Below are 51,666 nucleotides of genomic sequence, written 5' to 3' on the forward strand. Positions count from 1 at the left end.
TGCCTCAAGAAGAATAGGCGCTGGTGAGCCTTCTTGACCAGGCTGGAGGTGTTGGTGGTCCAGGAAAGGTCCTTTGAGATGTGGGTCCCCAGGAACTTGAAGGATGAGACAGGCTCAACGGCCATCCCATTAATGTGGATGGGATCATGCGAGCCTGTTCGTCCCTTCCTGAAGTCCACAATGAGCTCCTTGGTCTTGCTGGTGTTAAGGAGCAGATTATTGTCGGTGCACCAGGTGGCCAGATGCTGTATCTCCTCCCTGTAGGCAGTCTCATCATTATTGCTGATTAGACCAATCACTGTGGTGTCATCTGCAAATTTGATGATGGTGTTGGATCTGTTCACAGGCCTACAGTCGATGGTAAAGAGAGAGTAGAGGAAGGGGCTCAGCACGCAGCCCTGGGGTACACCAGTGTTGAGTGTGACGGTGGTGGAGCAGATGTGGCCTGATCTAACATTCTGAGGTCTGTTAGTCAGAAAGTCCATAACCCAGTTGCAGAGAGACGTGTCGATATCCAGGTCTCTGAGTTTGATCAGTAACTTAGAGGGTATGACAGTGTTGAATGCTGAGCTGAAGTCAACAAACAGCATTCGTGCATAAGTGTTTTTATTGTCCAGGTGAGTGAGGACAGAGTGCAGTGCTATGGAGACGGCATCTTCTGTGCTCCTGTTGCCACGGTAGGCAAACTGATGTGGGTCTAGTGTGGATGGCAGAGAGTCTTTCAGATGTGCCAGGACCAACCGCTCGAAGCACTTCATGATGATGGGTGTGAGTGCTACAGGGCGGTAGTCATTCAGGCATGTTGGGCTGGAGTGTTTGGGCAGCGGCACAATAGAGGTGGTTTTAAAGCATGTTGGCACAGTTGCTAGGTTAAGCGACAGGTTGAAAATGTCTGTGAATACCCCAGTGAGCTGTTCTGCACATGCTTTGAGGACGCGCCCAGGAATACCATCTGGCCCAGCAGCCTTACGCACATTGATCCGACTCAGTGCGGTGTAGACTTCTGAGGAGGTGAGTGTGATAGTTGAGTGGTCGGCTGAGGTAGTGTTCCTGGTGTAGGGTTCTGTATTGTCTCTTTCAAAGCGGGCATAAAAGTCATTTAGCTCGTTCAGAAAGGAGACATTTGTAGCTGTGGGGGTGGACTGGCTGGGTTTGTAGTTGCTGATGGCCTGGATGCCCTGCCACATGCGCCGAGGATCAGAGTTGGAAAAGTGCTCCTCTAGCTTTAGCTTGTAGCAGTGCTTGGCCTTTTTGATGCCCCTCTTCAGATTAGCCCTGGAAGTGCTGTAGGCCTGTGCATCCCCTGATCTGAATGCAGTGTTGCGTGCCTTCAGCAGGAGGCGCACCTCCTTGTTCATCCATGGCATTTGATTTGGGTATGTGGTGATCTGTTTCTGGGTTGTAACACTGTCTATGGTGGTGTTGATATATTCCAGAACAGAGGAAGTGTAACTGTCAATGTCTGTGTGAGAGCCACATGTGGCCTGGGAAGCAAACATACTCCAGTCTGTGTGTTCAAACCTGTCCTGGAGTGTGGAGTCCACCCCCGCTGGCCACACTTTGATGGTCCTTACTGATGGCTTCACACGGTTGACGATGGGTGAGTACTTGGGGGTGAGAAACAGACAAAGGTGGTCTGATTGACCCAAGTGGGGGAGGGGGGTCACAGCATATGCTTCAGCCATGTTTGTGTAAACTTGGTCTAAAGTTTTGTTTCCCCTTGTGTGGCAGAAAATGTTTTGATGGAATTTGGGGAGCACTGTCTTTAAGTTTGAGTGATTAAAATCCCCCTCAACAATAAAAGCAGCCTCCGGGTGAGCAGTCTGTTGTTTGCTGATGGCTGCATGAAGTTCATTCATAGCGAGCTTGGCATCAGCGTCGGGAGGTATATAAGCAGCAGTTATTATGGTGGAGGTGAACTCCCGTGGCAGATAAAACGGTCTACATTTAACCATTAGAAATTCCAGGTTAACAGAGCAATGTCTCCCAACGATGACAGAGTTTGTGCACCAAGCTTTGTTAATATAAATGCATAAACCTCCGCCTCTGGTCTTACCGGAGTCATCCGCCGTTCTGTCTGCTCGGAATGTTTGATGCTCCGTTAGCGATATAGCGTTGTCTGGTATCCCGCTGTTTAGCCATGTTTCTGTGAAAATCATGACATTACAGTTCCATAATCTTTTGCTGTGGTTGATGCGCAGTCGAATCTCATCCATTTTGTTCACCAGTGACCGTACATTGGCGAGAAAGATGCTGGGTAAAGAGAGCCGGTGTGGTGTTAGCTTTAGCTTAGCTCTTAGCCCGCCGCGCTTCCCCCGTCTTTGTTTACGTTCTCTGCGCCGCCTCCGAGCACTTCTGCCCGGCCGTGTAGGGCTGTTCGGCCCGGGTGTTCTGGCGATCTCAGGGATGAGTCGAAGATTGTTAATAAAACTGTCCGGAATGCACAATCCAATATCCAAGATTTCCTGTCGGGTGTACGATGTAAAGGCACTGCTGTTCTGCACGAACAGACCCGAAATGAGCAGGAATAATACCGCAAAATTGCAGAAACTGGAGAGACGCTGGGCTTCGCGAACTGAACGCGCCGCCATCTTGCCGCCATCTTAGCTCTGTGAGGAGAACAGTGTGTTACTAATGCTCACTGTAGACAGCGGAGAACAACATTAATATGTCTGAAGCAGCAGTGACAGGCCCTGGAGTACCGGCAGTAACTGATAGCATTATATTAAAGGCATATTGCTAAGAGTAATAATCCACAAAGTGCTGCAGAAGTGACAGAGTTTTATATTTCAGCACTTCTCGATCCATCATCCCAAATCTTTTAAATAGTAATTCGGTTACAATATTGTTAGCAAATATGCATTTAAATTTGTATTATACAACACACTGTAAAATAAAATGCTGGGTTCCACACAAATGATTTGTGTTGGGTCAACATGGAGGAATTAAGTTAACTTAATTCATTTTTAAATGTTTTTAAACATTTAAGTGGATTGAACATAAAACAATTAAGCCGTGCCCAAAAAAAACCCTACTGAAAAAACTGCTTAAACCAGCCTAGGCTGGTTGGCTGGTTTTAGCTAGTCGACCAGCCTGGTTTTAGAGGGGTTTGGCCAGTTCCAGGCTAGTTTCCAGCCTGGTCTTAGCTGGTCAGGCTGGAAAATGACTAGCTAAAACCAGCTATGTCCAGCTTAAACCAGGCTGGTCAAGTTGGTTTTAGCTGGATTTAGCTGGTCATTTTCCAGCCTGACCAGCTAAGACCAAGCTGAAAATGGCTGGAAACCAGCCTGGAAGTGGCCAAAACCCCTCTAAAACCAGGCTGGTCAACCAGCTAAAACCAGCCAACCAGCTTAGGCTGGTTTAAGCTGGATTTTTCAGCAGGGAACTCAAGAATTGTGTTGTTTGAGCTCATTTTAAATAAGTAGTTTGAGCAAACAACAAACGTAATTTTTTTGAGCCCAAAATCCATCGTTAGGGATGTAACGATTCACCATGAGACGTTTGAAAGACCATTCAAATACATGACGATTAAAACTGCCAGATATGTCGAACGAATCGTGATACATGTTTTGAACAGAGGGGGCGCTGTGTTTTCAGGCGCAAACTCGCTTTACCTGCACATCAGCAACGAGCAAGAGGTGGTGCGGCAGAGTAAAATGGCAGCGGTGAAGTGCGCCAGACAAAACACAAACTGCACAGTTAAAATGCTGTTGCGTTGTATTGTATTGAAAATGTACTGTTGAAAATAGGGTTGGGTCGGTAGCGACCCACTCGCGTAAAATACACACGCCCCGTTTTTACACTAATATGTCTTAGTTTTATAATGGCAATTTAGAACGAAAACAATCCACGTCCACACTTGCGTTTCACCTAGCATTTCTGATAACCCCTCCTTCTAGACTACACCACTGAAAACGTACATCACGTGACCACACACGGTCATGCGCTGCAGCGTCTGCTCTCCAGCACTCAGCGGCTGCTTTGATCACAAAACCCCAGAGAGCAGCACACGTCGGACAGTTTATCAAGGATGTATCGCTGGATTGCGTCTCACTATAGTTGTTAAATGTGATATTTAATTCATCTTGTCTCTATCCAACGACTCTTCGGTCTTTTGAATCTATCAGGTAACATGTCACAGCGTCAATACAGTGCTTCAATCTTTCGCTTTCACGCTTGTACAACCTCAGAGACTGTTGGTTGGTTCCTGTTAGTTGTGACACGATTTGTGTCAACCTTTTAGTTTAATAAATTAGCATTTTTGGAGCTTTGGTGTTGCCGCCTTTTAAATATATAATTTGCACTTTTTGCGTTTTTTTTTTTTGCATGAGCACCCAGTTAAGAGTGATGTGCGTGCTTTTACAGATTTTCCAGTCAGTTGTACACCTTTTTTACCAACCAAGTTTGTTGATCCCATTATAATGACACAGATCACTCTGCCTATTCATGTCAGAGTCCCACAGAAAAAGTGATTGACGGGTGGTAATTTGTGTGTAACTTGTCTTTAGTTATTTATGATTTGGTTATGGGTAAAACAAAGACCATGTGGGTTTGGTAGTTGAAACGGTAGGCTACAAATAATAAATTCCTTATGAATAAATAAATTATTCATAAATAATTAATTCAGCGCTGCCTACAACGATGATTCCATTGTCCATCACAAAGTTTTACATTAGACATTGTATGATGCCAAATTGGATGACATCGCCCAACCCTAGTTGAAAATACTAGTCGCAGATGTCTATACGCAAAAAAAACTATTAATACGGCAAACCACATGGACTGGATGATTTGCAGCTCCGCATGCTCCGTCGAGTGCTACGGAGATCCCACAGTGCATCCATGTTTTCATAGCGAAAGTGTGAAGATGTTTTTCAGACTGAAAGAGAATGTTGTTCTGTTACAGAAGCAGGTATTAGATTATTTTTACTCTCTTCTTTTCAAATTAGTTTATGCATATTTTAATAATTTGCTTATTATTATTGAATATTTAAAATGTTCAAGATTATCTCTCTTAAGTGTATCTCACTGATACTTAGAGCTGCACAGATAATCAAAAAAAAGATCGTGATCTCAATTCAACCACCTAGACAATCCCAATCCAGCATTTCTACGATTCTGCCGATCCTATTTTCAAGTTCAGGCAAGAAGCAAAGGCGGCCGCACAAACCTTCACGTTGCATTACATACATTGATCAGCAACGTTGACACCTCCAAATGGTGTTGAAAGAGTCACATACTGTATTTAAAAGGTATAATTTACCCAAAAATGTAATTTCTGTCTTATGTAATAAATCGCGGCTGCGAAATCATACGTGACGTGAGCTGACCGTGAGCTGTCATAGATGTATACACTAGATATCACATACGGACCCTGAGCATGCGTCAACAGCGTCGCCACATTTGTACAGTGCTCCCAGGACAAATGTCATACAACCGCACTAGTCAAGACAGTGTGCCAATGTGAAAATGCCGGATTTTCGCGATGTGTATGGGTGTAGTAACAAGCAAACAAAGAAAGCAAAGCAAAAAGGCAGAACATTTCATAGGTAGGCGTTTTTTTACGTTTTTGTATGTTACGAACTTTTGTGCTAAACAAGTAAAGTTACTGATGATAATAAAGTCACTTACTGCATTCACCATAAGTTTAAATTTTGTTGAATAAAATCAGCAAACAATGTAAATTAAATATGACAACAAGATGCTGCGGTGCTAGAAACTTGTATTATTGTCGGCTAAGTGAACGAGTCGTTCATAACAGTGATTCATTCACAAAGGAATCGCTCCCTCCGTTAGAATCAGAAGTGAAAGCAGGAGGGATGGGGGGCCTATATAATGCTGAATATAATGCAAGAGGGAATCTGATACTGACAAATGTCTGATTTTACCAGTAGAAAAAAAGGTCTAATAATGTTGTCAATGACAGATGACAAGCATACGTCTCAAACATACAAATTAAACTTCACAATAGGGGTGGGCGATATGACCTAAAATTAATATCACGGTATTTTTCATCTTTTGAACGGTGACGGTATAATATCATGGTATTACATTCAATAGCAAAATAATATACATCTCAAGGAAGAACGGACAAAAGAAAGTCTCACTTCTATCACTCTTTAAAAGTTTCGGTTTGGGTCATTGTAAAAGCTCAGTCTCGTTATGAGCTGATCTTCATTTCTCTGTGTTGGTGGAATAAAGCAGGCGAGTCAGCCGCACCAATTTATGAGCAGACAGAGCAGGATTCTTGCGATGACCACCAGCGCAATTCCGCTCTTTGTTATGAGCCGTAGTTTCAGTGTAAACTTAGTAAAGGCGAGTTTCTTTGGCAATGATGTGTACAGTATTAGATTTTATATTTAGCGGACATTTGCGCTGAACACACGGTGAAAGCAACGCATCGAGATTCGGGCACCTTCTCCGAAAACACTCGATTGATCTCAGCTGGCGGATCAACATTTACCTCATGTCATGATCGCTGTCATCTGCGCCATTATTATTATTATAACTTTAGGTGAGGTTTGCAAACCTGTGCACTTTTCACTCTTCAGCCGTTTGCATTTCCTGCAGTAACAAAAGCTCCCTGTTATCTGACAGCGGGAAGCGTTGAGTGACTGACAGCTATGAACCAATACAGCGGCAGGGTAGAGCGATTCAGCAAGTTTTTAGAGAAAATCAAATCAGATTGCACTACAACCATTATATTCAGACACACAAATGCTCCCAAATATATTATGAGGGCGCATAGATAAAATTTCGGGCGCTCATGCGACCAAAATTGTTGCAATTTCGAGCCCTGTAGTATAAGGACATGTATTCAGACCACAACTGAACGTTTGAAGAAAATTGAATGCCTTATTATTTAGAATTAGCTATTATTGATGTAAATGCAGCCGTTCAAGGCGCATAATTGATTTATTACAGTATTGACGGTATTAGAAAATCCATGTCGTGGCGCAATGTCACACCGGTGATGACTATGACACCGGTGTACCGCCCACCCCTACTTCACAATTATGAATAGTTGTATTTTAATGTCATCACTTTACTGGGCATTAATGACCAGGACAAATGTAAAGTCTGTTCAAGTCCACCATACCAGGTCTATTCAAAATTTAGCATTTTAACTAACAGTAGCCCTGCACATAATATTATTATTGTTGTTTTACCATATGTTTGAGAAATAACAATAATAATAGCCTACTCATATTAACCTTTATTTTACATCTACAGAATCGTGAGAAAATCGTGATCTTTATTTTAAGAATGATTGGTGATGATAACTTCTAGCTTGACCAACAAAAACACGTCATCACCATCTCTGGCAGATTGATAACGCACTGTATGATACACGACTTGTACGCCTCTGCTAATGAATAATTGGACCGGGGTTGATTGTGATGACGCAATGTTGATCCTCGCAGCCTGATGTCATCGAATGAATGTGGAGTCCGGAGGCACGCAGAGATAGTGGGTAGCCTACATCTCAGTGTGAGTAAAGAAAAGGGGCAGAAAGAGAGCCAATGGAGGAGTAACAGATGGTAGGTGACGTTTTCCTGCGAAAATTCGCTGCTGAAACTAATATATCCAAACAGCTGAGTGCAGCGACGCACATACTGACCCTTAAAGGAGTAGTTCACACAAAAATGAAAATGTACTCGCTATTTATTCTCTCTTGAGTGTTTCTAAACCATTACGAGTTCCTTATTCTGCTGAGCACTAAAAAAAGATATTTTGAAAAAAGCTGGAAACCTGTAACCATTGACTCCCATTGTATTTGTTTTACCTACTACAGAAGTGAAAGAAAGAAAGAAAGAAAGAAAGAAAGAAAGAAAGAAAGAAAGAAAGAAAGAAAGAAAGAAAGAAAGAAAGAAGTTGAACATTAAAGAAGATACTTTGAAGAAAGATGAAAACCTGTAACCGTTGACATCCATTGTATTTGTTCTTTCTACTAAAGAAGCCAGAGGTTACAGGTTTTCAACTTTCTTTAGTGATCTTTAGTGATCCTTCCTTTCTTTCTTTAAACCTGTAACCATTGACTTCTATAGCAGGAAAAACAAATACAATGGATGCCAATGGTTACATTGAAAGAAAGAAAGAAAGAAAGAAAGAAAGAAAGAAAGAAAGAAAGAAAGAAAGAAAGAAAGAAAGAAAGATGTTGAACACTAAAGATATTTTGAAGAAAGCTGGAAACCTGTAACCATTGGCTTCCATTATATTTGTTTTTTCTACTACAGAAGTCAATGGTTACAGGTTTTCAACGTTCTTCAAAATATCTTCTTTAATGTTCAATATTTTCATCCTTCCTTTCTTTCATCCTTTAAACCTGTAACCAATGACTTCTATAGTACGAAAAACAAATACAATGGATGTCAATGGTTACAGGTTTAAAGAAAAAAAAGAAAGGAAGGAAGAAAATGTTGAACAATAAAGAAGATATTTTAAAGGTTGAAAACCTGTAATCATTGACTTCCATTGTATTTGTTTTTTCCACTATAAAAGGCAATAGTTACAGGTTTTTAACTTTATTAAAAGTATCTTCTTTAGTGATCAACATTTTATTCCTTTCTTCCTTCCTACCTTCCTTTCATTTTCACCTGTAACCATTGACTTCTATAGTAGGAAAAACAAATACAATTGATGCCACTGGTTACAGGTTTAAAGAAGAAAGAAAGAAAGAAAGCAGCAAGGAAGGAAGAAAATGTTGAACACTAAAGAAGAAATTTTGAAGAAAGCTGGAAACCTGTAACCATTGACTTCCATTGTATTTGTATTTTCTACTATAGTAGTCAATAGTTACAGATTTCAATGTTCTTCAAAATATCTTCTTTAATGTTCAACATTTTTTTCTTCCTTCCTTCCTACCTTCCTTTCTTTCTTTAAACCTGTAACCATCGACTTCTATAGAAGGAAAAAACAAATACAATAGATGTTAATGGTTACAGGTTTAAAAAAAAAAAAGAAAAAAAGAAAATGCTGAACACAATAGTAGATATTATGAAGAAAGCTGAAAACCTGTAACCATTGACTTACATTGCATTTATTCTTCCTACTACAGAGGTCAATGGTTACATTTTCTTTGTTCAATTGAACACAAAAGCAGATACTTTGAAGAATGCTGATTTCTGGCACTGATTGACTTCTATAGTAAAAATTTTGTCTTCTTTTGGAGGTCGATGGGCAACCACCATTCTTCAAAATATCTTCTTTTGTGTTCAACAGAAGAAAGAAACTTGGAGAATACATGAAGAGGTCATTTTCATTTTTGGGTGAACTATCCCTTTAAGAGCTTCAATTCTGCCAGAGCTAAACCAGTTCAGTAATTTACTGGCTTTTCAAATCATAAAAACTCATGACAGGAAGCGGTCGATGTTCTCAATGCAGCTTAAAAAATGATCCGCTAAAGCTGCTCTTCAAAACATCTTTATCATGCATGCTGGATTAATGACTAATCAGAGTTTGAGGAGCTCAAAGGAGCACTCTTTCATAGTGATGTCATTGAGAAAGAGCCGGAGAGACGGGGGTGCATGGGAAACTCCTGCGGGACAGTGTTTTAATCTGTATGTGTGCGAGTGTGTGTGTCGAGCCCAGCTGCCTGTCCTCAGTGTACCGAAGGCCTGATGGTGAAGGCCCAGCCAATCAAAACGCTTTGCCAGCAGGGCCTCTCATGCATATGCTAATGAAGCCCTCACCCTGTGCCCTGTCATTGGGAATAAAGAGGGTTTTGTCGAAGCATTCTGGCCCATGGATCTACTGCTGTTTTATACGAGAGCAAAACAACAGAGGATGAGAAAGCAAATTAAAAAATAGATATTGCAACATAGAGCGGCAAGATAGAAAAAGAAAAAAAGAAACCTGTAACCATTGACATCCATTGTATTTGTTTTTCTTACTATAGAAGTCAATGGTTACAGCTTTAAAGAAAGGAAGGAAGGAAGGAAGGAAGGAAAGAAAGAAAGAAAGAAAGAAAGAAAGAAAGAAAGAAAGAAAGAAAGAAAGAAAGAAAGAAAGAAAGAAAGAAAGAAAGAAAGGAAGGAAGGAAGGAAGCAAGGAAGCAAGGAAGGAAGGAAGGAAGGAAGGAAGGAAGGAAGGAAGGAAGGAAGGAAAGAAAGAAAGAAAGAAAGAAAGAAAGAAAAGAAAGAAAGAAAGAAAGAAAGAAAGAAAGAAAGAAAGAAAGAAAGAAAGAAAGAAAGAAAGATGAACACTACAGAAGATATTTTGAAGAAAGCTGAAAACATGTAACCATTGACATCCATTGTATTTGTTTTTTTACATAAGGCAATGGATACAGCTTTAAAGAAAGGAAGGAAGGAAGGAAGGAAGGAAAGGAAGGAAGGAAGGAAGGAAGGAAGGAAGGAAGGAAGGAAGGAAGGAAGAATGGAAATAAAAGTTATTTTAAATAAATCAGAAAAACTGTAACCATTGACATCCATTGTTTTTGTTTTTTTATTACAGAAGTCAATGGTTACAGGTTAAATGGTTAAGTGTTGAACACAAAATAAGATATTTTGAAGAAGGCTGAAAACCTGTAACCATTGACTTCCATTGTATTTGTTTTTCCTACTATAGAAGTCAACGGTTACAGGTTAAAGAAAGGAAAGAAAGAAAGAAAGAAAGAAAGAAAGAAAGAAAGAAAGAAAAGAAAGAAAGAAAGAAAGAAAGAAAGAAAGAAAGAAAGAAAGAAAGAAAGAAAGAAAGAAAGAAAGAAGAAAGAGAAAGAAAGAAAGATGAACACTACAGAAGATATTTTGAAGAACGCTGAAAACATGTAACCATTGACATCCATTGTATTGTTTTTTCTACATAAGGCAATGGATACAGCTTTAAAGAAAGGAAGAAAGGAAGGAAGGAAGGAAGAATGGAAATAAAAGTTATTTTAAATAAATCAAAAAACCTGTAACCATTGACATCCATTGTATTTGTTTTTCCTACTATAGAAGTCAATGGATATAGGTTAAAGAAAGAAAGAAAGAAAGAAAGAAAGAACGAACTTATTTGAGTTTCTTTCTTCTGCTGAACACAAAATAAAATAGAAGAAACGGATGGATAGAAATTAAAAATAAGAGTTTTTCCTTAAATTAAGCTAATTATCTACCTGTGGGGTGAGTAAAATAATGTTGTTTTTACTTTGAAATGTAGATATTTAGTCTAGAAACAAGACAAAAATTCAGTTAATTTTTTTTTGCATAAATCTTACAAACTTCATATAGATACAGTAATTAAATACAATTCTGTGGCTCCTGTTCAACTATAATCCAGACTCTACATTGAGTATCTTGCGATGTGACTATTGCGGATGTGCACAATTGCGATATTGATGCTGAAATGATATACTGTGCAGCCATATTGCCACACGTAATCTACCAACACAATCTCACGGCAATTCGTAACTTTTTGATTTAGTGGTTAATTCGTATAAATTGGTACTATCTAATTCGTACAATTTAGTACGATTTGCTCATTCCCCAATGACGGTTGGGTTTAGGTGCCACGCCTCCTTTTTAAAAATCGTACAATTTCGTACGACTGAACTCGTACAAATTCGTACAAATTAGCCACCAAACTGGCAAAACGTAAAATACTTAAGTTTTCTAGTGAGATCAGGCTGAAACTATAGATATGCCAGTATGACTTTGAACACTGATATTCATCAAATAATGCTTTTTTTATATTCACCTTATTCTCCGCGTACGAGTGGGCGCAGCCATTTGAATCATTTTGGCTCGAGTCTTCCGGTCTCATTCACTTCCATTCATTTTTAAACGTTAAAAACAGCTCGTTTTGCTGCTTGGTGTTGCAAACTGATATTTTCTTATTATATTATTCAACTTTGTCTGTATTACTTTGTCTCTACTTTGTCTACACTTGTTTGTGGAGTAAGTAGTTTGACTGTTTTCTGCCGTTTATTTTTCCTAGTCATTTCTCCCATAGGCAGCTGAATCGGAAGTTCTAAAACAATCGCAAAAACGCGCGCACTTCCGCATTGAAGAATAAGGTCAATACTACGCACTGTCAATTAACAGCATTCATTTGATCAGTTGCTTTACAGAAGTGTTTTTCTATTTTTGTTTGGTCTGCTTGAGGAAACTTTAACACACACTTTTTTTTCAGTGACTGCACTGCAGTGTTTTGATGCGCCCTTGGTGGTTAAAATGAAAAGGTTTTTTAATCTTCTTGTCAGAATAGTTCCTTAAGGGATCTTCAAAGTTTGAAAGTACTGCAAGTTTCTACAAAAACTTTGGTTATGTTGTTTTTTTGCGATCTGATGTCTAAAATAGCAAAGTTGGGAAAAGAATAACCTACACTGTCAAAAATGCTGGCTTCCACACAATTCCTTCATGCTGTCTAAACAAAAATCCATTAAGTTAACTTAATTGTTTTTAATGAATTTAAGTGGATTGAACATAAAACAATTAAGTTGTCCCCAAGCAAAACTCAAGGGCCAGCGCGGTGGAGTCTGTGTGGAGTTTGCATATTCTCCCTGTGTTCCGGTTGGGTTTCATCTGGGTGCTCTGGTTTTCCCCATAACTCCAAACACATGCGCTATAGAAGAAAAGGAAAATTTGCAGGAGGGCTAATCATTTTGACTTCAACTGTATAAGCTCATGAATAAATTTCTACAAGACATTTTACAATGGCAAACAAGCATTTGTAAGATGTAAAGATGCAATATGTGATTAAACATGAACTCTATGAGATAATCTTATCTGCTTTGTGATTGTAAATACACCAAAGCTAAGGATTTACAATAAAAACTGTTCTTTTGGGGTTGTTTTGATGATGAGGATCCTCAACACCATTATCAGAGGGACTTTTCATTAAACTTGACAATATTTCATCCCTGGAGAACGCGCACATCTATTTAAAGCTTTTATCTATCAAAGGAAGAAAATCTGACTGACTCAGAAGACGTCCACAGAAAAAAACACCAGTAACTCGGGAAGATCCAGAGGAAGGAGGAACCACAAGTGAATCCCCTGTCATTAAAGGGATAGTTTACCCCAAAATTAAAACACTCACTATTTACTCATCCTCAAAGTGCTTCCAAATATTTAAGACTTTATATTTTCTGCTGAACATAAAAGAAACATTTTAAAGAAAGCTGGAAAACTTTACAACTGACTTTCATAGAAGAATAAGACAATATTATGGAAGTCAGTATTTACAGGTTTCTTCAGAAAATCTTTTATAGTGTTCAACAGATAATAAAAAACACAGACTTGTGACAAGTAAAGGGTGAGTAAATGATGACAGAATTTTCAGTTTTGTGTGAACTATCCCTCTAACCAGATTCACTTAACTTTCAGTTCCATAAAACTGACCCACAAACCCAGTTTTAAAACCCTCAAACACGCTGAATATGCACTTGTAGTGTACTTTATCTTAAAAGTCTATATTGAAAAAAGTTACTTGCATATTAAATACAAATAATGAAATAAAAGGCTGCTTAAAGGTGCAGTATGTAAGTTTGACACCCAGTGGTTGAACTAGGTATTGCACCCCTGATTCAAAATACACGCAAGCGCAAGTTGCCAGATTGAGGACACCAACAGCAGTGTACCTCTAAATAAAAGCAACGGCACACAATAATATAAAATAATATTTTCATATTAAAATGATCATATTAATTATTTTTGCCCTAACCAACACCTTGAAATTTATATATTAGAAACGACAGCTGAACTGACAATGATCACCTCAGGTCCACCTCATGTGCTTTATTCCAGTGTTTCCCAACCCTGTTCCTGGAGGCACACCAACAGTACATATTTTGGATGTCTCCATTATCTGACTCATTAACTTCAGGTTTTGGAGTCTCTTCTGATGTTATGATAATATGATTCAGGTGTGTTTGATTAGGGAGAGGTTGAAAATGTGGACCGTTGGTGTGCCTTCAGGAACAGGGTTGGGAAACACTGCTTTATTCAGTGTCAGGCCCGTAGCCAGCATGGTGAAACCGGTGGTTCTTTTTTCTCCAAAAGTGGACCTTTTTTGCAGTTATACGCCTCAGTTTCTATTTAAATACTGCATTTTAGTCACATTTTTGCTGGATTAGCTAGTCAGATGTCAGATGACTTTTTGATGTAATAAAAATATTTCCTAAAAAATTGTAATAAAACAAATTAAAACAAGACTAATTTTTAAAATACAAATTTATTCCATCATATATCACTAGGAAAAAATAGCAATCTGTTAAAGTTTTAAAGTAAAGAAACTGTAGCCTACTGTCATTTATTAGACAAAAACAAACTGGCCAGCACATTCAACTGTCCTCAGTCACAATTAGGCCATTTCAATAAAAAACATAATTAAAACATCATAATAATAACAACAATAATAATAAATAATAATAATACAACAACAACAATAATGAATTCTTCAGATTTTTTTAGCCCCTTTGGTTAAAAAAAAGTACATTTAAAAATTCCTGGACGTCAACAATAGCCAAAATATATTCCAATTAATTTAATATGGTCTGTTTCTAGAACCTCATGGATAGGAGAAGATTTTCATCTGTTAGGAAGTGAGTAACTTTAGCCTTACCCTGTTTGGCAGTCTTTTTGAACATATGTTCAATATTTAGCGATAATGACGCCGCTGCCTGTTTTTTCTGCCTTTCTTGCTCTTTTCGACCCATAGCGTTACTCAGTGTTAATGTAGCATTAAAGATTTAAATCTTACCACTCAGTGGGTTATGTCACGTGACTCGCGTCACATTATTGTGTCTTTGATGCTCTATGGGATTCTGGCCAGAGTTATTTAAAATTACACTTTATTACAATATTTATGGTCATCGACACATACTTTGAAAGCCTTCATGACTAAATGAAAGAAATATGCTGTTTTCCACAAAAGCAATCCGGGCTGCTGAAATATAATTGGCTAAACTGGAATTGGGCAGGTTAAAAGTACCAAAACAAAGACAGCCCTTCCAGCATGTAACACAGTTTTAAAGCAGAATATCTGGCTTCAGCATTGTTTTTCAGATAAACAAGAATGTTCACTTAGCATGTTTCTTAAATATTTGCAAACATATTATGGTATTTTTATGCTGTAGAAGAGTCAAAAACTTACATACAGTAGCTTTAAGCATGTTTAAACTTGTTTTTTAGAAGCAAAACTTTCATTAAAAGTTTATTTTAGTTTACTGTAATTACTTGCTAAGCAATGTACATATAATAAGTACTTACATTCTACCAAGATAACACAACTTTCTATGAATTTATCCTACCCTGTAAAAAAATGCAGGGTTCCACACAACCCCCCTCCATGTTGTCCTAACACAAATCGATTAAGTTTACTTAATTTTACTAATTTAAGCGGATTGAACATTAAACTATTAAGTTGTCCCAAAAAAGCTTAAGATTTGAGTTGTTTCAGCTCATTTTAATTAAATATTATTTATTAGGCCATGGAGGGAATTTGGCGAGGACACCAGGGTTACACCCCTACTCCACAAGAAGTGCCACGGGATTTTTAATGACCACAGAGAGTTAGGACCTCGGTTTAACGTCTCATCCGAAAAACTGCGCTCACTGACAGGATTGTGTCCTCTTCACTATACTGGGGCATAAGGACACATACAGACCACAGGTTGAGCGCCCCCTGCTGGCCTAACTAACACCACTTCCAACAGCAACCTAGTTTTCCCATGTGGTCTCCCATCCAGATGCCACAATTCTCAATATAATATTGATACCGTTCTGTACGGCATCTATGGTTCAATACGCGCTTGTGAATTGCGTTTATTTTTTGGGGGTTTTGTGTTTAAATAATTTATGTGCATTTTATATCTCCCTGAATTGACTGTTTGTGTGTGCCTGTAAGTCTATGAGCTGAGATGTGGAAGCTCCTCCCCACGAGTAAATATTCAATCACTATGCTCTAAAGTTAGGGGGCGCTTAACCATCATTCCACACTTTAACATGGCGAGTGGCGGTGAAGTAAGGCAACAGTACGAGGTAGCGCCAGCGTCTTTCAAATCTATGGTGTGAGGACATTTCAGTTTTGCTGTTGAGTATAATGCCAATGACAGAAAAAACGGTGAACAAAAAATGACTGTGTGCAAGCATTGTTCTACACGTTAACCATGACAGCACATCTGCGGCGCCATCACTCAGCAATTTCAATGTCTGAAGGCAGCATAGCAGAGAAGGTAATAAAGTCCTCCAAAAATCAACAATCCCTAGCTAAATCCTTCCAGCAAACACTTTTTTCAGCACCGAGATATACTGAAGTACAAATATGTTTATTTGAAACAGTCAATTTATGTTTATTAACTTCACATGTATGTTTATTTTCAAAATGTAGGAATTTATCTGTTCCCCAGTTTGTACATAGGCTACCAGCAGCTGAGATTTCAGTCTTAATTTTTTTATGCAATACAACTACAAGAATACAAGAACTAGTGTACTTTTTTGGCTTTTAGGAAAAACAAAGGTGTATTGCAATAAATAGTTTTAATTTTTTTCTCCTTAACCTCTTATTGTTCCTATTGCCTAAGCATAGAATAACAAAAAAAAAAAAGAAATGTGTCAAGCCATAAGAACCGAACCGAAAACCATGTTAAAAAACCGAGGTATGTATTATACCGTGGGCTAACTGTATTGTTGCATCCCTACTAACCAGGCTCAGCCCTGATTAGCTTCAGTGAGTAACCAGTCTTGGGTTGCAGGGTGATATGGATGTGGCTGTGTGAAATAAACAGTTCATCAATAAACAAATCACTCTTATAAGCCTGTTTTTTAGTCAAATGACTCACAAATTTGCAGTCTAACGAATCCTTCATTGAATGAACTCACAGCTACTGAATCATCATCATCTGACTCACTGCAAATTATAACACACTCTGTAATGCTCAACTCGAAATGAAGCTCAGTGTTCTTCAGCATCATTACTACTGCTTTCTGTGCTTTGTGATTAATGTTATTGTATTTTCCCCATTTATTAATGGTTTTGAATTGCATTATGGGACCTAATTTAACATTTAACCTTGAAAATTTAGAGAAAGTGACTTTTATTAACATGTTTATTAGTTTAAAGTGATATACTGTCTGGGTTGGTGTTGTATATTACAATACAAACTACCTAATAATAAACTGACAGTGCATTTTCTGTTATTTTACACACACACACACACATATATATATATATATATTATTTCTTATCAGTGGTGTAAAGTAACTAATTACCAATCCTCAAATTACAGTAATTGATTAGTTTTTCTCTGGAATTGTAATTTACTAAGTAGTGTACTTTTACTTTCCATTGAGTACATTTTTAGTGCAGTATCGGTACTTTTACTCCACTACTTTTTTACTTCAACCTGTAGTCACTCCTTTATTTTTTCTTGTCTATGGGGATTAGAAATATTAGTCCTGCAAATCCAATCAAATCACATATAGAAGGTAATTTGCATCATAATGAACTACCTCAAGACATGGGCGATTTATAATTGCAGCCAACTGTTTGGAATAATTCAAAGTGTCCAAAATTTCCAAAGTCTTTATACGCATTGACCCAGAGCCTGTTTAGATGCATGTCACTGATGAGAAGATGAGGGATGTTTACTGTATGATGACTGAAATGGCCTTAAACACCCAGCAGGCACAAGACGTCAACATGAGGTCAGATTGACATTGTACCCTAACGTCATGGGGATGTTGCATTTAGTTTGGAAATGAAAATCATGCTGACGTCAGAACTCAACGTCAGGCCGACATCAATGTCCAACCTAAAATCAACCAAAAATCAACATCTAATGATGTAACAGTTTGACGTTGTGTAGACGTTACCACTACTGACATTTATCAGACGTTGGATTTTGGTTGCCATACCTGATTAATATGTTAATGTTAGTATTTGACGTCAAAATGATGTTGGTTTTAGATGTTGGGTCGACGTTGGATTTTGGTTCCTTTCTAACAACCTAAAATCGACCAAATATCAACGTCATTTGATGTCATTATTGGACATCAAAATAACATCCTATGATGCTGGCTAGACATTGAATTTTGGTCACCTGATGTCACAGCCTAAATCTAAGCTAATATTAACATCTTATGATGTTGTGCGCCTTCTGGGCAATAATTAGACGCACTACAGAATGTTACGTTTACACACATCCACAAATTAGATGTAAACGCATCAGCTTTCAACAGCGTAATACTCACTACTCACTACTCGAGTACTTTTTACTCATACTTTGAGTTATATTTACAACAGATACTTTTTACACTACTTGCACTACATTTTCAGGCACTGGTACTTTTACTTGACTATGATTTTTCAGTGCTCTTTTCACCACTGTTTCTTATACATTATATCAATTCAAACTACTAAAATGTTAATAAAAAGTCACTTTGTTATACTGTAGAGTAATTTCCAACATTAAAAGTCTGAGCAGAGGTCAAGCTCCCATAAAAAAAAACTTGTGAATCACAAAATATGGAAACCGTTAATAACAGATATTTTTTACTGTGTAGGTGATTGTTCCAGTGATAAGGTAAAGATACAAATGTATGCAAAGTTTCTAGGTTTGTTTCCACCAAAGATAAAAATCTATTCCGCTGTGTCCTCATTTAACCGCAAATGTAAGCATGCAAGCAGGGCAACACATCAGCCGTTGACTGGAAAAAAATTGAGGTGCTCTTAAATGTGCGATAGTGACCCACTTTCAACAGTCTAATGGATGTTTTTCATTACTGCTAAATCAGGCCCAACCGTCTGGCCCAGCAGAGAAATGCTAGGAACGACAATGGCTCTCATTTTCTGACTCTTTGCCAAGAGATACGCTAACACTTCAGCAATGCACTGCATTCCTGTCATCGGGAGAAAGTGTCTGCAAGGGTCACGAGACGCTCACATGGCGATGTGGAGCACTTTTCTCAAGTGTCTATATCAGAATCTATTCAATACAGCTAATGGAGAGAGACAGATGAAGGAATGATTTAAAAACACACTACACATTAAAGAATTAATTTGCTTAAAAATAACTAGGGCGGGGCAACGCAGTGGCGCAGTAGGTAGTGCTGTCGCCTCACAGCAAGAAGGTCGCTGGTTCGAGCCTCATGTTCTCCCTGCGTTCGCATGGGTTTCCTCCGGGTGCTCCGTTTTCCCCCACAGTCCAAAGACATGTGGTACAGGTAAATTGGGTAAGCTAAATTGTCCATAGTGTTTGAGTGTGAATGAGTGTGTGTGGATGTTTCCCAGAGATGGGTTGCGGCTGGAAGGGCATCCGCTGCGTAAAAACGTGCTAGATAAGTAGTCGGTTCATTCAGCTGTGGCGACCCCGGATTAATAAAGGGACTAAGCCAACAAGAAAATGAATGAATGAATGAATAACTAGGGTGATGCAGTGGCGCAATAGGTAGTGCTGTCGCCTCACAGCAAGAAGGTCGCTGGTTCGAGCCTCGGCTGGGTCAGTTGGTGTTTCTGTGTGGAGTTTGCATGTTCTCCTTGCGTTGGCGTGGGTTTCCTCTGGGTGCTCTGGTTTTCCCCACATCCACAGACATGCGGTATAGGTGAATTGGGTAAGCTGAATTGTCTGTAGTGTGCGAGTGTGTTTGGATGATTCCCAGAGATGGGTTGTGGCTGGAAGGGACATCAGCTGTGTAAAACATGTGCTGGATAAGTTGGTGGTTCATTCCGCTGTGGCGACCCCGGATTAATAAAGGGACTAAGCCGAAAAGAAAATGAATGAAAATACCTAATTTATCTTAATTTATAAAATCCTCATGTGATTTTTGTTTATCTATTAAACATAAAACAATTATATTTTGTCTTTTTAAGTCCATACAACAATGGGTACGTTTACATAGACACCAATAATCAGATTTTAACGTGATTAAGACAATAGTTTGACTAAGAGTCCACCATGTAAACAGTGAATTTTGATTAATTTCATCTGACTAAGGTTATAATCAAACTAAACAGAAATCGAATTAAGACATAGAGTATGCCGATTTTAGTCGCATTATCGAAGTACAGAAATGTAACATGTAAAACGAGATGTAAACACCTTTCTTCACGTTGTCCAAGCACAAATGAATTAAGTAAACTTAATTGTTTTTACAAACTTAAGTGGATTGAACATAAAACATTTAAGTTGTCCCCCCAAAAAAACAAGTATTGTGTTGATTCAGCTCATTTTAAATAAGTAGATTGAACAAGCAAAATTATTATTTGTTGAGTGAATAAATGTCACTGGTTACCTACATTCTTCAAAATATCTTATTTTGTGTTTTACCTGCACTGTAAATAATGCAGGGTTCCACACAATTGCTTCATGTTCTCCCAATACAAATCAATTGAGTTAACTTAATCGCTTTTTACAAATTTAAGTGGATTGAACAACCTAAAACAATTAAGTTGTCCCAAAAAAAAAAACTCAAGTATGTTGATTCAGCTCATTTCATGTTCAGTCTGAACAAGCAGCAAAAATCAACAAAGATCAGTTTATAGCATGTATATGTTTTGAGTGAACCGGCCCTTTAAGCTCTGGTCATGTGATGCAGCACATCTCATCAGATGTAAACAAGCACTAAAAAAACAGACTTATACCGAAGGAATAAGAAGATTAAAGCTTACAAATGCAATCTGATGTGCTCAGCATAAATGAGTACACCCCTCACAGATCTCTCTTTTAAATTCATATTTTCGATAGGATGCTTTACAATAATATATTTGTGCATATACAGTTGAAGTCAGAATTATTAGCCCCCCTGAATTATTAGCCCCCCTGTTCATTTTTCCCCCAATTTCTGTTTAACGGAGAGAAGATTTTTGACACATTTCTAAACATAATAGTTTTAATAACTCATTTCTAATAACTGATTTATTATATCTTTGCCATGATGACAGTAAATAATATTTGACTAGATATTTTTCAAGCCACTTCTATACAGCTTAAAGTGACTTATAAAGGCTTAACTAGGTTAATTAGGTTAACTAGGCAGGTTAGGGTATTTAGGCAAGTTATTGTATAACGATGGGTTGTTCTGTAGACTATCGAAAAAAAAATTGCTTAAAGGGGCTAAAAATTTAGTCCTTAAAATGGTGTTTAAAAAATTAAAAACTTCTTTTATTCTAGCCGAAATAAAACAAATAAGACTTTCTCCAGAAGAAAAAATATTATCAGACATACTGTGAAAATTTCATTACTCTGTTAAACATCATTTGGGAAATATTTAAAAAATAATAAATTCAAAGAGGGGTTTAATAATTCTGATTTCAACTGTACATCATTATAACTCTTTACACTTAGTGCTTCTATCTATCAACAAAACCCCAAACGGACAGCCCATATCACACACTATAGTGTGAATACATTAAAGAAACTTTAACACTTGCAAATGCATGACCAAAAAAAAACCTGACTGACTCGTTTCCCCTAAAAACAGCATGTTAGCAGTTTCATTCCCCAGCTAACTAGGCCAACTCAAGAGTGGTACCCAATCACCTGCTTTTAGTTCTTTTAAAGTAGTGCACATTCAAACTTTTTAAGCAGCTTTGTGTCACTTAAACTCCTGCTTCACTGTGATTGGATGCTGCTGCTTTTGGAATTGATGTTTTTGTTCTCTCTTGAGGATCACAGTGACCTCTTTTTGTCTGGAGGGTTTTGGTCTATTGATTGGGTTTTACCCTACCGGGGGACACCAGTCACGTTCACTGAAGGGTCAGTTTTACTACACATCTCTAAATGAATCACTTATTACTCATCAATGCATTTGTCACTTAACAGATATAAATGATCGCAAGCTTTCACAAGACCTAAATTCTGCAGTATATACTTGAAGTCAAGATATTTTATATATTCAAATATTTCCCAAATGATGTTTAACAGTATTTCCAATAATATTTTTTCTTCTGGAGAAAGTTTTATTTATTTTATTTCAGCTAGAATAAAAGCGGTTTTAAAACCATCTAAAGGTCAATGTAATTTGCCCCCTTTAAGCAATATTTTCATTTTTATATTCAATATATTTTTAATTCATTCACAAAACATCTTTTGTGTTCGCGTGGGTTTCCTCCGGGTGCTCCGGTTTCCCCCACAGTCCAAAGACATGCGGTATAGGTGAATTGGGTAAGCTAAATTGTCCGTAGTGTATGTGTGTGAATGAGTGTGTGGATGTTTCCCAGTAATGGGTTGCAGCTGGAAGGGCAACTGCTGCATAAAACATATGCTGGATAAGTTGGTGGTTTATTTCGCTGTGGCGACCCCAGATTAATAAAGGGACTGAGCCAAAAGGAAAATGAATGGATGAATGAATGATTCTGATATTATTAAGTTATGATTTATTAAGATTTGAATGATTAAGATATTATTAAATCATAATTTATTAAGATTTTTATGATTCAGATATTATTAAGTCATGATTTATTACGATTTTTATGGTTCAGATACTTTTAAGTTATGATTTATTGAGATTTTTATGATTCAGATATTATTAAGTCATGATTTATTAAGATTTTTATGGTTCAGATACTTTTAAGTTATGATTTATTGAGATTTTTATGATTCAGATACTATTTTGTCATGATTTATTACGATTTTTATGACTTAAGATTCTTAAGTCATCATTTATGGCGATTATTATTATTCAGATATTATTAAATCGTTGTTTATTAAGATTTTTATTATTTAGATATTATCAAGTTATGATTTATTGAGATTTTTATGATTCAGATATTTTTATCTGAATAAAGGCAATAAAGCTCTTTCTCATTGAGATTTTTATCATTCAGATATTATTAAGTTATGATTTATCAAGATTTTTTATGATTCCAATATTATTAGGTCGTGATTTATTAGGATTTTTTTATGATTCAAGATATTATTAAGTTATGATTTATTAAGATTTCATATGATTCAGATTTTATTAACTTATGATTTATTAAGTTATGATCCTCAGAGATCCCCAGAGATCGAATAAGATTTCTTATGATTCAGATATTATTAAGTTATGATTTATTAAGATTTTTTATGATTCCAATATTATTAGGTCGTGATTTATTAGGATTTTTTTTATGATTTAAGATATTATTAAGTTATGATTTATTAAGATTTCTTATGATTCAGATATTATTAAGTTAGGATTTATAAAAATGTATATGATTCAGATATTTTTAAGTTATGATATATTAAGATTAATATGATTTTTATTTATTAATAAATTGTATCACTGCTATCTTCACATTTACATAAACACAACATGAATGCTACAAAATGACATCAAGCAACTCCAGGGCTAATACAGCATTTCTAATTTTTGTGTATTCATCACAGAGATTGTTTTGTCAACATAATAGTCATCACTGTCACCAGTGAAATTTAGCAAAAATTCACTGGGAAAAACGTACACAAATGCTGTTCTGTAAATTTTTGAAACATTTGGAAAGAACCAGAACAGGGTACAACCATTATAGTAAATGTAATTAAATTAATTCATAATTAAATCGATTAATAATAGTTAATTTTATACTATAAGATCATGATATTAATATTTATAAATATATTAAAAGCTACTTAACATCCTAAAACTTTGAGCTTCGTTGAAATGCAGTATTGTTGGGGTTTTTTTGGGCCCTGTATCCAGAAATAGCATTACCAGGAACTCGAATTCAGCGAACAAAATTCAATGGCTGATTCACAGCGTTTCACTTTTTGCATATGATTTACAACACCACTGGTGCAGTTTTCTGAGCAGCTACACTGGAAAATATGCTGGGTTCTACACAATTCATTCATGTTGTCCCAACACAAATCAATTAAGTTAACTTAACAAATTTAAGCAGACTGAACATAAAGTAATTAAGATGTCCCAAAAAGTTTTAAAATTGTGTTGTTTCAGCTCATTTTAAATAAGCAGTTTGAACAAGCAGCGAAAATGTATCATTTTTTTAGTGTACTGTCATCCACTGACACTGATGTAACCAAAAACATTATCAAATGAAACACAGAAAAACCTGTGTGAAATGAAAAACCCATATTCACCAAAATAAAATCCATGAACATTCAAGAGAAAACAACTCTGAGTCTCTGATTACAGCAGTGGAGATCTACCAAAACAAAAAATGCAAGATGAGGAAGCCCTGAAACCACAGGAAATCTGCACTCTCGCCCTACAGCAGTTCACGTGCATGGTTTAAACGAGCCTTTCAGATGATTGATCCACTGCACAACACTAAAAGATGCTATACTTGAAGTAAATTTGTTTATATGAATTAATGGGACTATGTTCAGACGCAGTTGAATGCTGGAAATGAAGGAATCGATCATTAAGATCTGAGGTGAAACAGTCTGAAAAGATGACATAATAACAAACTCATTCTGAGGAGATGAAGGGACTGTTAATGACAGAAGAAATCCCATGAAGTCAACATTAATATAAACAAAAGTAGCACATAAACAGCTCGATCGTGAACTGATTTCTCACTATTTTGTCTTCTATAACACAAGTATAGTCAGTCTCAATGTTTTTTGTTTGTTATATGCTTTAATAAAGATTATAGGTGGAAGATCTATCATGAAATAAATAATTTTATTATTTATAATTCATTTTTAAACCAAATATTCCCAATAAGAAGCAATAAGAAACAATTGTTTGCAGATATTATGGTTACTCATATGGTCAAATCTGTAACACTAAATGTTTGTTCGCATGTCCAGAGTGTATAAATAAATATGAATATTTAAAATGGATTCATGTGTTCAATAGCTCTGATGTAGCTTACAGCTGAGATTATTTCAACGTATTTCTTCAGTATAGCAGTACACAGCCATTATTGTAGCATAAGGATTTATACATCATATAAAAACTACTAGAGCAGCTACAATAACCTACAAGGGTCAAAATCAGAGTCCTGAACTGCCCTGTTCTTGAATTGGGTCTTACCGGACAGCTCGTCTGGTTCTAAGCCGCTCTCGGTGTCCAGACCGCAGATCACGAAATAATCCGCGAAGCGGCAGGAGCTGGAGCTGAATCCGGTGCTCATTTTGAGACGGCTCCGCTTGTGCTCGTGTGTTTGCAGGACTAGAGGAGCGCATAGTACAAGATCCGGGCTTCGTTATGCGCAGCCATTGCGGATGCGAATCGAGGCAGGAGCCCAGAGCGCCAGTCGCATTGTGGCCTCCGGTATCGTACAGCTGTTCTGTTCTCCGTCCTCAGAGATCGCTCCTGCGCATGCGCAGACTGCGCACTCCACAGCTCGGGATGACGTTATGCGATTAACCCCCGAATATGGCAAGCCGCGTCAACCGGAAATCTGTTTATTTGGGAAGCTGGATGGGAAAACGTATGTATTTTTCTTATTTGATATTTTGGACCAATCAGCCCATTTGCTTTCATATGTAGATTAAATGGAAAATCTTCATTCCATAGTTAGGGAACGTGTAAGCAACAGTGTTGCGGCTAATGTTTTATTCAATAATTCCCCTAAAAGTAACTATTTTGCGTTACTTAGTTACTTTTTATGGAAAGTATGAACCTGAGTATAATATACTGCTTATCTTTTTCTTCTGGTGGAGTAAAAACGGTTTAGTCATGCAAATCAACATCGGAGAACTAGCTGCGGCTAACCATTTTAAACATAGAGGGTTTCTTTTCTCATTTTGCGAATCCAGCTTGTAAAATTTTTGTTTTATTTGACTAATTCATTCATTCATTCATTTTCTTTTCGGCTCAGTCCCTTTATTAATCTGAGGTAATTTGTGACCAAGTCGAGGCTCAAACCAGCGACCTTCTTGCTGTGAGGTGATCGTGCTACCCACTGTTCCACCACGTTTGGTCATTTGACTAATTTGTTTACCTTATTTACTACTTTTTGTTTAAGACTAATAAATATGACCAGTAAACGAGTGACTAGTGAAATTAAAATTGTTATTAGTAAAATTACAGTGTGCAAAATACATAATTTAGATCAGAGATGCCCATGGTGGGCCCAAAGTTGGCCACAGTAACCTGTGATTTGGCCCACCATCCCATCTGAGAAGAGAGAGAGAATGTTGGTGGTTGAGGCAATGCCTTTGACAGAAATTGTCAATTTGAATTTTGAATTTAACATAACCTTTTGTTAATCAGTTTTATTTCTGAGATACAAAAAAGGCAACTGAAATTAAATGACTCAAATGTAAATGAATCAGACTTTTAAAATGTAAATACTGTCACTTGACGTACAATACATCTGACATAGCTCGACTAGTGTATTCAGCATTGATCTCCATTGTGTTATAAATGGAACTGTTTATATTTTTACAGAAATAAGTTAAGTATAAAATGTTAAAAATGATACTGCATTAGAAATTAAATATGATTTAAAGCAATGTTTTTATAGTTTTTTTTTTCTTTTAAATAATACATAATAAATGAGGAAATTCCCCTGGGCAAATGTAATGTAATACGGTTTGGTACTGTATATATTTAGCCCACAGCTCTCAATCAAGTTTGGTTTTTGGCCCTTTATAAGAAAAAGTTCTGGCACCCCTAATCAGCATTGCCAGACGTATGATAATTATCGTATTTGTATGATAATTTCGACCTCTGTATGATGTCTGATCAATAATGAAAAAAGTCTAAAATGTACGATAATTAAAAATAGTTTTATGGCAATTAAAATTAATTTCATAGTAATCTTAGGACTTCTATACTTTTTGATCTAGCTGCATCTTTTGTCGACTGTCTGTGAGGAAAACATGGAGTTACGTACGTTTTCTATGTCATTTTACGTTACATCATCTCAGCCAATCAACTTGGAGACAGGCTCTCCAAGTTAACATTCCTGCCACGCGGTCATTCTCAGTGTCATGCCAACTTAGCAATTTTGTTGCTAGATTTAGCAACTTTTTTTTCAAAAAGCACCTAGCAACAAATTTAGCAATTTTTAACATTCATTTGGCTATTTTAGCAATTTTTAAAAAGTGCCTCAAAAGAGCAGTGGCTGCAGGCTTCACTCAACACACACATGTCATATTCAAGTTAATTGCTAGCTCAGATTGTTTTTCATAACTGTTAATTTACTGATATTTGTTAACATGTATAATTGTTGGTAATTTAGGTAGCAATAAATTCCAATAGTGCTATAATTGTTGTCACTTTCACAAATGTGTTAATTTCACAAGTTAAAAAGAGTAAGTACACAAGCTGTGATTGTTTAAAACAATGTAACTGTTCATTATCAGTGTTATATTTAAAATTAAAGTCTTATCAAAAAGTGTTTGTATTTTACAAATAGTCAACGCTATTTTTCATACAACTCTAAATGGACATATGTCAAATAATGTTTTTGCTGAGATTGCCAGTCAAATTGAGAATACATTAATTATTTTGTAAACTATTTAAAGATGTAGTTTTGAGTTGTGATTACGCAATGACGTCATCACGCAACGTAAAATGTTAAGAACCTATTTATTGTGCATCTGGATGTAATGCTTTACACGGCGCCTCAGAGAGTTTGTGATGACATCACTTATATGCAAATTTGTGCGTGACGTCATCTGGCAACATTTAGCTACTTTTCAGGCAGGCTTTAGCTACTTTTCATTGGAAATAGTTGGCAACACTGGCCGTGCTTAGGTCAGTAGTTTTCAGGTTGACGTCAATCGCGTCGCAGGTTGACGTCAATCGTGAAAAAAATAGTGCTGAAAAGAAAGATGAGAACAGGGGTGTTTTGCCCTTGATGTTTTCATTTTTTTGGGTGACGCGGTGGTGCAGTGTGTAGCACATTCACCTCACAGCAAAAAGGTCACTAGTTCGAGCCTCAGCTTGGTCAGCTGACGTTTCTGTGTGGAGTTTGCATCTTCTCCCTGTGTTTGCGTGGGTTTCCTCCGGGTGCTCCGGTTTTCAAGTCCAAATACATGTGCTATAGGTGAATTGGGTAAGCTATAAAATAGTCTGTAGCGTATGTGTGTGAATGAGTGTGTATTGATGTTTCCCAGTGATGGGTAGCGGCTGGAAGGGCATCCGCTTCATAAAACATGTGCTGGATAAGTTGGCGGTTCATTCCGGATTAATAAAGGGACTAAGGTCGGCGCCAGTGGTGTAATGGTTAGTGCGTAGACACATGCACTCTGGTGCTCACGGTGACCTGAGTTTGATTCCCGCCTCACGGTCCTATGCCGATCCTTCCCTTCTCTCTCTCTCATGCTTTTCTGTCAATAATCTCTACTGTCCTATACATTAAAGGTGAAAACCCCCAAAAAATAATTATAAAATAATAATAAAGGGACTAAACTGAAAAGAAAATGAATGAATGTTTTCATTTTTCCCCGTTCAAATGCATCTTGTGAGCGTGTTTTTTCCAAAGTTAATCTCATTAAAACAAAGGCACGAAATCGTCTCATTACAGATACTCTGAATGGGCTCGTGCACACCTCAGAGTGTGTTAAAATTTCAGGAGGGTGCACTGCTTTCAAGCCAACCAGCCCTATTGCGGTCCTTCGACGTATCCAATTTGTACCGCAAAATGAATCCCTCAACATCTGGCAACACGCAGGTACTGTATCCAATGACAGCGACTCAGAGGTGGAGTTTGAACCTTTCCACTAAGGTATACGCCTTGTTGATTTTATGTATTGTGGTAATTTGCACATTGTGTCAAAACGCTATTTGTCTAGATAATATCTTTATACTCTCCGTTTGACTCGTCTACGATAATTTTCCCACAAAAGAATAATTTTAATGTTCTGGTACGATACTTTGACATTTCCAATCTGGCAACACTGCCCCTGATCTAGATGCTCAGGGACACATCGTCAAGGATGCATCCTGGGGTCACTAGGTGTTTCAACATCAGACACCTTTGGTGACCCAGCTGAGGTTGATCAGACCCCAGCTGGCGTCCCAGTAGACATCACCCACAGATCAGCCGTCTTTATCCATAGCCATCTTGTGGCTTTCTCTGCAGCTTCACAAATGGACCCTCTTCTTAGCTGCTACTGCTAGTTCTAGTTGGTTGACTAGGCCTAGCAGCAGCTAAGAGGGTCATTAAATGTATTATTAAATGTATTATAAATAATTCTTGTTTATTATAAAATATACAGCTACTTGTGACGAGAAAATAATGACAAAAATGTGAAAATTGTTACTTGAAAAAAGTAAAACAGCCTGGATCACTACTAGTCATGTGAGATAGTAGCCTAGCATTACTACTATATCTAATCTGATTGGTGTCTTTCCAAATAAAAAGCTAATAATGAATATATACTATTAGTTTACAATAATACTGTAGTACTAGTTTTAAGGGTTAATGTTAGTCCGCTTGCCACATAGCATCACACATCAGATGTGAATGGTGAATACATGATCTCTTCAGACAGCAACGAAACTCAAGCACGCTGCGTCATTACCCGTGTACTAACTTAAGCTATCGCTAGCATAGCGGTGGATAAAATTTTGTTGAATTTCATATGGAGGAACAGACCACATTATTTAAAAAAGACGATTTTGTGCAATCCAGTTGAAGATGGTGGTCTCAATGTTCTTGACTTCAGCACTTTTAATTGTGTATTTAAAATCAAATGGGATTAAGAATTACCTGAATTCTAAAGGCCAAATTTGGAGCTTCATCCCTGAATTAGTTTTTGACCAGGTGGGGAGTTTAGAATTGTTTTTAAGATGTAATTTTGGTATTGACGAGGTGTTGATAAAACTTTCCTCTTTTCATAAACAGGTATGCTTACTATGGATGCTTATTAATAACCATAATGTTTCTCCACATAAATCAGTAATATGGAACAACAAATGTATAACCTTTAAAAAGAAATCCTTATTTTATAGTAACTGGTACAATAATGATATTATATTGGTGAGACAGTTATTCAAAAGTAATGGACAACTTTTTAATTATTGTAAATTTCTCAATTATTACTAAGATCCCCATAACTGCTAAACAATTAGCAATAGTATTTGATGCAATTCCTAGTGGACTTGTTCAGCTCTTATCCAGTAATTTATCCTCTGAATCAAATCATTTGCATACTAATCAGTTAAGTATCAGTGGTGTGAAAAGTACAGACAATAAATTTAATAACTGTTACATTAAAAAGCTACGCAGAACCACATTATTGCCTAAATGCAAATCTTTTTGGAATTCCTTACTTAAGCAGATTGACTGGAAAGTTTGGAACTTAATTAGTTAATACTGTCTCACCAATGAAGTTAAAGAAGTGACAAATAAACTAATACTTTTAATTTATCCAGTGAAGCAAGTTGTTCAAAATTTTTAGAGACATGGAATCTACGTGCACTTTTTGTGAATTAGAGGAGGAGTCGATTAAAGACCTGTTTTTTGAATGCACATATACCCAAGTGTTTTGATTTGATGTTGAATGTCTTTTACTTAAACTTACAAAATTAAAAATTCAGTTTTCTTGTAAGGATATTTTTTTGATTTGCAATAATAATAATAATAATAACAAACCTTTGGAGCTAAAATTTGTTTATTAATTTAATGATAATATCTGAGAAGTACCATGTACACAAACAAAAATGGTCAAATGATAAGCCTAATATTTATTAGTTTAAAATTGATTATAAGCATTATATCGAAACCCTAAAAGACACAAACAATTAAAAAGCTATAAGGATGTATGCAATTTTGGAATCCTTTTCTCATGCGATTTTTTTTGTAATTTATATATCCCCTGTCATTTTATTTTATTTTTCAGTTTTTTTAGTCTCTACTGATTTGTTCCTTTGATGTAAAAAAAAATGTAAGCATTATATTCCTCATTTTTATATGCTATTGTTCTTGTTATGCAATAAAAAAATCGCTATCATAGCTAACAATTAAAACAGCTCGTCGTAATATTTAGTAGAAGTGTGGCTGTTTATGTTGTTTGATGTTGCCCTCTGCTGGTGTACATAGAGATCGAATGAAATTAAAACACTTCATTTTAGAGAACTTTTTTGGAAATATGATGTTATTGATAATATAATAAAAATATTAATAATAATAATAATAATAACAATAATAATACAATAATAATAATAATAATAATAATAATAATGATGATAATGATAATAATAATGATGATGATAATAATAATAATAATAACAATAATAATTATAACAATAATAATAAGAAGAAGAAGTAATGTGTGCGATGGCTAATTTGACTCTGGAATTTCATGGTAATAAAATTATATATAGTTTGATTACATTATTACATTAGGATTGAATGAGGCCTCCTGAATAAACTGTTAAAAATCAGTCAAACCATTTGCTCTATAAAACTGGCCATAACTGTTAGCAGGACTGGGCATTCTACTCTCGAAACAAAGTTGTCCTCTGGCTTTTGACAACTGGATGCGAGATGCCAACTGGATGCATCAACTGGATGCGAGATGCAACGTGCTTCATTCATTGAGAAAATAATAAAGTTTTACAATAAATGGTAATTCTAGAGACATGAGACCCATTTAGAATTTTTGTGTATGTTAGAGGATGCGAATACATTTACAAACTAATTCAATCTAAGCCTTTCAATTGTTTTGTTATTATATTGTATATCTGTGGATTTATTTCTTCATCCATTTTGTTTGTGTATATACATGCGGACGTTGTGGGTGGGATGTTACTAAATTTAAACACTTTTTACAAAGTTGCCAATGTAACTTTGCTGTTTTTATTTGCCGCTGTGGCAATCCCTGATAAATAAAGGAACTAAGCCGAAGGAAAATTAATGAACGAATGTTTATTTGTTTGTGTATTTATTTATTCACTTGTTTTATTTGTACAATTTATTTATTTATAAGGTTATTTATATTTTCACTTGTTTATTTTGATTTTTCAATTTATTTATTCATTATTTCAGTTATTTATTTTAGTTTTACAATTTATTTATGCATTCATTATTTCACTTGTTTATTTTATAAATCATGTATTTATTCACTTGTTATTTTAGTTTTACAATTTGCTTGTTTAATTATTCATTTATTTATTATTTCACTTGTTTATTTTATTTATTTGATCATTTATGTATTAACTTATTTTAGTTTTATAATTTATTTATGCATTTATTTATTATTTCACTTGTTTATTTTATTTATCTAATCATTTATTCACTTGTATTTTATTGTTTATTTAATTTACTTTTTTACAATTTATTTGTTTGTTTGTTTATTTTTTAAATTAATTTATGTATTTATTTATTCATTTATCTATGAAATTGTTCAATTCAACTCACCTTTATTTGTATAGCTCTTTTACAATGTAGATTGTGTCAAAGCAGCTTCACTTGAAAGGTCACAGTAAATTGAATCCGTGTCAGTTCAATGTTCAGTGTTTAAGTTCAGTTCAGTTTAGCTTAGTTCAGTGTGGTTTAGTATTCACTACTGAGAGTCCAAACACTGAAGAGCAAATCCATCAATGCACAGCTCTACAGATCCCAAACCTTGCAAGCCAGAGCCGACAGCGGCGAGGAAAAAACTTCACCAATTGGCGAAAGTGAATAATTAAAAAACCTCGAGAGAAACCAAGCTCAGTTGGGCAGAACCATTCCTCCGTTGGCCAAGCTGGACCTCAGCGAAGACTTGTCTGGAGCATCACAGGAATCAGTCTCATGCTCTCCACTCCTCCATGACCACCGCAGTAGCTGCTCAGGATATGGCCTGGTCCAAGAAATGGAAACCTTGGGATCATCTCGTCGCTGGTCTTGGATCGAATCAGCTGTCCTGCATAGTCTGAGGGCCTCGGGATGAGTATCCCCAGGAGGAAATAGAGTATAAAGAGAATAATTAGCGTAGCTGCTGTTCATAGTGTATATAAACGAGATGCAGAAACCTGCGTGGAGCACATTCATGTATCATGCACCATGTACAACTAACCTGCTGTTTTTGTATGTTTAGTAAACAGTAAAAAGTAAAAACTGGTCATTGATTTTAGGGCAAATAAAATATAAATGATAATGAGATTTTATTTATTTAAATTATGAAATTTAAGAGTTTTAACTGTTAGGCTGTAGGAAATTATTGTTTTAATATTTAAATATATATTTTTTATTATTTAAACTAATAATATAATTATTTTATTATTTAAAACAATATAATTTTTTTCAAATATTTCTCACGTAATGTTTAAAGGAGATTTTGACAGTATTTCCTATTATATTTCTCTTAAAAATTGTTTATTTTAGTTTGGCTGGATTAAAAAATAAATTCTTCTCTGTGTTATGGGGGAAAAGGAATAAATATTTTAAAGGAGGGCTAATGAATTTAACTTAAACTATACATACACATGAATAAAAACAAATTATTACGGACTAATTTAGTGTGAGTCCCTGTATTATTCATTCATTCATTTTCCTTCGTCTTAGTCCCTTTATTCATCAGGGGTCACCACAGAATGAACCACCAACTTATCCAGCATATGTTTTACACAGCGGCTGCCCTTCCAGCAGCAACCCAGTACTGGGAAACATCCTGTACACACTCATATTCGCACACATACGCTCCGGCCAATTCAGTTTATTCAATTCACCTATAGCGCATGTCTTTGGACTGTGGGGGAAACCGGAGCACTCGGAACCCACACCAACACGGGGAGAACATGCAAACTCCACACAGAAATGCTAATTGACCCAGCCAGAACTAGAACCAGCGACCTTCTTGCCTGTGAGGCGACAGTGCTAACCACTAAGCTACCGTGTCGCCTATTCATATTTTACAAAAGGTAATTATTTTTATGGAATATTTGTTTTAATATTATTCAATTTTTTTATTAATATGAACTTCAATATGTCAGTAAATGGATGTCAGCTACACATGAAGTTATTTATTAACCAAAATGACAATAATCAGCATTATTTATCAGCACTAACCTTTAAAATGATATTTTTATTATACACTTGTAAAAAATCTAATGACAAAAAGTCAAGACAACAAATATGTTTATGTTGCTTTAACTTATTATAATAAGTTAATCAGGTTTAAACAAAAAGTTTAACGTAATATTTTAGTCAGTTTGATTGAGTTATGTTGTGATGATTAGAAAAATTCATTTAATGCATTCATATATTTTCTTTTTGACTTAGTCCCTTTATTAATCGGGGGTCGCCACAGCAGAATGAACTGCGTCATTTAATTAAACTGATCAAATTAAGGCAGCAAGATTTTTACAGTGTCCATAATTGTTACATAGTTGTTATATAAGTTATAGATATTGTGACAGGCCTAGACTAATCTAATATACAGTTAAAGTCAGAATTATTAGCCCCCCTTTGAATTTCTTTTTCTTTTTTCAATATTTCCCAAATTATGTTTAACAGAGCAAGGAAATTTTCACAGTATGTCTGATAATATTTTTTCTTCTGGAGAAAGTCTTGTTTGTTTTATTTCGGCTAGAATAAAAGCAGTTTTTAACTTTTTAAAAACCATTTTAAAGTCTAAATTATTAGCCACTTTAAGCTATATATTTTTTGATAGTCTACAGAACAAACCATCGTTATACAATAACTTGCCTAATTTCCCTAATCTGCCTAGTTAACCTAATTAACCTAGTTAAGCTTTAAATGACACTTTAAGCTGTATAGAAGTGTCTTGAAAAATATCTAGTCAAATATTATTTACTTTCATCATGGCAAAGATAAAATAAATCAGTTATTAGAAATGTGTTATTAAAACTATCATGTTAAAAAAAGTGTTGAAAAAATCCTCTCTTCATTAAACAGAAATTTTGGAAAAAAATAAACAGGGGGGCTAATAATTTAGGGGGGCTAATAATTAAAATAACTTCAACTGTATATGCTAGTAAATATGGTTCCATTTATTGCTGCTTCATTTAAAACAGTCCAATTCAGAAGCTGTCAATGTTACTGATGCATTTAATGATTTCATAATAAATATATTATGCTTCAAGAAGTTAAACAGACATACATGAAAAGATCTGACATAAAACACAGAACACGACAATACGCTCTCAATTAATCCGTATGTAATACTGTAATCAGTGAGCTCGATTTAAGAGCGAAGACGACAGTGTAAAAATACGCTAAAGAAAAATCAGAATGAGTTCAATTGAAGAAATTAAGGGCCACAGAGGTTATCACACTACTCATCGAAATGAATGCATTTCCTCATTTTAGTACCGTGCTGGGAAGATTTCGAGATGATACAAACTAGATGCTGGTTTTGACATTCAGAGAAAAACGGCAGACATAAATTAACGCTACAGAAAAAGAAATCAAATGAGGTAACAGAGAAAATGATATCTGGCGAACGAACTGTCCCTCATCGCATCTTTCAACTTACCAGGAGACATCAGTGCAAACGATAAATTACATTTCCCAACATAGACCTTAATGCATTAATGCGTAAATCACGTTTGGAAGGTTTAAGGACTATCTGTAGCAAACATAAGACATTTTCTTAAGACTTATTTGTTAACGTAAAAGGCAAATTTAAAGGGTTAGTTCACACAAAAATAAACATTCGGTTATGAATTCCTCACCTTCATGTCGTTCCAATACCCTGAGAGCTTCTTCGAAACACAATTTAAAATATTTTAGTAGAAATCTAAGAGCTTTTTTACCAAACGCATACAGGATATGTTCAAAATATGTTCTAAATTCTAGAAATAGGAACCAAAACATTGTCAAAAAAGTTCCATGTGACTTCTGCTGTAATCATACGAAGCTCCAAGAACAGTTTTGTACATCCAAAAACTGTAAAAAGTACTTTTTTCCCCTTTGTCTTGCACGTTTACCATAGAAAATACAACATATTTGCTATTGGTCAGCAACGCAACACACAAGTGTCATACTGCCTGTAGTAAACGCACACTGGGACATAAAGTGAGCAAAGTCATTTTTTTACAGGGTTGTTTTTTGGAGTTTAGTATGTTTACAGATGAACATAGAATGTTTTGACAGATGTTATGGTTCGTTTTCTGGACTTTGAATGTCTTAATAAATCAAAATAAAGAATTAAAGAGCTCCAGGATTTCTTCTAAAATATCTTCATTTGTGTTCTGAAGATGAGCGAAGGTCTCAGGGGATTGTAAGGGACTGAGGGAGAGTAATTAATAACAGAATTTTTATTTTTGGGTGAACTAACCCTTTAAATGCAGTGTTTAAATGCATAATGTCCAACTAAGTTGCATCGAGCTGGCACACAACTGAAAATCGACTCACCCTCAGGTCATTTGGAGTTTGGTATGGCTACAGTTAAACGTAGAATGTTTTGACAGAAGTTTTGGTTCGTTTTCTGGACTTTGAATGTCTCAATAGATCAAAATGGAGGATTAGAGAGCTCCAGGATTTCTTCTAAAATATCTTAATTTGTGTTCTGAAGATGAGCGAAGGTCTCAGGGGATTGTAAAGGACTGAGGGAGAGTAATTAATAACAGAATTAAAATTTTTGGGTGAACTAACCCTTTAAATGCAGTGTTTAAATGCATAATGTCAAACTAAGTTACATCGAGCTGACACAGAACTGAAAACGATGCACCCTCAGGTCAGTTGGAGTCTGGTATGGTCACAGTTAAATATTGAATGTTTTGGTTCCTTTTCTGGACTCTGAATGTCTCAATAAATCTAAATAGAAGAGTAGAGCTCCAGGATTTCTTCTAAAATATCTTCAGTTGTGTTGTGAAGATGAACGAAGGTCTCAGGGGATTGAAAAGGACTGAGGGGGAGTAATTAATAACCGAATTTTCATTTTTGAGTGAACTAACCCTTTAAATGCAGAGTGTTTAAATGCATAAAGTCCAACTAAGTTGAATCGACCTGACAAAAAAATGAAAATTGACACCCTCATGTCATTTGCAGCTTTGTATGGTTACAGTAGAAAACTTTATGTTTTGACTAATGTTTTGGTTCGTTTTCTGGACTTTGAATGTCTCAATAGATCGATATGGAGGATTAGAGAGCTCCAGGATTTCTTCTAAAATATCTTCATTTGTGTTCTGAAGATGAGCGAAGGTCTCAGGGGATTGTAAAGGACTGAGGGAGAGTAATTAATAACAGAATTAAAATTTTTGGGTGAACTAACCCTTTAAATGCAGTGTTTAAATGCATAATGTCCAACTAAGTTACATCGAGCTGACACAGAACTGAAAACGCTGCACCCTCAGGTCAGTTGGAGTCTGGTATGGTTACAGTAGAAAACTTTATGTTTTGACTAATGTTTTGGTTCGTTTTCTGGACTTTGAATGTCTCAATAGATCAAAATGGAGGATTAAAGAGCTCCAGGATTGCTTCTAAAATATCTTCATAGTGAGTGTTTAAATGCATAATATCCAACTAAGTTGCATCGAGCTGACACACAACTGAAAATCGACTCACCCTCAGGTCATTTGGAGTTTGGTATGGTTACAGTTAAACGTAGAATGTTTTGACAGAAGTTTTGGTTCCTTTTCTGGACTCTAAATGTCCCAATAAATCAAAATAGAGGATTAGAGAGCTCCAGGATTTCTTCTAAAATATCTTCATAGTGAGTGTTTAAATGCATAATATCCAACTAAGTTAAATCGAGCTGACACAGAACTGAAAATCTTCTCATGCTCAGGTCATCCAGATGTAGAGGAGTTTGGAAAAAATAAATCAGATTTAAAAAACAACACAATGACCTGACTGTAGTCTATAACTAAACATTATGAAGCAAAATCAACAGTTTAAAACCTCTTAATGGTGCATTTGTTTCTAACAAATACATCGATTTTGCTTCACAAGACATTCATTGATGGAGTGGAGTCACGTTGTATATTATCCTGAGCTTTTCTGACAACAGCAATCATTCAGGACAGAAGATCCACTGGTGAGAACGTGATGCGATAGGAAATTAAATGTGTAATTTATTTATTTTTCAATGAAGGCTCATCTACATCTTGGATTCCCTGAGAGTGAGAAAGGTTTTATCACATTTTCATTTTAGGTGAACAATCCCTTTTAAGGAACAGCTCACCCTAAATTGACAATTTTGTCATCATTTGCTCACTCTTCACTTGTTCCACTTGTTTTTTCCGTCTGTTGAACACAAAAGAAGATATTTTGAAGAATGACAAAAACCTGTAACCATTGACTTCTATTGTTTTTCTTTTTTTGCAAGTCAATGGTTACAGGTTTTCAGCTTTCTTCAAAAGAGCTTTTTTTGGTTTTCGATAGAATAAAGAAACTCATTAAGGTTTGGAAACACTTGAGAGTGAATAAATAGTAAGTATATTTTCCTTTTTGGGTGAACTATCCGTTTATATATTTATATAGAAATATATATAGATATTTAGACATAGTTTAAAAGTGTTTACAGTGGCTTAATTAGACTAGGTCCACAGCCAACAGAAAAATATACAATTCTTCCCTCAATCACGTTACTAAAATAAAAAATAATGCACAATGTTATGCAAACAAAACTTTAAGCTACTTCAATAAAAACAAAAATCTAACTCAATCATTTTGGCGTTTTGATTATTTAAAAATAAAATTTGCATCCATGAAAGAAAACAATAGCGGTAACACTATAAGAACTACACACTATGAATAATTTATTAGGCATTAGCATCTGGTGAATTCATTATTTGTTAAGTATTAACTCTACTATAATAAACATTAGTAGTGTATAACAGCAGCTACAAATGCTCTATTCCTGACTTATAAGCACATATAGATAATGTGCTTAATGATTGTTTTTATACTTTGTTAATAACTAATTTTCATAACAATTTAAGTATTGCATTATTTACAAATCATTTGTATTTAAGAGTAGTTGGTGGTTTTTAAGATCATTCAGAATGAGTTAGTAAAGGATTAATAAACTATTGAAATCAACGCTTATGCATCATTATTATCCAGGCATATAGTAATGGTTACTACAGTATGTATGGTAATAAAGCTTTATTAACACGACTTCATGCAGTTTTGTGACTTAATCTAAAGTGAGGACTAGTTATGCTTTATAAATCCCTTATAAATGACAATTAAAGGATTAGTGTGAACTGAACAATGCATCTTTGCAATCCTATCTAAAAAATAAAATTACTGTAAGGTTTAAACATTGCTGAATAACAGGAGTGTCATAAAATTGGATAAAACAACAACAATATAATAATTTCACAATATAATACAATACGACATTTCAATGATATTTAGCGATGTTTAAACTGCACAGTAATTTTATTTTAGTTAAGATTACAAAGATTTATTTTCATTTGATAGTTTCATTTGTGTCTTCAAATGAATAGAAATGAATAGAGTCATTTATGTTATTTTGTTTCCTGTTTAGAACATAACTGAGCCTTTAATTGTCATTTATTAGGGATATATAAAGCATAAATAGTCCTCACTTTAGGTCACAAAACTGGATGAAGTTGAATTAATAAAGCATTTATTAACATTTAAATTAACTATGAATATATGCCTGAATAATCAGATATATAAATGTTAATTTGAATGGTTTATTAATCGTTTACTAACTCATTCTGAATGATCTTAAAAAAACACCAACTATGCTTAAATAACTGCTTTGTAAATAATGCAATACTTAATTTAGTAATGAAAATTCATCATTAAAGTATGTAAACACAATTATTAAGCCCATTACACGTGTTTAGAGGTCAAGAATACAGCATTTGTAGCTGCAGTTATAAACTGCTTATTAACCTTTATTAATTCTTAACAGATAATGAATTCACTATTGTCTAATGCTTGATAAATAGTTCATAGTGTGTAGTTATTATAGTGTTATTGCTTAAAATAAAACAGGTGTTAATGGTTCAGTACGTGTGACATCAAGATATTCGTTCCGTTTGACTTCAAGTAAGCTTTTATATTAAGGCAGAACTTTCTAGATGTAATCTACCGTCTAAATCTGTAATACTAACACGGCATCATCCGTATTTACCAGTTTTAGGGGGGGGGGAGAAATAAGTCTGTAACACTTTACAATAGGGGAAACATGGTTAATGTTATTAATCATAGTTCTACAGCAGTGTTTCTCAACCACCTTCCTGGAGGACCACCAGCACTGCATGTTTGGATGTCTCCTTTGTCTGTCACAGGTCTGTCAGTCTCAGAGCTGATGATCTGAATCAGCTGTGTTTGGTTAAGGAGACTGGAAATATGCAGAGCTAGTTGTCCTCCAGGAACATGGTTGAGAAACACTGTTCTGAAGCATACAGACCATTTTAATGTGGATGTCATTGGCTCATAACAGTTCCTGCTTGTTGTCAAACTATTAACAAGAGGTGATTTAATCATAAATGGATGTTATAACAGCTATCGTAACATTACTTATCAATATGTGGAACTTTCTGGACTCTCAGAAGCTATGGAAATTTAAAATGTAAAACAGAAAATATGTTAGGACCATTGTTATTGGTTAAATCTCTCAAAATGGTCTATATTAATTATAGTTCAACATTTCTTAAAGTATTTATTAATCTTTGTTTATAAGGATATATATTATGGATCATCCTTAGTTCATTGGTAGTTAACTAACGACGCATTAACTAATCTTAACAAGCACCACGTTTGATTTTAATAATGCATTAGTAAATGTTAAACTATGATTAATATATGCAATACATTAACTATTTGTCCCGTATTTTAAAGTGTTACCGATAAGTCTATAATAAGAGCTTAGCATTGTGGTCTATAGTTAGCATCAGCACACCCTACACAGGGCACTGTTGCATAATTCATTCACAGTCTCAGCTGGCCTACGAAATAAGATCGAACTCGGATAAACTCGCAAAGCTCCCCCTCAAAAGGTTTCTGAAGCATGTAATACTTCATCATCAAAGTAGAGCAAAAAAGTTGGCACTTTCCATTATAGCTCAGCGGCTTGAGAGGGAGATAACAGGTCTTTTTCCAGTGTATCGCACATAAATCATTGCTGTTTTATATGAACTTTAAAATCCTCTGAAAACGCAGGCGTGGAATATATTGCTAGAGATAATCAGTGATGATTGAATCTTCATTCCGTGACAGTGCTGTTGAATCTATGGAAAGTCAGTCCTGCCCATCGCATGGCAAAAATGAGGGTCTGTCATACATGCATAAAAGAAGAAGTCGAAAACGGGGAGAAGTTAAGAGGATCAGTATCATTCCTGAGTTGAATCAAGCAGGGTGGGAGATCTCTCTCTACTCGAGCTTTTGCTGGAGTTTCTTCTGAAAGCAGACCGGCAGGATGGAGACGACGGCCAAAACCCCCAGCACCAGAAGAGAGTTCCAGGACACAGCCTCGCCAGCGGTGGTCAGTTTATAGAGCGTCGTCCCTGCGTTAATCGCCACGAATGATGGAGGAGCCACTCCTGTGAATGCGTAATACAGATCCAAAAAATGCTATTAGATGATTCACTTATCAGGTGAGCAGATATCGAAGATACACATGGGTGAATTGTGAATAAGCTTTTAATTGGAAACTAGAAAACAAACTTTATCATACATTTGCAACTCTTTGATAATATTTATACATAATCATCCAATCCTAATGAAAGTATTTATTAAAAAAAAAAAAAAACTTATGAAGAAGCAGTGAAATCACATCCTTATATTACTGGGTTTGAGTTATTAATAAAAGTGATAAATAAATAAAACGTAATTCAGAGAAACCCCAACTTCTATACTGAGTATGAGTTATTAAATAAATAAATAAAATGTAGCTCAGTGAAACCCCAACTTATACATTGTTGAGTATGAGTTATTAAATAAATAAATAAATAAATAAATAAATAAATAAATAAATAAATAAAACGTAGCTCAGTGAAACCCCAATTTATATATCGAGCATGCATTAAATAAATAAATAAATAGTATGTAGCTCAGTGAAATCCCAACTTATACATTGTTGAGTATGAGTTATTAAATAAATAAATAAATAAATAAATAAATAAATAAAATGTAGCTCAGTGAAATCCCAACTTATACATTGTTGAGTATGAGTTATTAAATAAATAAATAAATAAATAAATAAAACGTAGCTCAGTGTAACCCCAACTTATATATCGAGTATAAGTTATTAAATAAATAAATAAATAAATAGTATGTAGCTCAGTGAAATCCCAACTTATACATTGTTGAGTATGAGTTATTAAATAAATAAATAAATAAATAAATCAAACGTAGCTTAGTGTAACCCCAACTTATATATCGAGTATAAGTTATTAAATAAATAAATAAATAAATAAATAAATAGTATGTAGTTCAGTGAAATCCCAACTTATACATTGTTGAGTATGAGTTTTTAAATAAATAAATAAATAAATAAAACGTAGCTCAGTGTAACCCCAACTTATATATCGAGTATAAGTTATTAAATAAATAAATAAATAAATAAACAGTATCAGTAAAATCCCAACTTATACATTGTTGAGTATGAGTTTTAGAACTTCCAATTCAGTTGCCTATGGGAGAAATGACTAGGAATAATAAACATCAGAAAACAGTCAAACTACTTGTCCTACAAACAAGTGTTTGCATTACTATACAGACAAAGTAGAATAATATAATAAGAAAATATCAGTTTGCAACATCAAGCAGCAGAATGAGCTATTTTAATATCTAAAGATGAATGGAAGTGAATGAGACCGGAAGTCTCGAGCCAAAATGATTCAAATGGCTGCACCTGCTCGTCCGCAGAGAATAAGGTGAATATATTTAGTATGAGTTATTAAATAAATAGTATGCAGTTCAGTGAAATTACAACTTATATATTATTGAGTATGAGTTATTAAATAAATAAATAGTATGTAGTTCAGAGAAATCCCAATTTACATAATAGTATGTAACTCAGACAAATCCTAACTTATATAATAGAGTATGAGTTATTAAATAAATAAATAAATAGTATGTAATTCAGACAAATCCCAACTAATGTATTATTGAGTATGAATTATTAAATAAATAAATAAATAAAATGCAGTTCAGTGAAATCCCAATTTATATAATATTGAGTACAAGTTATTAAATAAATGAAGAAATAAATAAATAGTATGTAGTTCAAAGAAATCCCAACTTATATATTACTGAGTATGAATTATTAAAAAAATAAATAAATAGTATGTAATTCAGAGAGATCCCAACTTATGATATAAAGTATGAGTTATTAAATAAATAAAATGTATGTAGTTCAGTGAAATCCCAACTTATATATTATTGAGTATGAATAATTAAATAAATAGTATTTAATTCAGAGAAATCACAACTTGTATAATATTGAGTATGAGTTATTAAATAAATAAATAGCATGTAATTCAGTGAAATCCCAACTTATATAAATAGTAATTCAGAGAAATCCCAAGTTACTGTATATATTATCGAGTATGAGTTGTTAAATAAATACATAAATAAATAACATATACTTCAGTGAAATCTCAATTTACATATTATTGAATAGGAGTCATTAAATAAATAAATAAATAAATTAATTAATTAATTAATAATTAATTTCAGTGAAATCGCAAGCATATATGACTGGGTTTGGGTTCTGAGACATAAAATTGCATACACGTATTTTTCCATAAATGGTATATAATTTAGAGATTAATATTTCACAGCATCATGAATTAAATATCCCCAAAATACTACATTTTAGGCAAGGCAACTTTATTTATATAGCACATTTCATACACAATGGTAATTCAGAGTGCTTTACATGAACAAGAATAAAATTAAATAATATTAAATAAAATTTTCAATAATATCATCAAAGTACAACATATTAAATAGTTAAATAATAAACATATTAAATAAACTACTTATTTAAATTAAGGGCACCACTTAATTGTTTTATGTTGTTCAATCCACTTTAATTTGTGGAAAGAATTAAGTTAACTTAATCGATTTGTTTTGGGACAACATGAAGGAATTGTGTAAATCCAATGCATTTTTTTTATGTAATACTTTCGGTCTTCAGGTCAGTTTGGACTGCAGAGGATCACAAGTTTGACCCCTAAGCGAAGAAAACCAGATGGCTAAACACCCCCAAGGTATTATATTGGATTTCTGTGGCTTTTAAGTCCACATCTGTCAGTTTTTAGAGCATCTATATCTAAGTGTACTCCGAGAGGTTGATAAAATGCATGTTTAGCACATTTAAGGTCAACATGATACTGCATTTAAAAGACATTTAAGCTCTCTAGTGTTACATATTTTCAGGTTTATTTAGGGTGACTTGATAATCTATTGTTAATTACTTGGATTTTGGGTAGGGGGAATGGAGCAGATAGTGGAAAAACTTCTTAACACCTTCAGTTAAATCTGAAAAGCCAATTCCAAATGTAATATTTCAATTTACAGTTATTTGCCATTATTACTGTAACTTGAAAGATTAACTGTAATTACTAAATAACTACCTAGTCAAACTGTAATTTTGACTGCTGACTAACATGCAATGTGCTTTACAGTGCTCGGCATATAAGAGTACACCCCCCACAAATCTTTCATTTAAATTATTATTTTCAATAGGATGCTTTACAATATTACATTTGTGCACATACATAAGATTAATCAGTGCTGAAGCCAAATCTGGAGCTAATCTAACAAAATAACTTACAATAATGGTTCAAAAATTTATAGCCCAAATTTATAAGTTAGGGGAGAATATTAAATAAAAATATTCAAATATTTACATGAATTTAAATGTATTATCTTTCTATTTCTAAAGATGTTCTGTGACTAAAATATTATTTTAATAAATATATTTGTTTAATAAATCTGTTTTCTTCAAATGCATCAATAAATATTACCCATATTCACTGAATGATGGATAAAAATATTCATTTTCAGAATGGGGAGTACTCCTATAAGCTGAACACTGTGTATCGGCAAAAATGACACCTTGATATTTTTGTAGTTAATATATAAACAATATTTTGTGACATTATTCAACAGGAAGTTCATGCTCCATGTCCAGACTGTCACAGATGTCCTCTTAAATCGTCAGGAGCTATTTACGTATAGTTTTAGTTTTTTTCCCCTCTAAAAGTGATGGTAACCTTTCGATTAGCATTTTTTAAGTGAGTAAATTAATTAACGGCAAGCTTTCATTAATAGGTGAACAATCCCTTTAATTATATCACAACTTTACAATATAAAAACAAAACCCCATAAAGGGATGTGTTTTCCTTTCATAACTTGAATTGAAACTGCATTCTAATAGGCTCCATCGCACAGTGAAGTCTATTCGACTCTCAAGCTGTGTTTTTATTGTGATTAACATTTTCAACAACTACCAATTACATTATCGAAGATGATACTAATCACAGAGCCCTTCTATGCATTCATTCATTTTAAACAGAATGCCTGTGTTTACACTGTTTGTTTAATAAAATGCTATTTAAAAATAGCAGCTGAACGTTAGATTCCTTAAGGTTCTGTTCTTGGACCTCTTATTTTCAATGTTTTACATAGTTTTCTTTCGTTTTTCGGCTATAGGTATCACAGTGAGTGCAGCTTCCAGCTGCAACCCAGTACTGGGAACCCATACACACTCATTCACACACTTCGGCCAATTTAGTCGATCCAATTCACCTATAGCGCATGTGTGTGAACAGTGGGGGAAACCAGAGCACCCAGAGGAAACCCACAAGAACATGTGGAGAACATACAAACTCCACACAGAAAAATGCCAATTGGCCTAGCTGGAACTCGAACCAGCGAGCTTCTTGCTGTGAGGCGAAAATGTTAACCACTGAGCCACCATTCCACAGACAAATTTTTGTTAATGTTAATAAATCCCCCCCTGTTTTCTTTCTCAATGTGTCCCTCAAGGTTCTGTTCTTGGACCTATACATGTCTCTGCCTTAATACAGTGCTTCCCACACATACTTTACTTGGGCGGGCCGCCCAGGTATATTAACGGCAGTCCATGATTTAGCTATCCATATTTTTTTACTATTCTTATCATCCTCTTACACTTTTTTGTATCCTCCCAATATAACCAAACATCCGCAGTCGATTTAGTGGAAAATCTCCTCTCGTTTACACATTTATGCTTGTTCTGTGTGCGCGTGAACAGTCAACACTCCCACAGACAGTCTAACATGCATGTGGACCCACAGAGGCATGCCTTTGTGTCTGGCCAGGGTTTCTAAATCTACTAAAATGTCCGGGATTTGGGTTTTGCTTTCTAAAGCTGTCATTAATTGTATGCGTGCAGCCGCGAGAGTGAGAGAAACAATAAATAATTAATTATTTAATCTAAACGACTCAGAAAAACTTTACTATATACTCAGAGAGGGCGAAATTACATCTAAATTGGCTGCAAAATATTTGTACACCAATAGGAATGGGTAATCAACTCATTTGCCTTATTAAAATAATCCACACGTTTTATTCTTGTAATTATTATATATTTTTGAAATATTGTCTGTTTTATTCCTTTTTCTGTCATTTAGTCTCATTTGCTGTATATTTTATTATATTAATTTATATTAAATGCTTTGGCAGTACTGTACAAAATGTAATGCCTATAAAGCAACCTGAACTTAGATGCGAGATAGAGAGAAGCAGATTTTACCTGCCAGTGTGTGCACATGGCTCTAAAATAGCTTAAGAGAAAGATAAAAAGTGGATTTTTTTATAGTGGAGAAACTTTTTTTTACTTCAACCCATTCAAAAGAAATAGTTTATAACGGTTTCTTAATAATTAAAAATATCGTTAAAAATCAAATAATGTTTTGTTTGTCACATATAGTTAACTATTTATGTGATGTGGGTAAAAGATTTCAATCCGGCTACCACCGCAAGTATATTTTAAACCTGTGGGAAGTAAGTAACGCCATTTCAACATGCTGAATCAGGCAAACTTCTAACAACGTAGGCCTGGCCAGAGCTCTGAGAACACACCTCAAGAAAATTGCAGCTGACCAACTATTTAATGCGTCCTCAAAGCAGAAACACCACCTTAACTGACGGCATTGTTTTTGTAACAGTGAATTGTTTACAGATTCTTACCGAGAAAGGTGCCCAGGAAAAAGACACCCAGAGGCACATTAATGACCGGCGAGGTGATGTTGATAAACCAGTTTGGAAGGAAAGGAGTTATTCTCAGAAAAATGATATAATTGATGAGATGCTCTCTGTGCTTGTCCACCTACAATGACACATCAAACAGCATCAGCTTAACATTGCAGCCAATCAAACTTCATAAATAAAAAATGAACGTTAACATAGAAACATCACCTGTTGTGACCATTTCTGAGCTCTCTCCGTGAGGTACTTGTAGACCATCGGCCTCCCGACCAAATAAGACAGCATATAGCAAAAAGACGCTCCAAGGCCTGAACACTGTAAAACACAAAACAGACACATGTGACATTTACATATCCTGTTTCCTGCTAGATGACTAGACTAGCTTTTGAATTGAATTTGCATTTAAGCAAGGAACTCACCAGACAGACCAGGAAGAGAGCTAAAGGAAAGGGGTAGAGATAACCAGACAGTATACTGAGGAAAATGGAGCCTGGGATGGCAAATGTCTGAAGGCTAAGAAAGGCTTAGTTAAGGGTTAACTCATTCGTAAATAAACACAACAGATGTTACATAACACATTGTAAACACACTTCATGGAAATTCCAATGGACTAAGAGGTTAACCTATTAGAATAGACTTGAGTTACGTCTACCATATAGTGTATGAGTTTAAGCAAGTCATATCATCGGCGGCCATCTTTGAAACACCTCTTGGGCAGTATGCTCAGGCATTCTGTTTGAATGGGGAAACATCAAAATCTCCAAAGTTGCTTTCCAAGCTTACAATTACATTTCCTATTAGGAATCATCACCAATAAAATTAAACGACAACAGTCTCTTTAATTTCATTTCTAAATGTTCGAGTCACTCAAAATCTGCAGAAACTCACATCTGGTCCAAGCCCCTCCCCCGGAGAATCATCAATCTATAGCGACCGCTGATTGGCTCCTGTCCTAGAAGGCGAGGGTTCATTAGCCATATTGACCGTTACACTTTTCCCCATTCAAAACTATACCAGTGACACGTCTTGTGTGTTCTATAGTCTTTGGTTTAGTGTAGTCACAAATGGAACACTAATATTTTTTACTAAAGGATTTTTAACAATCCAAACTATTTCATTCATTCATTCATTTTCGGCTTAGTCCCCTTATTAATCCGGGGTCGCCACAGCGGAATGAACTGCCAACTTATCCAGCATGTTTTTAAGCAGCGGATGCCCCTCAGCCGCAACACATCTCTGGGAAACATCCACACACACTCTTACACTATGGACAATTTAGCCTACCCAATTCACCTATAGCGCATGTCTGGGGGAAACCGGAACACCCGGAGGAAACCCACGCGAACGCAGGGAGAACATGCAAACTCCACACAGAAACGCCAACTGATCCAGCTGAGGCTCGAACCAGCGACCTTCTTGCTGTGAGGCGACAGCACTACCTACTGCGCCACCCAATTCAAACTATTTCTCCATCATAAAGTTGATTCAGCGATTCAACTTTATATCAAATCATAATTGTAAATGGTTGACAAATTAATAAAATAAATTACCAAATAGTCCCTGTCATGAGTACAACCGTATTAACTATCGGGAGGTGGCATAATGCCTTACATATGAGAATTTTGCTAGCACAATACAAATTCATTCATTCATTTTCCTTTGGCTTAGTACCTTTATTCATCAGGGGTCGCCACAGCGGAATGAACCACCAACTTATCCAGCATGTTTTACACAGCAGATGCCTTTCCAACTGCAACCCAGTACTGGGAAACATCCATACACACTCATTTACACACATAAACTGTGGCCAATTTAGTTTATTCATCTATAGTGCATGTCTTTGGACTGTGGGGGAAACCGGAGCACCCGGAGGAAACTCCCACCAACACGGGGAGAGCATGCAAATTAAATAAAATAATTCAACCTTAAAGGCTGATAGCTCCTCCCCCTTCACCACGAGAGCAAAGCTGTGACCACTGAGTGGAAAATGTGTTCAATATTTTGCTCTTCTTTAAATTGATGGAATAAGTACATCATCCAGAATATAAAGTGCACTTATTCCGTTTAGTATTTTTAGCGTGAATGCATTATACAGGTTTACAGTATTTCTATGAAACAAAGGTGTAGAATTATGCTTAAGCATGCAATTTGGGAAAAGGAAATCTTCAACTGGTTTTCTTTCTCAAGGTGTCCCTTAAGGATCAGTTCTTGAACCTCTACTTTTCAATGCTTTTACATAGTTTCTGGTGGAGTAGCTATAGGGATCGCATAGTTCAAATCATGTCTCACTGATAGACAATTTTTATTAACGTTAATAACCTAATATCTTCCACTTGTTTTCTTTCCCAAGGTTTTCCTCAAGGTTCTCCTCTTGGACCTCTACTTTTCAATGTTTCACATAGTTTTCTCTTAGCTTTTTAGCTATAGGGATCGTAAGAAGTCCTATGTTATAGTTCAAGTCATATCTCATTCATTCATTCATTTTCTTTTTGACTTAGTCCCTTTATTAATCTGGGGTCGCCACAGCGGAATGAACCGCCAGAATGAATCCAGCATATGTTTTGCGCAGCGGATGCCCTTCCAGCTGCAACCCATCACTGGGGAACATCCATACACTCTCATTCACACATACACTATGGACAATTTAGCTAACCCAATTTACCTATACCGCATGTCTTTGGATTGTGGGGGAAACCGGAGCACCCGGAGGAAACCCAAGTGAATGCGGGGACAACATGCAAACACCATACAGAAACGCCATCTGATCCGACCTTCATGCTGAGGCGACAGCACTACCTACTGCGCCACCATGTCGCCTCACTGGAAGACAATTTTACCATAATGTTAATAACCTGAAATCTGCCACTTGTTTTCTTTCTTAAGGTTTTCCTCAAGGTTTTGTTCTTGGACCTCTACCTTTCAATGTTTCACATAGTTTTCTCTAGTTTTTTTAGCTATAAGAATCAGAGACAGTGCTAATTATAGTTCAAATCATATCTTACTGGACAACAATTTTTCATCCATGTTAATAACCTAAAATCTGCCACTGGTTTTCTTTCTCAGGGTGTCCCTCAAAATTCTGTTCCTCTACTTTTCAATGTTTCACAGTTTTCTCTTTGTTTTTCAGCTATAGAAATCACAGACTGTAATTTTTTAGTTCACATTATATATTACTGGTAGATAACCTTTCATTATTGTTTGTAAGCTGAAATGTGCCACTTGTTTTCTTTCTGACCTCTCTGTACGGAAATATAAAATATGGAGCAATCACTCATTTTATCAATGTTGCATCATGTTGTCTTATCCCAACACATTTAGCAGCACGGTATGACTTTAGAGCCATCATCTGATTCATTGAATGGATATGAATCAGTTGAATAACTGAATAATTGACAGTTAGCCTCTTGAAAACGTATGATTAACCATGTCAAAAAGGATACAAAATGTATGTAGCAAAGTATGCTAAAAGCACTTGGGTGTAATATGTGTCCTTATATTTGGACAGTACTGTCCCCAGTGCCTTTGCATCTTCCATGTCTTTAGGGATTTTAATTTTCTCTCTCTCGTCTCTGTAAAGCATCAAGAAAAAACATCAAAAGTTACCATAAAACATTTAGAATCTTGAAAACTACATTTAGAAGTCCATGTAGACTTACTCGCTCAGCTGTGGGAAATTTCTGAACACCAGATACATGACACAAGCAGAGCAGGCGAAGATAGCGACGAGGAGAAGGATTGACATGCGCGCAGAGGCTCCTCCTGGTGACTGAGCTCCTTGGAGAATAGTTTAACAACACACATCATGAATAACCTCTCATATCATCTGAGCAATGTGTTGCATACATTTGCATCACTTGCTCACTATCCTCAGGGGGACTGAGGACTGTGAGAACTGTCCTATGTGCCGACTTAGAGAACTACAATGCCAAAAATCATCTTTTTCATTATTGACATCTGAAGTCTGGTAAACATAACTGGATTTTTATATTTTTTAAAAAAATCTGATTCTTTCAGTTCTTTACAATGCAAACAGTCACTGTGCTCTTTAGTTATAGCAATAGCCTATATACACAGCTAGTGTTTTTCAGCCAATGATAAACTTCCGGTGAATGCTTAATGTGACTATTTTCAATTTCATAAGGTTCCTTTTACAGCATCGATGTTGTAGTGTAATTAAAATCACTCAGGTAAATAGACCTAACCATTCATTTACTTGTTCAAGCATAAAACGTTATGAAAGACTGTAACCGCTAACGCCGTCAGAAACTACATTGAAAATACTGGGGTAAAATAAACTGTCCTATTTAAAGACATGGCGGGGGAAAATGGAATTTAACGCAGTGCTACTTGTCTGGCCTGAGACTCACTTTATATCATATATCTATTAGGCAGTAAAGATCACTGATTTTTAAAGAAATCAGACCTTAAATGTGGCAATTGTATAATGGAAAGACAGTTCACCGGAAGCGTTGAGGCTGGCTTGCTAAAATAAAAAGTCTGTATACATATACCACATTAAACATTTTGAAAAATTAATCATTCATTAATTAATTTTCTTTTCGGCTTAGTCCCTTTATTAATCCAGGGTCGCCACAGCGGAATGAACCGCCAACTTATCCAGTACATGTTTTACGCAGCGGATGCCCTTCCACCTGCAACCCATCGCTGGGAAACGTTTTGAAAAATTAAGATAAGTTAAATCTTAATTTATTCGAAAAGCTCAACTGCATTGCATTCTAGTAAACAGAATACTTTGTGGTCTTT

General features: G+C 35.4%; 1 protein-coding gene across 1 annotated transcript; it reads right to left on the reverse strand.

Moving 5' to 3' along the window:
* Nucleotides 1-34,800: 34,800 nt before the first annotated feature.
* On the reverse strand, nt 34,801-50,676 carry tmem41b (transmembrane protein 41B; the record flags this gene model as incomplete). Its single annotated transcript, XM_056452607.1, has 6 exons — nt 34,801-41,240; nt 46,885-47,023; nt 47,113-47,217; nt 47,322-47,415; nt 50,343-50,471; nt 50,559-50,676. Coding segments are annotated over 6 exons (755 nt in total), but the record flags the coding sequence as incomplete, so codon positions are not given.
* Nucleotides 50,677-51,666: the final 990 nt, after the last annotated feature.

Source organism: Danio aesculapii, unplaced genomic scaffold (genome assembly GCF_903798145.1).
Source record: "Danio aesculapii unplaced genomic scaffold, fDanAes4.1, whole genome shotgun sequence".
In the NCBI taxonomy this organism is placed as follows: Eukaryota; Metazoa; Chordata; class Actinopteri; order Cypriniformes; family Danionidae; genus Danio; species Danio aesculapii.